The 72,089-nt window shown below is 40.3% G+C and overlaps 2 protein-coding genes across 2 annotated transcripts; one reads left to right on the plus strand and one right to left on the minus strand.

Annotated features, from left to right (window-relative positions):
• The first annotated feature begins 25,902 nt into the window (after window positions 1–25,902).
• Window positions 25,903–49,087, plus strand: LOC133097391 (V-type proton ATPase subunit B, brain isoform-like). The gene is made up of 14 exons (XM_061199247.1): window positions 25,903–25,924; window positions 31,988–32,043; window positions 36,664–36,762; window positions 37,871–37,964; window positions 38,096–38,173; window positions 38,640–38,779; window positions 39,115–39,216; window positions 39,591–39,688; window positions 40,338–40,461; window positions 42,061–42,211; window positions 44,005–44,087; window positions 45,363–45,467; window positions 46,312–46,441; window positions 48,378–49,087. Exons 1-14 carry the CDS (start codon window positions 25,903–25,905, stop codon window positions 48,515–48,517), a joined length of 1,422 nt encoding a protein of 473 aa, XP_061055230.1. The 3' UTR covers window positions 48,518–49,087.
• Window positions 49,088–61,145: 12,058 nt separating this feature from the next.
• LOC133097392 (NUT family member 2G-like) lies at window positions 61,146–68,715 on the minus strand. The gene is made up of 7 exons (XM_061199248.1): window positions 68,700–68,715; window positions 66,030–66,744; window positions 64,947–65,075; window positions 63,727–63,899; window positions 62,978–63,273; window positions 62,462–62,578; window positions 61,146–61,940 (listed from the first exon to the last, which is right to left on the minus strand). The coding sequence occupies exons 1-7, from the start codon at window positions 68,713–68,715 to the stop codon at window positions 61,146–61,148; spliced, it is 2,241 nt and encodes a 746-aa protein (XP_061055231.1).
• Between the last annotated feature and the right edge of the window lie 3,374 nt (window positions 68,716–72,089).

The following is a 72,089-nucleotide window of genomic DNA, read 5'->3' on the forward strand; positions in this document are numbered from 1 at the left end:
CATTGATGTCTATGTCGCTGACTCCAGGCTCTTTCTTCGGTCTCGAGGCTGGGCAAGTGCAGGGCTTGCAGGCCTGGAGGGTGCAACGCAACAGTAATACATAGGGGAATGTATAGTTTTGTATTTACAAAAAAATTTCTGTGCATACTATATGTAGCATACATAGAAATCATTTGTGTATAAATATAAATAGAAATGCATTCGATTTTTGTATATTGACCCGTATTCAACTGCCTTGCTAAATTTACATATTAATTCTTTTTGTGTGTGTGTGTGTGTGTTTTGAGCACTTAGAGTAAATCTAATTTCTTTTTTTTTAAAATATCTTTATTGGAGCATAATTACAAGATGTTAGTTTCTGCTGTATAACAAAGTGAATCAGCTATATGTATACATATATCCCCATTTCCCCTCCCTCTTGCATCTCCCTCCCACCCTCCCCATCCCACCACTCTAGGTGGTCACAAAGCACGGAGCTGATCTCCCCGTGTGATCCAGCTGCTTCCCACTAGCTATCTATTTTACATTTGGTAGTGTATATATGTCCATGCCACTCTCTCACTTCGTCCCAGCTTACCCTTCCCCCTCCCCATGTCCTCAAGTCCATTCTCTACATCTGCGTCTTTATTCCTGTCCTGCCCCTAGGTTCTTCAGAACCTTTTTTTTTTTTCAGATTCCATATATATGTATTACCATATGGTATTTGTTTTTCTCTTTCTGACTTCACTCTGTATGACAGACTCTAGGTCCATCCACCTCACTACAAATAACTCAGTTTTGTTTCTTTTTATGGCTGAGTAATATTCCATTGTATATATGTGCCACATCTTCTTTATCCATTCATCTGTTGATGGACACTTAGGTTGCTTCCATGTCCTGGCTATTGTAAATAAAGCTGCAATGAACATTGTGGTACATGACTCTTTTTGAATTATGGTTTTCTCAGGGTATATGCCCAGTAGTGGGATTGCTGGGTCATATGGTAGTTCTATTTTTAGTTTTCTAAGGAACCTCCATACTGTTCTCCATAGTGGCTGTGTCAATTTACATTCCCATCAACAGTGCAAGAGTGTTCCCTTTTCTCCACGCCCTCTCCAGCATTTATTGTTTGTAGATTTTTTGATGATGGCCATTGTGACTGGTGTGAGATGATATCTCATTGTAGTTTTGATTTGCATTTCTCTAATAATTAATGATGTTGAGCATTCTTTCATGTGTTTGTTGGTAATTTGTGTATCTTCTTTGGAGAAATGTCTATTTAGGTCTTCTGCCCATTCTTGGATTGGGTTGTTTGTTTTTTTGATACTGAGCTGCATGAGCTGCTTGTAAATTTTGGAGATTAATCAATCCTTTGTCAGTTGCTTCATTTGAAAATATTTTCTCCCATTCTGAGGGTTGTCTTTTCATCTTGTTTATGGCTTCCTTTGCTGTGCAAAAGCTTTTAAGTTTCATTAGGTCCCATTTGTTTATTTTTGTTTTTATTTCCATTTCTCTAAGAGGTGGGTCAAAAAGGATCTTGCTGTGATTTATGTCATGGAGTGTTCTGCCTATGTTTTCCTCTAAGAGTTTCATAGTATCTGGCCTTACATTTAGGTCTTTAATCCATTTTGAGTTTATTTTCGTGTATGGTGTTAGAGAGCATTCTAATTTCATTCTTTTACATGTAGCTGTCCATTTTTCCCAACACCACTTATTGAAGAGGCTGTCTTTTCTCCACTGTATATTCTTGCCTCCTTTATCAAAAATAAGGTGACCATATGTGTGTGGGTTTATCTCTGGGCTTTCTATCCTGTTCCATTGATCTATATTTCTGTTTTTGTGCCAGTACCATACTGTCTTGATTACTGTAGCTTTGTAGTATAGTCTGAAGTCAGGGAGCCTGATTCCTCCAGCTCCGTTTTTCTTTCTCAAGATTGCTTTGGCTATTCGGGGTCTTTTGTGTTTCCATACAAATTGTGAGATTTTTTTGTTCTAGTTCTGTGAAAAATGCCAGTGGTAGTTTGATAGGGATTGCATTGACTCTGTAGATTGCTTTGGGTAGTAGAGTCATTTTCACAATGTTGATTCTTCCAGTCCAAGAACATGATATATCTAGAGTAATATAATTATATATATATGTATTATATATATAATATATTAGAGTTAGATATATTTATAAATATATAATATAATTATGTTATTTATATAATAAATATAAAATAAATACATTTATATTATAATTATATATTTATAAATATATATTATATAATATATATTTTTTATATATATAAAAATATATATACTTTGTGGTGTAAAATTGGTTAAATCAGTCAGAAAATAACTACCCATAAGGAATAGATTTATAATTTAACTACATTAAAATGTAGAAGTTCTGTGCATTAAAACACTATTTAAAAATTGAAAGATAAAGTAATGAGTGTCAGAGAGTATTTTCTAAAGATATAAACAATAAAGGATTAAAATGTATATACATAAATATATTTTTAAATTTAAACATATAATTTTAAATCTCTTTGATTCAATAGGAAGGCAGGCAACGTATAGAAAATAGGTGGTGCTTCATAATAGAGAAAATAAAAATGGCCAAAAAAATATGAAAATTTACTTAAAATCATTATTATTCAAGGAAGTGCATATTAAACTATGGTGAGATACCACTCTATCCCCTCAGACTGACAAACATTAAAAACCTTTAGAGTTGAGTGTTGTTGAGGATATGTCACAACAAGAACTCATTCAGCACTGGAGGCGGTGCATATTAATCCATCCCTTTGGAAAACAAGTTGTTATTAAATGGTAAAGTGGTGATATTCCTATCACCACCCTTAGGAATATATAACTTTGAGAAGCTCATGTGCACATGAACCATGACAGTATGAACAAGATTGTTCATAAAAGCAAGCATAGTAGTCCCAAATTAGAAACAACCCAAGTATTCATAAATAGTAAAATGGATAAATATGCTGCAGTAGAGTCATACAATGGAAATATTCTACAGAAATGCAAGTAAACAAACTAGAGCTCCATACAACAACATTGATGAATCTTACAAAAGGTTGAACAGAAGAAGGCATAAAAAAGTAAATCTATGATTCCATAGATTCCATTTATATGCAACTCAGAAATAAGCAAAACTAACTTGTATTGTTTAGAGATGTAAACATAGGAGATAAAATCATAAAGCAAAGCAGAGAAATGATCACTATGACAATCAAGATTGTGATTGCACATAAACTGGAGCAAGAGGGTTTTGATCATGAAAGAACACTCATATTCTTTTTGGAGACCTGCAATTTTTAATTTCTTAAGCTGGGTAGTAATTACATTCGTGTTTGCTTTATAATACTTTGTTAAATTGTACATCTATGTTTTGTTTGCTTTTGCACATACATTGTGTTTAACAATAAAAATTTTTAGATTATATATTACTTATATGTTGTAAAAAGATTTACCACGAAATTCAACAGTTTAAGTAGGCAAATACTTATTATCTCACATATTTTCTGAAGGCCAGGCCTTTGTGAGTATCTTAGCTGGGTGGCCTTGGGGTCAAGCCATTGGCCAGGGCTGTAGTCATATGGCTTGACTGGGGCCGGAGGATCCACTTCCATGAAAGTTCACACACATGTCTGTTGGTTGGGGGCCTCAGCTCCTTACCATGTGGGCCACTTCACAGGGCTGCTTGGGTTTCCTTACCACATGACAGCTGACTTCCTCCAGAGTGAATGATTCAAGAGAGAAAGAGAAGAGGACAATGCCTTTCATAACCTAGTATCAGAAGTCAAACACTGTCACTTTGCCACATTCTATTCATTAAAAGGAAGTCATTAAAGTCCAGTCCATGATGAAGACAGAGGAATTAAACTCCATCTCTTCAAGGGAATGGTATCAGAGTATTTGTGGACATATTTTAAATCACCATAAATTTTATCAGAAGTCTACTATAAACAAATTCAATGTAGAGTACCTGTATTAGGAAAAGTATTTGCAACATATAGGAAAGCAAAATGACTTAATCTATTATAAATGAGGATAAGAACTCAATATACACACTGAAAAAAGACATGAAAAAATTCTAATGAGCATATAAGAGGAAAAATATAAACATTGCTAGTGAAAATGAAAATCTGAGTTTTTACAACTTTTCTGGAAGAAATGTCACATATATTGTATATTAGTGTGGAGACTTAAACCACTTAATATACGAAGAATTTATTTCTTTTAAAGGGAATAAAGACACAGACCTACTAGAGAATGGACTTGAGGATACGGGGAGGGGGAAGGGTAAGCTGGGACAAAGTGAGAGAGTGGCATGGACATATATACACTACCAAACGTAAAATAGATAGCTAGTGGGAAGCAGCCGCATAGCACAGGGAGATCAGCTCGGTGCTTTGTGACCACCTAGAGGGGTGGGATAGGGAGGGTAGGAGGGAGGGAGACGCAAGAGGGAAGAGATATGGGGACATATGTATATGTATAACTGATTCACTTTGTTATAAAGCAGAAACTAACACACCACTGTAAAGCAATTATACTCCAATAAAGATGTTTTTAAAAAAAAAGGGACCAATATGTATAAAATATGTATGGAGATGTTTATTTTACATTATTTGTAGAAGAAAAAAGCTGAAACAAATTGACTGACCAATAAGTACAGAAATGTTTGAATACATTATGACACATCCATGATGTGAAAACATTTTTTAAACTTTCTATTGACAAATAGTGTACATACAGAAAAGTGCAATATTGCATGCATAAAGCCCAAAGAAATATCACTATCTGGTCATACTCATGATATCAGCATTCTAATCAAGAAAGAGAACAATGCCAGGACCCCCAAATCCCTCTCAGCTTCCTTGTAGTCTCAAACTTCTCTGAGTAACCACTATCCTGACATCTGAGAACATAGATTAATGTTGCTTTTTTTGGTACTTTGCATGCATGAAATCATATAGTATGTTATGTGGTATATTATATAGTTGACGCTTGAACAACACTGCTTTGAACTGTGGGTTCGCTTATATGTGGGTATTTTTCAATAGTAAATAGTATAGTACTACACAGTCGGTGGTTGGTTGAATCTGCAGATGCAGAGGAACCAGGGATATGGAGAGTTGACTATAAGTTATACATGGGTTAACTCCCATGTTGTTCAAGGGTCAACTGTAGTTTTATTTTCCTTTGTATTGTATTTGTCAGATTCATCCATACTACATGTAGTTATAGGTAATTGCTTCTCATTGCTGCATAGTACTTTATTGTGTCTCAACTTATTTATCCACACCAGTTTTAACAGGTATTTAGTTTCCAGCTTGGGACTATTATGATTAGTGCTATGAATATTCTAGTACATGTCTTTTGGTAAATAAATGTGCATATTTCTGATAGATATATACCTAGGAGCAGAATTGCTGGGTCATAGGATCTGCATGTGTTTGGCTTTAGTAGACTCTGCCAAACAGTATTCCAAAGTGGTTGGACCAATTTATGCTCCCAGTAAGAGTGTATGAGATTTGCTGTTGTTCCACATTCATACCAACACTTGCTTTTTCCATGTTTTAGATTTCAGCTTTTGGATGTGTGTCATGAAGTGGTTCTCATATATTTTCTTCTAGAAGCCTAATTGTTTTTTCTTCACATTTAGGTATGCAATCCATATGGAATTGATTTTTATGTATGGTATGAGGTAAGTGTCAGGTCACATTTATTTTTTCATATGGATATTCAATTGACCCAGCACCACTTACTGAAAAGATCCATCTTTACCATGCTATTTTGATGATGATAGCTTTTTAGTATAGTTTGAAATCAGGGACCATGATACCTCCAACTTTGTTTTCTTTATCAAGGTTGTTTTGACTATTTGGGTCTTTTGTGTGGAAAGATACACTGTGTTCATGAATTGGAAGAATTAATATTGGTAAAAATGACCATACTACCCAAGGCAATCTGCAGATTCAGTGCAATCCCTTTCAAAATACCAACAGCATTTTTCACAGAACTGCAATAAATTATTCTAATATGTGTATGAAAACACAGAAGACACAGAATAATCAAAACAATCTTGACAAAGAAGAAGAAACCTGGAGGTATCATGCTCCCTGATCTTAAACTATACTACAAAGCTACAGTCATCAAAACAGTATGGTACTGGCACAAAAATAGACACATAAATCATTAGAACAGAATAGAGAGCCCAGAATTAAACCCACACTTATATGGGCAATTCCTCTATGCCAAAGTAGGCAAGAATATACAATGGGGAAAAGATAGTGTCTTCACTAATTGGTGTTGGGTAAACTGGAGAGCTCCATGAAAAAGAATCAAACTGGACTACTTTCTCACACCATAAAAAAAAAAACCAAAAACCTCAAAATGGATTAAAGCCTTAAACGTAAGACCTGAAAACATAAAACATCTAGAAAAACATAGTCAGTACACTCTTTGACATTGGTCTTAGCAATATTTTTTTGGATATGTGTCTTCAGGCAAGGAAAACAAAAGCAAAAATAAACAAATGGGACTACATCAAACCAAAAAGCTTTTGTATAGCAAAGGAAACTTTTAACAAAATGAAAAAACAGCATGCTGAATAGGAGAAGGTATTTGCAAATGATATCCAATAAGGGGTTAATATCCAAAATATACAAAGAACTCATATAACCCAAAAGAACTCATATAACCCAATGCCAATTGAAAAATTTGCAGAGGACCTAAATAGACATTTTTCCAAAGACATACATATGGCCAACAGACACATGAAAACATGTTCAGCATTACTAAATATCAGGGGAATGCAAATCAAAACCACAATGAGATATCACCTCACACCTGTCAGAATGGCTGTTACAAAAAGACAAGAAATAACAAGTGTTGGTAAGGATGTAGAGAAAAGGGAACCCTTGTGCACTGTTGGTGGTACAAATTGGTGTAGCCACTATGGAAAACAATATGGAGGTTCCTCAAAAGTTAAAAATAGAACTACTATATGATCCAGCAATTCCACTTTGGGTATTTTTCCAAAGAAAACAAAAACATTAATTAGAAAAAATATATGCATCCCTATGTTTATTGCAGCACTACTTACAAGAGGCAAGATATGGAAACAACCTAAGTGTCCATCGATAGATAAATGGATAAAGATGTGGTATATTATACACAGTGGAATATTACTCAGCCATAAAAAAGAATGAGATCTTTTGTGATTTCGATGTGACAACATGGATTGACCTAGAGGTTATTATGCTAAGTGAAATAAGTCAGGCAGAGAAAGAAAAATGATGCATGATTTTAACTTATATGTGGAATGTAAAAAACAAAGCAAATGAACAAATGAACAAAATAGAAACAGTCTCTTAGATACAGAGAAGAAATAGTGGTTGCCATAAGGTAGGGGGTGGGGGGTTGAGTGAAATAGGTGAAGGAGATTAAGAGGTGTAAACTTCCAGTTACAATATAAATGAGTTGTGAGGATGAAATGTACAGCATGTAGAATATAATCAGTAATATTGTAATATCTTTGTATAGTAATGTATTGTAACTAGATTTATCATAGTAACATTTTCTAATGTATAGAAATATTGAATCACTATGTTGTACACCTGGAACTAACATAGTGTTGTAGGTCAATTATACTTCAATTTAAAAAAAAAAAACTAGTTCTTTGAAAAGATCAATAGAGCTGATGAGCCTCTAGCCAGGCTAACTAAGAAAAAAAGAGAGAAAATACAAATTAGTAACATCCAAAATAAAGGAGGGACATTACTACAGATCCCATGGATAGTAGAAGGATAATCAAGGAATACTATGAACAACACCATGGCCACAAATTTGGTAACCGAGATTAAATGGAGTAATTCCTTGAAAGACACATCTGCCAAAACTCACACAAGAAGAAAGAGATGCTGAATAGGCCTGTATCTATTAAATAAATTGAATCAACAATTAATAACCTTCCAAAACAGAAAGCAGCAGGCTCAGATAGGTTCACTGGTGAATTCAAACATTTAAGGAAGAAATTATGCCAATTTTATACAATCTTTTCCAGAAGATAGACACAGAGGGGAAACCTCCTAACTCATTATATGAGGCCAGCATTACCCTAAAACCAAAACCAGATAGTCTTTAAAAGAAAACTACAGACCAATATCTCTCATGAACACAAATACAAAAATCCTCAACAAAACATTAGCAAATCAAAACCAAAAATGTATGAAAAGAATTATACACCATGACCATGTGAGATTTATCCCAGGTGTGCAATGTTGGTTTATCATTTGGAAATCCATTAATGTAATCTATCACATCAACAGTCTAAAGAAGAAAAATCACATGATCATATCAATAGATACAGAAAAAGTATTTGACAAAATCCAATACTCATTCTTGATAAAAACTCTTAGCAAACTAGGAACAGAGGGGAACTCTTTCAAAATGATAAAGTCCATCTATACAAAATCGATAGCTAACATTATACTTAATGATGAGAAACTAAGCTTTTCCACTGAAAGCAGGAACAAGGCAGATGTCCTCTCTCACCACTCCTTTTCAACATCATACCAGAAGTTCTAGATAACTCAATAATACCAAAAAAGGGAAATAAAAGTTATACAGAGTGTAAAAGAAGAAATAAAACTATCTTTGTTCATGGATGACATGATTGTGTATATAGAAAACTCAAAAGAATTAACAAAAAAATTTCTGGAGCTAATAAGTTATTACAGCAAATTTGAAAGATGTAAGGTTAATGTACAGAAGGTTAACACTTTCCTTATCCCAGCAATAAACAAGTAGAATTTTAAATTAAAAACATATTGCCATTTACATTAACACAAATACTTAGGTGTAAATCTAACAAAATACATGCAAGATCTATATGAGGAAAACTACAAAATTCTGATGAAACAAATTAAAAAAAGAACTAAATAAGTATAGAGATATTTCATGTTCATGGATGGGAAAACTCAATTTTGTCAAGATGTTGGTTCTTCGTAACTTGATTTATAGATTCAATGCAATCCCTATTAAAATGCCAGCATGTTATTTTGTGGATGTCAACTAAGTGATTCTAAAGTATATCTGGAGTGGCAAAAGACCCAGAATAGCCAGTATTGAAGGAGAAGAACAAAGCAGAAGGACTGGCACTGCCTGACTTCAAGACTTACAATAAAGCTATAGTAACCAAGTGTGGTGTTGGTGATAGAACAGTTAAATAGACCATTGGAACAGAATAAAGAGCCCAGAAAGAGACTCACATAAATATCACTATATTTCTGTGAAAATATCACTGATCTTGATGAAATACAACAGTAAAATGGAGAAAAGACACTCTCTTCAACGAATGGTGCTGGAACAACTAGACAGCCACATATTAAAAAACATAAGAATCTAGAGACAGACCTTTCAAAAAAATTAACTGAAAATGGATGATAGACCTTAATATAAAATGCAAAATTATAAAACTCCTAGGAGTTAACACAGAAAAATTCTAGATGGCTTTTGGTATGGTGATAACTTTTTAGATACAACACCAAAGGTATGGTCTGTGAAAGAAATAATTGATAAGGTGGACTCATAAAAATTAAAAAAAAGAAAAACCTTCTGCTCTGTGAAAGACACTGTCAAGAGAATAAGAAAACAGCCACAGACTGCGAGAAAATATTTGCAAAAGATTTATCCAATGAAGGACTGTAATTCACAATATACAAAGAACTCTTAAAATTAAATAATAAGAAAATGAACATCCTGATTTAAACATGGGCAAAAAACCTGAACAGATACATCATTGAGGAAGATAAACAGATGACAAAATAGCATACAAAAAATGCTCAACATCATATGTCATTAGGAAATTGCAAATTAAAGCAATAGTAAGATACCACTACACACCTATCAGAATGGCCAAAATCTGTAACACTGACAACACGAAATGCTGACAAGGATGTGGAGCAAGAGGAACTCTCATTCATTGCTAGTGGGAATGCAAAATGGTACCACCACTTTGGAAGACAGATATGCACTTTCTTACAAAACTAAACATACTCCTACCATATGATCCAGCAATTGCACTACTTGGCATTTACCCAAAGGAATTGAAAAGTTATGAACCTGCACATGGATGTTTATAGCATCTTTATTCATAATTGCAAAAACTTAAAAGCAACCAAGTTGTCCTTCATTAGGTGAATAAATAAATAAACTGTGAAACATCCAGGCAATGGAATATTATTCAGCACTAAAAAGAAATGAGCTTTCAAGCCATGAAAAGACATAGAAGAAACTTAAATGCCTATTACTAAGTGAAAGAAGACAATCTGAAATGGCTACGCACTGTATGGTTCCAATATATGAAATTCTAGATAAGGTAAAATTATGCAGACAGTAAAAAAGAACAGTGGTTTCCAGGGGTTCAGAAGGAGGGAGGAATAAATAAATTTGTGGAGCACAGAGGATTTCTAGGGCAGTGTAGCTGTTCTGTATGATACTATAATGGTGATACATGTCGTTATACATTTGTCAAAACCCACAGGGTGAACCTTGATGAACTTTTGGTGATAATGATGTGTCAATGTAGGTTGATTATCAAATAACCTGCAAATGTACTCTCTGGTATGAGACATTGGTAGTGGGGGAAGCTGTGTGTGTGTTGGGGCAGGGGGTAACTTTTATACTGTCTCCTCAATTTTCCTATGAATATAAAATAAATAGAGCTTCTTAAGAAAATATTTTCAAATTAAAAAATAGAAAAGGAGAGATTCCTAACTCATTTCTGAGGCTAGTATTAGCCTTAAAAGGCCTTGTAAGAAAGTTACAAATCAATATCCCTTATGAAAATAGACATAAAATTTTCTAATAAAATTATAGCAAATTAAATCCAGAAATTTATAAAAGGAATAATACATCACAACCAAGTGGGGGTTTTCTTGTGATGCAAAGCTAGTTAAACAGACAGAGATCATTGATGCAATCCACTATATTAATCAACTAAAGGATGATTTGGCAATTGTTTTTCAGTAAAGAACCAGATAGTAAATAGTTTAGGCTTTGTGGGTGACATACAGTTTTCATAGCATATTCTTCTTCTTTTTACAATACTTTAAACATATGAAAAAATCATTTTTTGGCTTGTGGCCTCTAAAGAAACAGTCAATGGGCAGGATTTGGCCTGTGAGTCACAGTATGCTGACCCCTGGACCAAAATAATTAAAACCACATGATTATATCAATTGATACAGAAAAAGAACTTGAAAAATTCAACATCCATTCATCATTAAAACTCTAGTAAATTAGGAATAGAAAGCATCTACAAAAAAATTCTATAGCTAACATCATACTTAGTAGTGAAAGATTTAATGTTTTACCCCAGGATCAAGAACAAAGCAAAGATATATATTTTTACCACTCCTATTCAACACCATAGGTTGGTTGACAAGCCAGTGCAATAAAGCAAGGGGAAAAAAGCTTAGAGATTGGAAAGGATGACATGATTGTTAAAGTAGAAATCTCCAGAATCTATTTTAAAAGCTACTGGAAAGAATAAGTGAATGTAGCAAAGTTGCATAGTAAAAGGTCAATGCACAAAAATTAAAATGTAATTTATATAATATTAATGAAAAATAGGAAACCAAATCTGTTTTTTAAATACCATTTACAATAGCTTCTTTTAAAAAAAGGAAATACTTTGATATAAATCTAACAAACGTGTAGGAGCTGTACACTTAAAACTAAAAAAAGCTAATGAAAGAAATCAAAGGATGTCTAAAAAATCTAAATAAATGGAGAGATATATCATGCTCATGGATTGAAAGACTCAATATAGTTAAAATGTCAATTCTTTAAAAAATGATCTATAGATTAACACAATTCCAATAAAAATCCCAGCATCACTCACTGTATATATTGACAAGTTAACTTTAAACTCTTTATAGAAAGTCATAGGAATGAGAGTAGCCAAAATAAATTTGAAAAGAAAAAAATTTGACTTTAAGACTTACTGTAAAGTCACAGTTATTAAGGCAGTGTGGTAATGGTGAGAGGATAGACACATAGATCAATGGAACAGAACAGAGAGTCCAGGTATGAATCCACACAAATACAGGCTTTTTTACTAAGGCAAAATTTACATGAAATGAAATTCATCATGTTAACCATTTTAAGAGTACAATTCAGTGCTATCGTTAGTACTAAGGTCTGTAGTAATTTTCTCACTTTCATTTCTGATTTTAGTAATTTGAGTTTTTCTCTTTTTTGGTCACTCTAGCTAAAGGCTTGTCAATTTTGTTGCTCTTTTAAAATAAATTTGGTTCATTTATTTTCCCTCTTGTTTTTCTATTCTCTATTTATCTCCACTCTAATATTTATTATTTCCTTCCTTCTACTAGTTTTGTGTTTAGTTTGCTCTTCTTTTTCTAGTGCTTTAAGGTGCAAAGTTAGGTGACTGATTTGAGATATTTTTTAATGTAGGCATTTAAAGCTATAAATTTCCCTCTGAACTTATCTCACTGCATCCCATTAAGTTTTGGTATAGCATGTTTATGTTTTTGTTTTCATTTGTCTTAAGGTATTTTCTAACTTCTCTTGCGATCTTTTCTTTGGCCCATTCGTTGTTTAAGAGTGTGTTGTTAGTGTGCACATATTTGTGAATTTTCCAGTTTTCCTTCTGTTAGTGTCAGGGCAATTTCATAAGAATTTCTTTACTTACTTGGGCAAGGGAAGAAATTCATGAGTAGACCAGAAGAAGCAGAAATTTTGTGGAATGGATTCTGGCTCTCTTCACAGGGCTACTTTTTTCAACATTTAATAAAATAAGGTTATATTTTACTGAAATGACTCTCTTCAGCATTGACAGTGACAACTACAGGGAAACTTAATTTTTGATCCTGAGATGGGGGGGAGGAGAAAAGGTCTACTAGAGACCTGCCTTCTCCCATAAGAATGAGAGATGATAATAAAGATGCTCATTCCTTCTACTCCAGCAATAAGATGTTAACCTTGCATTTGGTATGGTCTGGAAATAGAGCACTTTGTTTAGTCAGATATTACTGTTGTCAGAAAGTTACATACTTTCATTTAAAATGCCAACTTTTCTACATTTCACACTAGTAAAGGCACATTTAAGTTGATTTTATTTATAACGGTCATGAGATAATGATAGCTGTAGTACCATAGTTCATTTCACTGCATCTCCAATTCCTAGAAATTCGACTTCATAGAAATGCCCAATGAACAACTGACTGGTAGCAGTTTAATGGTTCTCCTGTGAAACCTCTTAGAACTGATTTCAGATTGGAAGTATTACTACAGTGAGAAGTGAATTACTGTAATACCTTTTTTGTTGGCTAACATTTTACAAATTTTTCTCTGAAGGGTTTCACAGGTGTGATTTCAGGATGGAGTTGGAAAAGTGAGAGTCCACTACTGCAGAAGAAACAAAAGGACAGGTTCCTCTCCAGGTATATAATACCATAAATAAATGATCATATTCACCACTTTTTGAAATTACGATGGCTATCCTCAAGGGGAAATTGGAAGAGGTGAATTTCGAATTGCCAAAATATCTTGGCCTGTTTTTAGTTTCCTGAACAAGGTGCTGAGCTAGAGGAGCTCTGAAGTCCATTGCATCTCAAGGTTTTTATTCTCCCTGACCAGAGAGCACAAGGGAAGCCGGCAGCCATTTCGGGGCTGATGGAGGTGTGCTGGGTTTACAGATGCCAAGCTGGCAAGCTCCAAGCTGGCTCCATGGGGTGAGCCTCTGCTCTCAGGACATGCTGGAAGCCACCCCCAATTAGGACATAACCTGCACTGAGGTTAATTACTGAGGATATGGGTACCCTGTGGGTATTTTCAGAAATGCCAAAGTTCACACACTGTGGTTGTTTGACTATAATGGCTAATAAACTTTAACAATGTTTTTGCAAGGAACTTTATGACGAACACCATACTAGGCTGATTGTATGGTATTGTTAATGGTGTCTTCATGAAATTTATTACATATATTTATTTACTCATGAACTATTAATAATTTATGGGCCATAATATTTGCTTTCTAATCCTAGTGATATTCTTTCCTACCAGAACAAAAAATTAATTCTGTGTCAAAGAAGCCTTGGTTTGATTAGATTCTTATGGAAATACTCAACATTGATAATCCTCTAACAGATGTATCCTCACCAATTTTTCTTCTATTATGAAAAATTTTGTCACATTTTATATTTATATACAAAGTGTGTGTGTGTATAGAGACAGAGAGGTTGGTTTTCAACTTTCAGAAGTGACCTAAATTTGTTTTTATTCTCATTTTGTATTATACAACTCTAAGCCATTATTAATATTTTACTTCATTTTAAAGTAAAAATAAAATGATGGTGTTGGTTTTGAGGCTTCAAGTTGTTTCAGGGATTGAGGCAGGAGGTAGATGGGTCCCGGGCTGAACAGTTTCTCCCCTGTGGACAGGAACTCCATAATAGCAGGAACCCCATAAAAGCAGGATGATGGAGGAGGTTGGGCCCTGCTCAGATAAGAGATAAAAGACCACATGTTCCTCATTCTTGAAGTCAAGGAGACCTTCTTGACTATACATGCACAGAAAGGCTCCATGGAGGTCAAAAAGGGAGGGGGGGCCACCCCATAGTAAGTGATGTCAACTACCTATAGGCTTCTTCACCAGAATCCAACTTGGCTAAGAGATGCGCACGCACACATGGGAGGACCCTGAGATAAACCAAATACAGACTCAGAACCAGGCAAAGCAAGATGATTGGTCTAAGGAAACCAAGAAGAAATGCCCCATAAAAGTGATACAAACTACCACGAGGGTGCGACTCTCTCTCTGAGCCCACCTGTGTGTCCATCCACATGTACTGTACTCTTTTCCTCCTAATAAACACTTTACTTGTTTCGCTACTTTCCATCTCTATGTGGAAATTCATTTCCACACAGCTGACGGGCCAGGGACTTGTCACTGGCCACTGGTCCCTGGTAGTGTGGTGGCTAGGATTCAGCGCTCTCACTGCCATTGCCCGACCTCAATCTCTGCCTGGAAACCGAAATCCTGCTTCAAGCCGCTACAGGCCAAGGCCACCTGCGATCAGGATGATGCTGTTTTACCAAACAAACATTCTTTTCACGTTAACAGGTTTAAAAATTGCTCAATATCAAAGTATTTCTTCAAGTCATCCTTTAAGAAATTAGATTTCCCCACAAATGCAGAGCTTTGAATTCCAGCATATAATTTATTAAATTCTTTTTTCATACTTGAAATAATCACAAGAGTTGGTGGATGCCACATTTCTGAAGCCCTGACATTAAGGAACTAAGCTGAAAGGGTATTTCCCAGGCTTAGGGTTTCAGGAAATTGCAGGTGGAGTAATGTCAACAATTCACAGGACTCTGATATAGATCACTAGTTTTCATTCTCCCAAATAGAAAAACTCGCCATGTGACCCTTCGTTGGCTGCTCTAGTAAAGCGATTTGAATTTTGCTGACCTAAAGTAAGTGAACAGTTTATATAAGCTTTAAGTATTGGTCATTTGAAAGAATTCTCTTGTTTCTGAGTATCGTGCCTTTTATGTTTCTAATGATACTTGCTTGGAATTCCTAAAAAATATAATTATTTTTACTTTGGAAAGTGCTGAAGTATAGAGTACAGTATAGGATAGATATGTGGTATGAGGTTTGTTATTTAATTTCCTTAATTTAGGGTTGTTAATAATTTTCCTGAATCAAACCATTTCATTTGTATACTGCCTTTGTCATGATTTTGGAAATGTACTCTATGTCTTATTGTCATTATTATTCATGAAATTCTTTAGGAATTTACATTCTTTCTTCGGTTGGGCTGTGCAAATGGGAAGCCACTTTTCTTCCTGCCATATACAAATGTATCCAGCCCACCATAGATACGTAAAACTGCATGAGATTTTTTCAAAGAGAAAAGTTAATACACATCTTTCTTTTTTTATTTCCACAATTACCTGAACCATAACCATTTTATTTTGAGGGATGATTAGTGTACTGAAGGAGAGTGATGATGACAACTGCTTTTCTTGCTGAACTTGAGAAGATAAAAAAAAAAAGAGGTGAAGAACAGGTTAGTGAGGTAAGATTATATTTTTATTTGTTATTTCCATGCTACTGAACCTCAGTATTAAAAATACTTCAGGTTAAACATTATCTTCCTTATGATAGCAATTATACTGCCCTTGTGAATGTTTTACTATACCTTTAGAGCTATGAATCTGAGATTGTAAGTCTCCATGTCATGATAGGAGTTACTCATCTGTACTTTTGTCCAACGCTCCCATTTTTCTGCCATGTTGCCTATTTTTCATTAATTTGCAAGAGTTGTTTATATATTCTTTCAGTGAGCTGTTTGATACTTACAGTGTAAACTGCTGATCACTTTTTTTGTGGTGGTTTATGATAAACAAAGTATTCCATTTTAAGTTCCTAAACATCAATATTCTCTTTAAAGCTTAGGGCTATTTACTCATTTTTTTGGTGACACATTACAATTTTATTTCATTTTCTTACTTTTAAAGTTGAGGTAAAATTCATACAACATTACATAAAATTCACACAAAACAAACCATTTTAAAGCAAACAATTCAGGGGCATCTAGTATTTTCACAATGTTGTGCAAACACTGTCTCTATCAAAACATTCAACACATATTCATCGCCCCAAAAGAAAACCCCATACTCACTGAGGAGTTGCTCCCCACCCCCCTTATTGTTAGGGCTGAATAATATTCCATTGTATGTATACACCACAATTTGTTTATCCATTCATGTGTTGATGGACATATGGGTTAACTTTTTGATTATTGTGAATAGTGCTGCTATGAACATTCAATAAGTTTTTGTGTAGACAGATGTTTTAAATAATCTTGGGTATACACATAAGAGTGGAATTGCAGGGTCATGTGGTAGCTTCATGCTTTCCAAGTTGGCTGCACTATTCTACATTTCCACTACCAATGAATGAGGATTCCAATTTCTCCACATTTTTGCCAACACTCGATACTGTCTGCCTTTTTAATATATCCATCCATATAGGTGTAAAGTGCTATCACATTGGGTTTTTTTTTTTAACATCTTTATTGGAGTATAATTGCTTCACAATGGTGTGTTAGTTTCTGCTTTATAACAAAGTGAATCAGCTATACATAAACATACATCCCCATATCTCCTCCCTCTTGCGCCTCCCTGCCACACTCCCTCTCCCAACCCTCTAGGTGGTCACAAAGCACTGAGCTGATCTCCCTGTGCTGTGCGGCTGCTTCCCACTAGCTATCTAGTTTACATTTGGTAGTATATATAAGTCCATGCCACTCTCTGACTTCGTCCCAGCTTACCCTTCCCCCTCCCCTTGTCCTGAAGTCCATACTCTACGTCTGCGTCTTTATTCCTGTCCTGCCTCTAGGTTCTTCAGAACCCTTTTTTTTTTTTTTTTAGATTCCATATATATGTGTTAGCATACAGTATTTGTTTTTCTCTTTCTGACTTACTTCACTCTGTATGACAGACTCTACGTCCATCCACCTCACTACAACTAACTCAATTTTGTTTCTTTTTATGGCTGAGTAATATTCCATTGTATATATGTGCCACATCTTTATCCATTCATCTGTTGATGGACACTTAGGTTGCTTCCATGTCCTGGCTATTGTAAATAGAGCTGCAATGAACATTGTGGTACATGACTCTTTTTGAATTCTGGTTTTCTCAGGGTATATGCCCAGTAGTGGGATTGCTGGGTCATATGGTAGTTCTATTTTTAGTTTTTTAAGGAACCTCCATATTGTTCTCCATAGTGGCTGTATCAATTTACATTCCCACCAACAGTGCAAGAGGGTTCCCTTTTCTCCACACCCTCTCCAGCATTTATTGTTTGTACATATTTTGATGATGGCCATTCTGACCAGTGTGAGGTGATACCTCATTGTAGTTTTGATTTGCATTTCTCTAATGATTAGTGATGTTGAGCATCATTTCATGTGTTTGTTGGCAATCTGTATATCTTCTTTGGAGAAATGTCTATTTAGGTCTTCTGCCCATTTTTGGATTGGGTTGTTTGTTTTTTTGTTATTGAGCTGCATGAGCTGCTTGTGTATTTTGGAGATTAATCCTTTGTCAGTTGCTTCATTTGCAAATATTTTCTCCCATTCTGAGGGTTGTCTTTCCGTCTTGTTTATGGTCTCCTTTGCTGTGCAAAAGTTTTTAAGTTTCATTAGGTCCCATTTGTTTATTTTGGATTTTATTTCCATTTCTCTAGGAGGTGGGTCAAAAAGGATCTTGCTGTGTTTTATGTCATAGAGTGTTCTGCCTATGTTTTCCTCTAAGAGTTTGATAGTGTCTGGCCTTACATTTAGCTCTTTAATCCATTTTGAGTTTATTTTTGTGTATGGTGTTAGGGAGCGTTCTAATTTCATTCTTTTACATGTAGCTGTCCATTTTCCCCAGCACCACTTATTGAAGAGGCTGTATTTTCTCCATTGTATATTCTTGCCTCCTTTATCAAAAATAAGGTGACCATAGGTGTGTGGGTTTATCTCTGGGCTTTTTATCCTGTTCCATTGATCTATATTTCTGTTTTTGTTCCAGTACCATACTGTCTTGATTACTGTAGCTTTGTAGTATAGTCTGAAGTCCAGGAGCCTGATTCCTCCAGCTCCGTTTTTCTTTCTCAAGATTGTTTTGGCTATTTGGGGTCTTTTGTGTTTTTATACAAATTGTGAAATTTTTTGTTCTAGTTCTGTGAAAAATGCCATTGGTAGTTTGATAGGGATTGCTTTGCCTCTGTAGATTGCTTTGGTTATTATAGTCACTTTCACAATGTTGATTCTTCCATTTCAAGAACATGGTATATCTCTCCATCTGTTTGTATCATCTTTAATCAGTGTCTTATAGTTTTCTGCATACAGGTCTTTTGTCTCCTTAGGTAGGTTTATTACTAGGTATTTTATTCTTTTTGTTGCAATGGTAAATGGGAGTGTTTCCTTAATTTGTCTTTCAGATTTTTCATCATTAGTGTATAGGAATGCAAGAGATTTCTGTGCATTAATTTTGTATCCTGCTACTTTACCAAATTCATTGATTAGCTCTAGTAGTTTTCTAGTAGCATCTTTAGGATTCTCTATGTATAGTATCATGTCATCTGCAAACAGTGACAGCTTTACTTCTTTTCCGATTTGGATTCTTTTTATTTCTTTTTCGTATCTGATTGCTGTGGCTAAATCTTCCAAAACTATGTTGAATAATAGTCGTGAGGGCTTCCCTGGTGTCCCAGTGGTTGAGAGTCTGCCTGCCAATGCAGGGGACGCGGGTTCGAGCCCTGGTCTGGGAAGATCCCACATGCCGCGGAGCAACTCGGCCCGTGAGCCACAATTACTGAGCCTGCGCGTCTGGAGCCTGTGCTCGGCAACGAGAGGCCGCGATAGTGAGAGGCCCGCGCACCGCGATGAAGAGTGGCCCCCGCTTGCCACAACTAGAGAAAGCCCTCGCTCAGAAACGAAGACCCAACACAGCCATACATACATACATAAAAAGAATGTAAGCAGACAAGAATAGCATTTAAAAAAAAAAAAAAAAAAAAATAGTCGTGAGAGTGGACAACCTTGTCTTGTTCCTGATCTTAGAGGAAATGGTTTCAGTTTTTCACCATTGAGAATGATGTTGGCTGTGCGTTTGTCATATATGGCCTTTATTATGTTGAGGTCAGTTCCCTGTATGTCTACTTTCTGGAGGGTTTTTATCATAAATGGGTGTTGAATTTTGTCGAAAGCTTTTGCTGCATCTATTGAGGTGATCATATGGTTTTTCTCCTTCTATTTGTTAATATGGTTTATCACATTGATTGATTTGCATATATTGAAGAATCCTTGCATTCCTGGGATAAACCCTACTTGATCATGGTGTATGATCCTTTTAATGTGCTGTTGGATTCTGTTTGCTAGTATTTTTTTTTTAAATAAATTTATTTATTTATTTTTGGATGCGTTGGGTCTTTGTTGCTGTGCTCAGGCTTTTCTCTAGTTGTGGCGAGGGGGTCTACTTTTCGCTGCGGTGCGCGGGCTTCTCATTGTGGTGGCTTCTCTTGTTGTGGAGCACAGGCTCTAGGTGTGCGGGCTTCAGTAGTTGTGGCTCGCGGGCTCTAGAGTGCAGGCTCACTAGTTGTGGCACATGGGCTTAGTTGCTCTCCATCATGTGGGATGTTCCCAGACCAGGGCTCGAACCCACGTCTCCTGCACTGGCAGGCAGATTCTCAACCACTGTGCCACCATGGAAGCCCTGTTTGCTAGTATTTGTTGAGGATTTTTGCATCTATGTTCATCAGTGTCACATTGGTTTTTAAATTTTTTATTTCCTTGGGACTTCCCTGGTGGCACAGTGGTTAAGAATCTGCCTGCCAATGCAGGGGACGCGGGTTCAAGCCCTGGTCTGGGAAGATCCCACATGCCGCAGAGCAACTAAGCCTGTGCACCACAACTACTGAACCTGCACTCTGGAGCCTGTGAGCCACAACTACTGAGCCTGCGTGCCACAACTACTGAAGCCTGCGCGCCTAGAGCCTGCGCTCTGCAACGAGAAGCCACCACAATGAGAAGCCCGTGCACCTCAACGAAGTGTAGCCCCCGCTCGCTGCAACTAGAGAAAGCCTGCACACAGCAACGAAGACCCAATGCAGCCAAAAATAAATAAATAAATAAAATAAATAATATGTGAATAAAATTTGTATTTCCTTAATGTCTGCTGTTGTTGAGAATCTTTTCATGTGCTTATGGGCCATTTATATACCTTCTTTGGAGAAATGTCTACTCAGATCCTTAGCCCATTTTAAATTGGATTATTTATTTGTTATTGATTTGTAAGAGAGTTCTTTATATATTCCAGATACACATCCCTAAGATACAGGATTTGAAAAAAATTCCTATTGTGTGCATTTTCTTTTATCTTTCTTGATAGTGTCTTTTGAAACCCAAAGCTTTTACTTTTGTTTGATGAAGTACAATTTATCAATTTTTTTCTTTGGTTGCTTGTGCTTTAGTTGTCATATTTAAGAAAACATTGCCCAATCTGAAGATTTACATCTGTTTTCTCAAAGCTTTATAGTTTTACTTCTTACCTTTATGCCTACGATCTATTAATTTGTGTGTATGCTGTGAGATAAGGGTCCAACTTCATTCTTTTGCATGTGGCTATTCAATTGTTGTTAGCACTATTTGCCCATTGAATTTTCTTGGCACCCTTGTTGAAAACCAATTGACCATAAATGTATGAATTTTTTCTGGACATTTAATTCTATTTCATTTATCTCTATGTCTATTCTTATGCCAGTACCACAGAATCTTCATTACTGTAGCTTTATGGTATATTTTGAAAGGTGGTAATGTGGAGTCCTCCAACTTTTTGGGTCCTTGAGACTGGCCCTTCCTCACTGAATGGTCTCAGCACTCTTGTCAAAAATCATTTGATCCTATATGTGAGGGTTTCTTTCTGGGTTGTCTATTCTGTTCCCTATATATATATCTTTATGCCAGTACCACACTGTTTTGATTATTGTAACTTTTTAGTATATTTTGAAATCAGGGATGGTGATTTCTCTAGTTTTGGTCTTCTTTTTCAAGATTTTTTTGGCTATTTGGGGTCCCTTGAGATTTCATGTGAATTTTATTTCTGCAAAAACCTCTGTTGGGTTTTTGACAGGGATTGCGTAAAATCTATAGATCTCTTTGGCAAGCATTTACCTATTAACAACATTAAAATTTTCAATTCATGAACATAGCATGTCTTTCCATTTATTTGTGTCTTCTTTAATTTCCTTCATCAATATTTTATAGTTTTCAGTGTACTAGTCCTTCACCTCCTTAATTAGGTTTATTTCTAAGTATTTTACTATTTTTGGTGCTATTTATTGTAAGTGGAATTGTTTCTCAATTATCTTTCAAATTGTTCATTGTTAGTGTAGAGAAATCTGATTTTTGTGTTGATTTTTTGTCCTGCAACTTCACTGAACTTATTTAATGGTTTCCTTTGCTGTGCAAAACTTTTAAGTTTAATTAGGTCCCATTTATTTCTTTTTGCTTTTATTTCCATTCCTCTAGGAGAGGGATCTAAAAAAATATTGCTGTGATTTATGTCAAAGAGTGTTCTGCCTATGTTTTCCTCTAGGACTCTTATAGTATCCAGTCTTATGTTTAGGTTTTTAATCTGTTTTGAGCTTATTTTTGTATATGGTGTTAGAGAATGTTCTAATTTCATTCTTTTACATGTAGCTGTCCAGTTTTCCCAGCACCTCTTGTTGAACAGACTGCCTTTTCTCCACTGTATATTCTTGCCTCCCATGTCATAGATTAATTGATCATAAGTGCATGGGTTTATTTCCGGGCTTTCTATCCTGTTCCATTGATCTATATGTCTGTTTTTTGTGCCAGTACCATACTGTTTTGATTGCTGTCACTTTTCTGATGTCAGGTAATGTCATTCCTCCAGCTCTGTTCTTCTTTCTCAAGATTGCTTTGGCTATTCAGGATCTTTTGTGTTTCCATAAAAGTTAAAAATTTTTTTGTTCTAGTTCTGTGAAAAATGCCATTGGTAATGTGATAGGGATTGCATTGAATCTGTAGATTTCCTTGGGTAGTATGGTCATTTTAACAATATTGATTCTTCCAATCCAAGAACAGTAGATCTTTCCATTTGTTTGTGTCATCTTCAATTTCTTTCATCAGCATCTTATAGTTTTTGGAGTACAGGTCTTTTGCCTCCTTAGGTAGGTTTATTCCTAGGTATTTTATTCTTTTTGATGCAATAGTAAATGGGATTGTTTCCTTAATTTCTCTTTCTGGTATTTTATTGTTAGTGTATAGGAATGCAACAGATTTTTGTATATTAATTTTGTATCCAGCACATTACCGCTGAGGTCTAGGAGTTTTCTGGCAGCGTCTTTAGGATTTTTTATGTATAGCATCATGTCATCTGCAAACAGTGACAGTTTTACTTCTTCTTTTCCAATTTGGATTCCTTTTATTTCTTTTTCTTCTCTGATTGCTGTGACTAGGACTTCCAATACTATATTGAATAAAATTGGCGAGAGTGGGCATCCTTGTCTTGTTCCTGAACTTAGAGGGAATGCTTTCAGTTTTTCACTGTTGAGTATGATGTTAGCTGTGGGTTTGTCATATATGACCTTTATTATGTTGAGGTATATTCCCTCTATGCCCACTTTCTGAAGAGTTTTTTATTATAAATGGTTGTTGAATTTTGTCAATTTTTTTCTGCATCTTTTGAGATGATCATATGGGTTTTATTCTTGAATTTGTTAATGTGGTGTATCACATTGATTGATTTGTGGATATTGAAAAATCTTTGAATCTCTGGGATAAATCCCACTTGATCATGATGTATGATCATTTTAATGTATTGTTGGAGTTGGTTTGCTAGTATTCCCTTGAGGATTTTTGCATCTATGTTCATCAGTGATATGGGCTTGTAATTTTCTTTTTTTGTGATATCGTTGTCTGGTTTTGCTGTCAGGGTGATGGTAGCCTCATAGAATGAGTTGGGAAGGGTTTCTTCCTCTGCAATTTTTTGGAATAGTTTCAGAAGGATATCTGTGAAGTCTTCTCTAAATGTTTGGTAAAATTCACCTGTGAAGCCATCTAGTCCTGAACTTTTGCTTGGTGGGAGTTTTTAAATTACTGATTTAATTTTATTACTGGTGATTGCTCTGTTCATATTTTCTATTTCTTCCTGGTTCAGTCTTGGGAGATTGTACCTTTCTAAGAATGTGTCCATTTCTTCTAGGTTGTCCATTTTATTGGCATATACTGAATAGTTGCCTGTAGTAGTGTCTTATGGTCCTTTGTACTTCTGTGTATTTTTCATTTCTAATTTTATTGATTTGGGCCCTCTCCCTTTTTTTTCCTGATAGGTCTGGCTAAAGATTTGTCAGTTTGTTTAACTTTTCAAAGAACCAGCTTTTAGTTTTATTAATCTTTTCTATTGTTTTTTTAGTCTCATTTATATCTGCTCTGACCTTTATGATTTCTTCTTTTGTACTAACTTTGGGTTTTGTTTGTTCTTTCTCTAGTTGCTTTAGTTGTAACATAAGGTTGTTTATTTGACATTTTTCTTGTTTGCTGAAGTAAGTTTGTATCACTATAAGCTTCCCTCTTAGAACTGCTTTTGCTGTGTCCCATAGGTTTTGGATCATCATGTTTTCATTTTCATTTGTCTCTAGGTATTTTTTGACTTCCTCTTTGATTTCTTCAGTGATCCATTGGTTGTTTATTAGCATGTCATTTAGCCTTCACATGTTTGTGTTTTTTGCAGTTTTTTTCCTTATAGTTGATTTCTAGCCTCATAGTGTTGTGGTCAGTAAAGATGCTTGATATGATTTCAGTTTTCTTAAATTTACTAAGGCTTGCTTGGTGGCCCAGCATGTGATCTATCCTGGAGAACGTTTCATGTGCACTTGAAAAGAATGTGTATCCTGCTGCTTTTGGATGGAATGCTCTATAAATATCAATTAAGTCTATGTGGTCTAATGTGTCAGTTTCCTTTAGTACATTCACAATATTGTGCAACCACTACCTATAAGTTCCAAAACATTTTCATCACCTCATAAAACACCACATACCCACTGCACAGTCACTTCCATTCTCCCCTATTCTAACTCCTCATAACCATCCGTCTTCTGTGTCTATATGTTTACCTATGGATATTTCATATAAATGGAATTGTAAACTACATCATCTTTTGTGTATGACTTCTTTCATTTAGCATAGCTTTTATTTTTATTTATTTATTTATTTTGTTTATTTTTATTTTTGGCTGCGTTGGGTCTTTGTTGTTGTGCATGGGCTTTTCTCTAGTTGTGGCAAGTGGGGGCTACTCTTCGTTGCAATGCACGGGCTTCTCATTGTGGTGGCTTCTCTTGTTGTGGAGCACGGGCTCTAGGCATGTGGGCTTCAGTAGTTGTGGTGCACAGGCTTAGTTGCATCCATGGCATGTGGGATCTTCCTGCACCAGGGCTCGAACCCGTGTCCCTGCATCGGCAGGTGGATTCTTAACCACTGCACCACCAGGGAAGGCCCTAGCTAGCTTTTAAATATTCACCCACATTGTAGCATTTATGAGTACTTCATTCCTTTTTATGGCTGAATAACATTTCATTGTATGTATATATTACAATTTGTTTATCCACTTATCTGTTGATGGACATTTGGGTTGTTTCCATCTTTTGGCTATTATAAATAATACTGCTGTAAAGATCTGTGCTCAGGTTTTTGTTTGAACCCCTGTCTACAATTAGTTTGAGTCTATAGTTAGGAATGGAATTGCTGGGTTGTATGGAGTTCTGTTTTTAACTTTTCAAGGAACTGTCAAACTGTTTTTACACAATGACTGAACCATTTTATACTCCCTACAGCAATGTACAAAGTTTCCAATTTCTGCACATCCTTACCAACACTTGTTATTTTTTTCTTTCTTTTTTTTTAAATTTTAGCCATCCTAGTGGGTGTGAAGTGGTATCTCACTGTGGTTTTGATTTTCATTTTCCTAATGACTAATGATGTTGAACAGTTTTCATGTTGGAGAAATGTCTATTCAAGTCTTTTGCCCATTTTTTAATAGAGTTGCTTTTTGTTGTTGAGTTATGGAAGTTATTTATATATTCTGGATACCAAACACTTATCAGGTATGTGATTTGCAAATATTTTCTTCTATTCTATAAGGTTATCTTTTCATCTATTGATAATCTCATTTGGTGCACAAAAGTTTTTAATTTTGATGAAGTTCAATTTTTTCATCCTCAATAATATTAACAGCTGATTTCTCATCAGAAACCATGGAGGCCAGATGCAGTAGTATTGCAGGAAAATGGGGCATAAGAGGATGGTCATGTCTCAGGTCTCAGGTGAGTTCCTGGGATGGGCTGCCAAGAAAGGGTCCCTGGCTTCACGCAGGAAAGAATTCAAGAGCAAGCCATCGTAAAGTGAAAGTGAGTTTATCTAAAGTGATACACCTTCAACAGACAGAACGCAGGCCATCTAAGAAAGTGAGAGTGGCCCCAAGGTATGGGGTTGTTAGTTTTATGGGCTGGGTAATTTCATAGACTAACAAGTGGGAGGATTATTCCAACTGTTTTGGGGAAGAGGCAGGGATTTCCATGACATGGGCCACTGCCCACTTTTTGGCCTTTTATGGTCAGCCTTGGAACTGTCATGGCACCTGTGGGTGTGTCACTTAGCATGCTAATGTATTACAATGAGCATATAATGAGGCTCAAGGTCTACTGGAAGTTGAACCTTCTGCCATCTTGGACCTAATCAGTTCTAACCATTTTTTGTCGTATCCCATTCTTCTCAATGGCTATGTCATTCTTTTAATGGTTGTGCCCTGCCTCCTTCCATCTTGTCTCAGTATGAGGATATATTCAAGTGCTGAGAGGAAAAAAAGCTTGTCAAATGAAGTATTCTATATCTAACAAAACTATCCTTCAAAAATGAAGAAAAATTAAACATATTTTGAGTTATACAAAAACAAAGAATTCATTGGTAACAGACCTACCTCACTAAAGGGGTGACATTAGCAAAAATGTCAGAGTAGATAGTTCCAGGGGCCTACCCCTCAATAGAAACACTGAAAAATCGAGTAAAACTGATAAGAATCAACTTAGTTAGAATTGTTGAAAACAGAGGTTTATAGCAACCAAGAGAAGGCTGAATCAAGAAAAAGTCAACTTTAAAATGGTAGGAAAGCATTGCAACATTTTTACTTGTACTTGACCTACACCCTTCATCAGCTTGGCAGCGGTCTTGAGAAAAGAAGCTTTCATTCCCAGCATGGGACCCTGGTCCCTGGTTCTAGAGGGAGCAGAGAAGACCTTATTTGCAAAGAATTGTGTTTGTCTGCTTTGACCTGTCTTGGATACTACCTGAAAGACTGATAGAAGGTGCCTGTCTGTTTCATCTAATTTGGAATTCTCTCAGGCCAAAAAATTGGCTACACAGATGGCATTCCTCAGAAACATTGTAAGGCAAATGAACAAACTTCTTCAGCCCAGGGCAAAGGATTACAGTTGAGGAAAATAATAAATATGCAAAAACTGGGGAAGAAAAGCTAGGGCAAGACTTCCTTTGGGAAATTAGGGCTTTCAAAAGTGCCTGTGTATAGTGGGTAATTTGGAAAGACATGCATATAACCTAGGCATGACACATGCTCAGAAAAGACCTGAGAAGATTCTGAGCTTTCACCTCTGGTTGATGTCTAGGCTCAGCACAAACAAGAAGTGAAGGTGAAGGCAGAGTTGTAATTGGCCTGGCTATGCAATAAAGGGGTGCCTAAACACGGAATCAATCTGAGAAAACTGGGAGAAGTTTTTATTTTCCTTTTTTTATTCTTAGGCATTAGGGGACTTTTAGCTTCCTAGCAACTTTTCAAACCCTTATGAACATCTCATTACCCAGTTTTTCCTTTTACACTGTTTGGCTGGTCTATTGTTTGCCCCCACTATTATTCACTGCCTCAGGTCACTGCAAATTTAAACAATTGCCTGTAATTGTTCTTGACAAACACCCCCAAAGAAGGCTTTTTACACTGAGCTCTAAGGTCAAATAAAGTTAGTCCTCAAAGCAGGGTTTCCAGGGAACCACTGGTCAGATCAAGTAATGATAATTCTCTGGTAATGGAGCTTTGAAAAATCTCCAAACTTGTTCTGATCCTTCCAGTGGCTGGCAGGCTGCTGGTTTTCACTGTGATTGGGGGCTGTTAGTTTTCAAAGCTACCATGGATCTGGAGAGTGGAGGATGGAACTCGTGCAAGTTAAAACACAACAAAACAAACTTAAAAGTTTTTGCACAGCAAAGGAAAACATAAACAAAACAAAAAGACAAGCTATGGACTGAGAGAAAATATTTGCAAATGATGAGACTGACAAGGGCTTAATTTCCAAAATACACAAACAGCTCCTACAACTCAATAACAAAAAAACAAGCAACCCAATCAAAAACTGGGCAGAAGATCTAACTAGATATTTCTCCAAAGAAGACATACAGATGGCCAACAGGCACATGAAAAGATGCTCAACATCATTAATTATTAGAGAAATGCAAATCAAAACTACAGTCACCTCACACCAGTCAGAATAGCCATCATTAAAAAGTCTACCAATATAAATGCTGGAAAGGTTTTGAAGAAAAGGGAAACCTCCTACACTGCTGGTGGGAATGTAAATTGGTACAGCCACTATGTAAAACAATATGGAGGTTCCTTAAAATACTAAAAATAGAGTTACCACATGATCCAGCAATCCCATTCTTGGGCATATATACAGAGAAAACTCTAATTCGAAAAGATGCATGCACCTCAATGTTCATACCAGTACTATTTACAATAGCCGAGACATGGGAGCGACCTAAATGCCCATCAACAGATGAATGGATAAAGATGTGGTATGTATGTATATGTATGTGTATATATATTGACTAACCAAGATGGCGGAGTAGAAGGACGTGCTCTCACTCCCTCTTGCGAGAACACCAGAATCACAACTGGCTGCTGGACAATCATCAACAGGAAGACACTGGACTTCACCAAGGAGGATACCCCACATCCAAGGACAGAGGAGAAGCCACAGTGAGACGGTAGGAGGGGCACAATCAGAGTAAAATCAAATCCCATAACTGCTGGGTGGGTGACTCACAGACTGGTGAACACTTATACCACAGAAGTCCACCCACTGGAGTGAAGGTTCTGAGCCCCACGTCAGGCTTCCCAACCTGGGGGTCCGGCAACGGGAGGAGGAATTCATAGAGAATCAGACTTTGAAGCCTAGTGGGAATTGATTGCAGGACTTCGACAGGACTGGGGGAAACAGAGACCCCACTCTTGGAGGGCGCACACGGAATAGTGTGCACATCGGGTCCCGGGGGAAGGAGCAGTGACCCTGGGGGAGACTGAACCAGACCTACCTGCTAGTGTTGGAGGGTCTCCTGCAGGGGCGGGGGCTGGCTCTGTTTCACCGTGGGGACAAGGACACTGGCAGCGGAGGTTCTGGGAAGTACTCCTTGGCGTGAGCCCTCCCAGAGTCTGCCATTAGCCCCACCAAAGAGCCCAGGTAGGCTCCAGTGTTGGGTTGCCTCAGGCAAAACAACCAACAGGGAGGGAACCCAGCCCCACCCATCAACAGTCAAGTGGATTAAAGTTTTACGGAGCTCTGTCCACCACAGCAACAGTCAGCTCTACCCACCACCAGAGCCTCCCATCAAGCCTCTTAGATAGCCTCAACCACCAGAGGGCAGACAGCAGAAGCAAGAAAAACTACAATCCTGCAGCCGGTGGAATGAAAACCACATTTACAGAAAGACAGACAAGATGAAAAGGCAGAGGGCTATATACCAGATGAAGGAACAAGAAAAAACCCCAGAAAAACAACTAAATGAAGTGGAGATAGGCAACCTTCCAGAAAAAGAATTCAGAATAATAATAGTGAAGATGATCCAGGACCTTGGCATAAGAATGGAGGCAAAGATTGAGAAGATGCAAGAAATGATTAACAAAGACCTAGAAGAATTAAAGAACAAACAAACAGAGATGACCAATACAATAACTGAAATGAAAACTACACTAGAAGGAATCAATAGCAGAATAACTGAGGCAGAAGAATGGATAAGTGACCTGGAAGACAGAATGGTGGGATTCACTGCTGCGGAACAGACTAAAGAAAAAAGAATGAAAAGAAATGAAGACAGCCTAAGAGACCTCTGGGACAACATTAAACGCAACAACATTCGCATTATAGGGGTCCCAGAAGGAGAAGAGAGAGAGAAAGGACCAGAGAAAATATTTGAAGAGATTATAGTTGAAAACTTCCCTAACATGGGAAAGGAAATAGCCACCCAAGTCCAGGAAGTGCAGAGAGTCCCATACAGGATAAACCCAAGGAGAAACACGCCGAGACACATAGTAATCCAAGTGGCAAAAATTAAAGAAAACATGTTTCTAATGTAGTTCACTTTGCATATCCACATAGCAATTTTAGAAAGTAACTGAAAAAATATTTGGATTCTTTTAAAATGAGAACAATGACGGAATTCCCTGGAGGTCCAGTGGTTAGGACTCGCATGGCGCTTTCACTGCCATGGCGTGGGTTTAATCCCCAGTTGGGAAGCTAAGATCCTGCAAACCGTGTGGCGAGGCTAAAAATAAAAATAAAATGAAAGAGAACAATGAAGAAATTGTTTTAAGGGTAGAACTTATTTTTAAGAGTATTAGATTATTTTAAAACAATGGGGAGGATTAACATAAAAGTAGCAGAATATGTGACAACTGGGATATTTATTTTTAATTAATTAATTAATTATTTTTTTGGCTGTGTTGGGTCTTCGTTTCTGTGCGAGGGCTTACTCTAGTTGCGGCTAGCGGGGGCCCCTCTTCATCGCGGTGCGCGGGCCTCTCACTATCGTGGCCTCTCTTGTTGCGGAGCACAGGCTCCAGACGCGCAGGCTCAGTAGTTGTGGCTCACGGGCCTAGTTGCTCCGCGGCATGTGGGATCTTCCCAGACCAGGGCTCGAACCCGTGTCCCCTGCATTAGCAGGCAGATTCTCAACCACTGCGCCACCAGGGAAGCCCCAACAACTGGGATATTTCTAATAATCTTGGAGGCATGATTAATTTGTTTACATTACCATCCATTCAAGTAACTTAACATTTAAAATTTGTGACTTGCTTTTTATCTAAGGTTGAAAAACAAAAAAGTAATTAGGAGCCTCTGTTGATCATTACAATTACAAATGTATTCAAGCAAATATTTAGTGTGAGGATTTAAAGGTCCTCAGTATGAAAGACTAGGGTTCGTGACAGTGCTCGCCTGCCCTGTCTCAGTGTTTCTACCAGGGCACTTGCTTCCTGGCTAAAGAAATTATGTTTTTAAATTCTGAAGCCCCTTGAATGGACAGACTGGTTATTAAATGGTTTCCTCATTCTTGGGAGTCTACCTTCATGCCAGAAATTTCTGTCTAAGACATCATAAGAAATCAAGCAAGTGAAGAATTCCCAGTTGGTTGACAGCTTCTTATACATTATTTTAGGTCGTGTAAACACTTATTTCATTTGTTTTTTCAGCTTTTCTGATCATGAAATTTAGTTAATTCTGACATTGTTAGAATTGCTTTCCTGAGTGTTCTGATTTATACCTGATTACCATTCATTATACTCGGCATGTATGTAGGTGTGATACAATTCAATGACAGCTACCTCCTTTCTAAAATGAGAGATTTGGGTAGTTTGTTGCTAGGGCATAATTTGCAGTAGAAAATAAAAGCTTCTACAATGACAGTAACATTTGACTTTTTTTTTTTAAAAGGATACTTATATGATCTCTGACCTTTCATTCCATCCCCCTTCATAAACTCCTTTTTTTCCATTGTTTTTATGATACTATTTAATCATGGCATTTTATCTTAACAGACTACATTTTGTCAGATTTCTTTTGTGAGTTTTGTCACTTCTGCTTAAAGTTAAGGATTCCCTTCTCCTTCTCTATCTACTTTGTGAAGTGCTACCTTTTCTGTAAAGCTTTTTCTTTTCTAAGTGAGAACCATTGCAGGGTCTTTCCTGTGCTCCCACAGACCCTCAGCACACCTCTGGTAGAGCCCTTACCTCCCCCTTCTCCATATAAAATTGTGAACTCTTGTGGGAACACTCCCTCTTTACCTTTGTTTTTGTATTCTGGGTCCTTGAAACAATGTGACTTATAGTAAGAATTAAAAATGTTTTTGGTTTGATGAAGGGAATTATGAGAAGTTGTACAGATGCAGGCATATTTTATAAATTCAATGAAAAATTTCATACTTTTTGAGTGTTCCATATGATAATAGATACGATAAAGTAGAGAGAGGTTCTTTTTGGTAACACCAGAGAGATCATTTAGACTGTTGTCCTGTTTGACAAGAACTGACTTTTTTGTGTTTCTTTCCAGCATACAAGACAGTATCAGGAGTTAATGGTCCACTAGTGATCTTAGATCATGTTAAGGTAATACCACTATCATTATCGTCTAACCAATTAAGAAGTTAAAAGCATAGTATTAAGTACTGTTTAGTACACTTTAAGTTTTTTGTTATCATTTATTTAAGCCATTCCTTGGTCGGAATGTCAGTGCTATATGGAGACAAGAATTTTAGGTCAGAAGTCAGAAGATGGGATTCTAGTACTGGATTCTGTTTGTGGCTTTGAGTCCCTTGTCTGTAAAATTTAAAATTTTATTTGTTTGTTAATCATACCTCACAGGTTTATTAGGAAAACAACAGTAATATTTGTGTGTTTTATGACTTGTAGGATATTATTTAGATATATGGTATCTTGTGGCTCTTGTCATAGACTACTGTGTGTTATAACTACTTGTTACATTTTTGTCTTCTCTACTAAATTTTAAGGTCTTTGAGTGAGTAAACAATGTTACTTTTGTCTTTGAAGGCCTGACACTGGTATTCAAGTAATGAATAAACAACAGATTATCTCAACAGTGACTAAAACCATAAAGCAGAGAATAGTTTTTACTTATTCAGTTTGTTGAAAGACTCTTTAGTTACATGGGTTTTTTTTAGCCACACCTATACATAAGAATTATCTTAGAAAAAGAGGCATAGAATGTAGTCTATAATTGAATAGACTTCACCCTGGGTGAAGCCTCCTGCCTGAGTTCAGTGATTAAAATACCTTCAGAGGAGATAATTTGTATAATATGCTCTGTAGAACAGTAATTCTGCATTGGTTGTTGTTGGGAGTGGATCAGGGGGAAAGGTACACAGTTATTAGTTTGTTGAGAGAAGTAATGGCAGAAGTATGTTTGGCATGTGGCCCCTCTGGAAGCAGAAAATAAATTGAAAAACATTTCTTAAAAGAAAGGGCAAAGTGCACTGTCTCTTCAGCTTTATCACTAAGATATTTTTGTGCATGACAAGGTACCTATACAAATTAATTGCAAGATTAAGCCTATAGCTTACTCCTGGCCACAGTTTCATACTAGTCTGCAGTTTGAGTCAAAGCCTCAGTATACAAGTTGTACAGGGTTTAAGCAGGTGCCCGTTAATATTTTGTGAAAGGATGAAGCATACACTTTTATTTTTTGAGGAAGTATTGAAAGCATTATTTGCTTCTTTGTCCTTTATTTCTTCTTTTTTATATACTTTTTTTTTTTAAGAGATCTTTCTTTTTTTTTTTAATTCTTTATTTTTTATTTATTTATTTTTGGCTGTGTTGGGTCTTCGTTTCTGTGAGAGGGCTTTCTCCAGTTGCGGCAAGCGGGGTCCACTCTTCATCGCGGTGCGCGGGCCTCTCACTATCGCGGCCTTTCTTGTTGCGGAGCACAGGCTCCAGACGCGCAGGCTCAGTAGTTGTGGCTCACGGGCCTAGTTGCTCCGCGGCATGTGGGATCTTCCCAGACCAGGGCTCGAACCCGTGTCCCCTGCATTGGCAGGCAGATTCTCAACCACTGCGCCACCAGGGAAGCCCCTATATACTTTTTATTGGATAAAATTTTTGACTCATATTTTAAAAATATGAAGCTTTTATATTAGTAAATATATTTTCAAAAACAGTTAAAAATATTCATGCTTCAACTATGTTAAGCGCTGAACTCAGCACCAAAAATACACAATACAAATACATAAATGTCTAATTGGTAAGTGCTATGAAGGGTGAGTGCAGGATGCTATGAGAGTCAATAATGGGAAGGACTTAGAAAACATCTTGGGGGAAGTAATTTTAAGAAAGCTGAAAAAGTTTTATTGAATGTTTGTTTGGGGTATAACTCCAGCTGAGGAAAAACTGGTAAATAAAGTTTATGTAGTTGTAAGAATGGCTTTATACCACCAGATTTAGAGTGTTTTTTGTTTGTTTTTAGTTTTTGGCTCCTGTTTTTAACTTAAAACATACACATAGGATCAAGGAATAGATAATTTTATACAAATTGTATCAGAATAGATGATGATGGAGACTGCTGTCCAACTCATTTTCTGAAGGTAGCACATCTTTGATTCCCAAACCAGACAAAGGCTAGTATCAGAAAAGAAACAATGTAGCTATTCTCATTTACAAGCACAGATTACAAAATTCTTAATAAAAATGTTCTCATGTATTGGATATTAGCAAAAATATACTTTAAAAACTCAACAGAATTATGACAAAGTAGAACTTATCCCAGTAATACAAAGATGATTTGATATTAGCAAATGTCAGTATAATTCAGGTCATTCATAGATTAAGCTAGAAAAAGCTTACGCTCTTCTCAGTAAATACGGAATATGTACCTGATAAAATTACTTGTTTCTAAAAAACAAAACAAAATGAAAGAAGAAGGTGGTCTTAGAAATAAGGGATAGAACAAACTTTTAAAACCTCTTTAAGTATATCCACCATAACCTACAGCAAACAGCGTACTTCAGGAGAGACTCTAGCAACATTCCCATTTAAATCAGGAACAAGATGAGGACACCTGTTGTCAGCACCACTATCCATCTTTGTTCTGTCTTTGTGCTTGGACCCTAATCAATGCTGTGGGAAAAAGGGATTAAAAGGAAAAGGCACAGCTGTCATCATTGCTTGGTAGTATGATTAACTAAACAGAAAACACAAGTCATTCAGTGGACAAACTATTAGAAACAATGGTGTAAAACAGTGTTGCTGGATACAGAGAATGTCTATAGAAATCAGTAGTGTTTTGTATGCCAGAAGTAACTACTAGAATAATTAGGAACTTTTTACAAAAAACTGTGAAACTTTGTTGAAAGACATAAAAGAAGACTTCAAATAACTGGAGATTCCACATTCATGAATGAAAAGACTCAGAATAGAAAAGATGTTGATTCTCTCCAGGTGACAAAATCAGTTAGAAACAGAGTAAGAATAAAGATTTGGTGAGGGAGTAAGCAGATATTTCAGTGTAGCAAAGTTAAGATTCTTAAAACCAACTCTCCTCACACCTGAGAATTTGACTTGGTAAATGATAAAGGCTACATTACAAGTTGTGCTACTTGTAGCACAAATTACATTTGTGCTACTCAGTAAATATTGTTGGGGTATTTGGCTTCCTGTATGAAAAATAAAGATAAAAATGAGAAAAATAAAATTACATACCAAAAATAAATCCAGATGGATTAAAGACCAAAACATGAAAAACCTATTAGAAGACAGTATAGAAGGCCATTTTTATGACTTCAGATTGGAAGGTTTTCCTACACAAAAGACACAAATCATAAAGGTAAACAAGTCATTTTATTGCAAAAACTTCTGTATGATAGGATACCATAAACAAAATTAAAAGACAGGGAAGACTGGGAGCAGATATTCGCAAAAGGATTGATATCCAGAATCTATGAAACTTAACCTAAAAGTAAATAAGAAGAAGCAGATGTAGTTGAAAAGCGAGGAAAAGATATTAATAAGGCCATTATAGGAAATGAAGTCTGAATTGTCAGTAAACATGAAAAGATGCTCAATATTAGTAGAATCAGGAAAATGCAAATTGAAAGATACTATTTTTTATTTTATCAAAATGGTAAAAATTAAAGTTTAATAATATAAGATTGGCAAAGATGTAGGGAAAAGATACTTTTCTATACTACTAGGGAGTTTGTAAAGTAAAAGGTTCCTTTGCAGAGTAATTTCACATAAAAATGGACACAGCCTATAGCCCACCACTACGTAACCAGCTACCGTAGGGAAACTTGGGCCCACATGTGAGAATGTTCATTGCAACATGTTTGTAGTGGTTTAAATTTGGAACAGCCTTGAACACCAGTGGTAGAAGAACAGCTGAATAAAATGTAGTGTCACTTGATTTTATTTTAGCTATATCTGTTCTAACGTTGATTCTAGATGCCCATTGATTCATATTAGCATCTCCAGAATCAAGTGTCCTACAGTCAGTGTTGATTCACAGATGCATTGGCAGATGTTTTCCTTCACATCACACAACGTAGTGATGCATTTTCCAAAAGATTATGTTAATAAAATAAGGTAAATATGACTATGACAGATCCAAAACATACGGTCAAGTGGGAAAAAAACGAGTTGCAGGATGATACATTTAGTATGTTGCCATTTAGGTAAGTGAAACACTACAGTATATTTTTGGAAACATGCAATTTAAAATATTAAAAATGGATTAGAGGAATACATTTCTGGTTAGGAGAATTAGATTGAGGAGGGAATATTAGCATTATTTATTATAATAGTAATTCTTTTATTGTTTAGTTGCATTTTATTCCTGTCCTCCCAAGGCACAAGGTGATTACACAGCCCAGAAGCAAACATCATTTCTGAGTAGTGGGAACATAGTTTTTTAACTTCCTGTAGTCTCAAAGCTTAAAAACATACACACAGAAGGAAAGAATTTAATTGCCGTGGTTTCATAGATTTAAGATCCTTCTCTCTGTACCTTATGCTGTGTTTGCCAGTATATGTGCCAGTGATAAGTGTTTTAAGGACTTAAACTACCTGAGGATATTCTAAACTCTGGATGTATACGTGTGTGCTTTGGGGAGGTGTGGGGTCTGCATGTGCATACATGCTGTGAAAGACATAGAGCATATAGAGTATTTTGAGGAGCTTTTAAAATGTTGGTTATTGAGCCTTTATTTTTTTCCTATTTAGTTTCCCAGATATGCTGAGATTGTGCACTTAACACTACCTGATGGCACGAAGAGGAGTGGGCAAGTTCTAGAAGTTAGTGGTTCCAAAGCAGTGGTTCAGGTAAGCATCACTTTCAAAACCTGGCCAGTTGAACGTTTTTCTGATCACAACAAACATAAGAAACACCAATAGTTCTTTTTAGTAATTATCACATAAGTATACAGATCTTCATCAACTTATAGGTGGGGTGACATCTTGATAAACCCATCATAAGCTGAAAATACCGTAAGTTGAAAATGCATTTAGTACACAGAACCTACCGAACATCATAGCTTAGCTTAGCTTACATTAAAGGTGCTCAGAACACTTATATTAGCATACAATTGCACAAAACCATATAACACAAAGCCTATTTTATAATAAAATGTTAAATATCTCATGTGATTTTTTTTTTTTTTCTCATGTGATTCTTCTGAAGTACGGTTTCTACCAGATGTGTATTGCTTTTGCACCATCATGAAGGTGAAAAATCTTAAGCCAGGGACCCGACTGTTTACTGGCTGTGAGGGAAGAAAAGTATTTTTTCATGTTTTCTTGCTAAATGCCAGCCACCAATATCCATTCTAGCCCAATAGCTCCACTGGTAAAATGGCTTTTTAAAAAAAATTTTTTAATGGATAAAATGAAACAGTCACATAGAAGGGGAGAGATGAAAAGTAGAATTCAGAGCTTATGGGCTGAAACCAAAACGAGATCTGAGTCTACTTCTTTAAATTGTCTCTGATAATTCCTAGTTTTTAATGTTACTGATTATAGGAAGTGCCAGTTTTCTCAAATAACATATTGCCCTAAAAAGTAATCTAGAGCAGAGGTCAGCAGAATTTCTGTAAGGGGCCAGATAGTAAGTTTTTTAGACTTTGTGAGGGTTGTGCCTAAGGTCTCTGATGCCTGTTCTTATGCTTTCTTTTCCTTTTTTTTTTTTTTAAAACAACCCTTTAAAAATGTAAAAACCATTCTTAGCTTGCTTGATGGATTTGGCCTGCAGGCATGACTCTGGTTAAGAGGTTGACAGTTTGGTTCGTCGTCCACCATGAACACTTCTTCAGTCATGATACTACAAGTAGTATATACATTGATGTATTTTACTTTATAAGGGCTGACAAATAAATCTTAAGCGCTTATGATCTAAATTTCTTTTACCCTTCTGTTTACTTTTCTTTCTTGATAGGTATTTGAAGGGACTTCAGGTATAGATGCCAAGAAGACATCCTGTGAGTTTACTGGGGATATTCTCCGAACGCCAGTGTCTGAGGATATGCTTGGTAAACGGATATTATTATTCATGCTGAGCAGAGATCTGCTTCCTTTTTAACGTATTTCCATGAAGTCTTTTTAAAGATTGTGAATATGTGAGTCATTGTCCACTCTGTACTGTCTCGTTACTGTTTACCAGGTCGGGTATTCAATGGATCAGGAAAACCCATCGACAGAGGTCCTGTTGTACTGGCTGAAGACTTCCTTGATATCATGGGTAGGGACAGAAAATGGATTTCTGTGTTTTGGGGAAAATAACGTCTACCTATCTTATACCTTTGTGAGATAAAGGGTGATTTTTATGATACTTGAAGTAGATAACCAACATACTCCATGTTTGATTAATTATGTTTTGTTTATTATTTAATAAATTTATTTTTCCTAGAGGTTATCTTAAAATTTTATATTTTATTTATTGTAAAATATCACCAGGATATATCTGAAATGTAAAAGCCATAATGGCTTTGAAATTAGGATTTCTCTCTTATTTGCTATACCTTACGTTTCACTTTACTACCATATAATTTGTGAATCTACAAAAGATTAATGGAAAAGAATAAACAGTTTCAGATTTCAAAAATAACTGATTTTTTAAGAGTAGAAAGAAATGCTTTATATGCTTTATATGGTTGTAGTCTTAATGTAGAAACATATTAAAATTTTCCCTTTTGGAAATGCATTAGGCCAGCCAATCAATCCTCAGTGTCGGATCTATCCAGAGGAGATGATTCAGACCGGCATTTCGGCCATAGATGGCATGAACAGTATTGCTAGGGGGCAGAAAATTCCTATCTTCTCTGCTGCTGGCTTACCGCACAATGAGGTGAGAACTAGAATCTGTTTGGTATGAAATTTAAGGAGAAAGAATTTCCGAGTGCTTCACTCTTAGTGAGAAACCAAATGTAGGATTTTCAAGGTGAATGCCCAATGTTACTGTTTATATAATCCAATTACATTGACTCTTTATCCACACGTATCTGACTTCTTGCTTACTCTTAGGAATCTGCAAAAATTACAAAATAGTTTCATTGGGTAAAGCCCTTTAAGACAACCCAGTTGCATTTATGATTACAGTTCCCCAAAGTTTAGGGTAAAAGTTATTTTGTTGTAGAAATATTATTTTAGATTTTAACTTGGTTCTTTTGTACTCCTCATCAGATTGCAGCTCAAATCTGTCGCCAGGCTGGTTTGGTAAAAAAATCCAAAGATGTAGTGGACTACAGTGAGGAAACTTTTGCGATTGTATTTGCTGCTATGGGTGCAAGTATTATCTTTTTCTGTTTTAGTATGAAATGTAAAATTGCTTGTGTTCTTAGAACAATGTGGAAAACTACACATATATTATTCGATTTATCTCTAGGCAGAGAAGTTGCAACTTGGCGTTTTGGGCAAACCATGGATTAGTATTTAGCATTTGACTGTGGAATGTAAGAATAATTCCCTTTGTGCCCAAAGCAAGCTGTTTACTCTGTTGGCTTTTGTGAACGTTTTGGGGGTACTTGAACCTTTAAAAGAAGGAGCAGTGCAGATCTATAGCTTGGCCTTCAACAGAAATAAATACTGGGGGGGGGGGGGAAGAAAGAAATATTGAGAATTTTTCTTCTCCCAGCACTGATGAAGTCATTGCCATTTAGGTAAACATGGAAACTGCCCGGTTCTTCAAATCTGACTTTGAGGAAAATGGCTCAATGGACAATGTCTGCCTCTTTTTGAACTTGGCTAACGACCCAATGTAAGTAAACAAATAGAGCTGTTTTCCCCCTATTCATGCAGCCTTCTGGTCAAAAATGTCACCTTACACTAAGGAGGTAGAACATTAGAGTGAAAGCTGCACAGGCCTAGGTATGAGATAACCGTATTTAAACTCCAGCTCTGCTTCTTGCAAGTTATTTGGTTTTGGGTAAGTCACTTAGGCTGTGAAGCTCAGTGTCTTCTTTCATAAAATGTGATAAATAATACTTGTCTCACAGAGTTGTTGTGCATATGGAATGAGATAATAGTGTAAGTTACCTAGCACACGGTCCATACTCAATAAATGACCTTTTCCTCTTACCTGCAAAATCTGGCCCCTACTTCTTTCATCCCTTTCTCCTTCTCTCTCTCTTCCTTTCTTGCTCAGTTTTGAGAACTATATAGTTCTGAGAAATTATGGGGCATTTATAAAATAAATCAATTTAGCTGTGTAGCACTAAGTAATTCTTATTATGTAAATACATAAAAGAACTCTGCCTTACTTAAGAACTTTTAAAGTAATAATTGCTTAACCTTCCTCAATTTATGTGAAACTTTAAAAGGGAGACTGTACTATTATTTCTGGAATCATTTTGTTTTGTTTTTGGCCTTTTTGTTTGAGTGACGTAGGACTTAATGTTTCATTTCAGTATTGAGCGAATTATCACTCCTCGCTTGGCTCTAACCACGGCCGAGTTCCTGGCCTATCAGTGTGAGAAACATGTATTGGTTATCCTAACAGACATGAGTTCTTATGCTGAAGCACTTCGAGAGGTAATTTTTTTCTTAATTAAAATGGATTATCTTGTCAGGGTTATCTTGTCCCTCTGCAAGTTTTCATTTTTTTTTAAATCATGTTTTTTAAAATGCATTGCTCATATATTAGTGGAATACCTTAATTAATCAGAAAAGAAAATATTACTTTTGTCAACCTAGTTGAAATGATTAGAGGACGAGATTTAAATTATTAGCCTATTTATCATACTCTCACTGTCTCCATTGATTAAGACTGGATTCTTAGAGAGAGTAAATGATGCAAGCTATTTAATCAGTTACTCTCCCAGGTAGTTCTGTCTCTGTCCAGACTGTCAGTTTTTAGCCCTTTTCAAGAATTCCATTTTTAATGATGTAAATTTTTATTTATTTACATAAGCAAAGACTATACTGTGGCAGAACCCTCTTCAGAACTTTTTTTTCCTTCAGAAAACTCAGTGATTATTTAGAAACAATATAAGATTCTAGCAGTTACCATCCAGAAGTGTGGGGTGTTTGTTCTAATGCAAGTTACCGAAATTTTGAGTGACTTGCTCTTTTAAGTGTGCAAAAAAGGGAAGAAGACTTTTGAAGAGACAGGCTATATAAATATCTAGCTTAAGATTCCCTGAGATCCATCATCATATCTCACTCGGCTACAGTGCTTTTTCATTGAAGGACTTCTTTTCTCCCATCCATCACAGATACTTTTCTAAAAGGCAGTAAAAATAAGTATTAGAAAAGTGAAAATAAAAAAAAAAAAATTTACAAACCCTTTTATTAGTATTATTAGATTCGACAGACAATTATTCTATCAAATTGCCACTAAAGTTTTCTATATGTTTATCTTGCTTTCTACATTATCTCCTTTCACATTGATAAAAGCTGGTCTGCATGCAGGCCACGCTTTGAGTAGCACTGCTGGAGCATACTCTTGGAGGAACCAAAGTAGCAGTTAGAAGTTGGGCTTAATGATTTACAGTTCTTGTTGGCTGTAGATTAAAATGTATGCATATATTCTAGTGTGCATGTCTCTAAGAGAAAGACCATTTATTACTATTCTTGTCTTGTGCGGTGATCCAGGGAAACTATCTGGCCCTTGATTCCGGTTGTAAGTTGGGGTTAATAACATTAACTTCCTCATAGGGTTGTTGTGAGGATTAAATTAAATAATGTATGTAAAGTGCATCAGATGATTTCTGATATATGTATTTCCTTCCCTTTTGATCTTTTCAGGATTAGCTTACGTAAATCTGGCAAGATCCATAACATGAAGGAAATCTTGTGAACTGAGAATGTTCTCTTAGTTTTAAAATGTACTACCTTTGATTTATAAAATTGCAAGCAGATTTTCTTCTAGCCAGCTATTTGAAGATTTGTGTTATGGCAGTATGATTTTAGCAAAAAAACTTCTGGTCCCCAATTGTCAACATTTTTGTTGCAGAATAATCTGAATTTATGTTGCTAGATTTTTCTAAATCGTTTCTAGAGGTGATATTTAAAACGAATAAGATGATATTTGCAACTTTGTAATTGGGCATGTTCAAACAAATGTTTTCTAACCAAGCTTTAATTTTCATTTTCTGGTATGTGATACTGTTCTCCTTGACTCACTGTCAGGTTTCAGCAGCCAGGGAAGAGGTTCCTGGTCGACGAGGTTTCCCAGGTTACATGTATACAGGTTTAGCCACAATATCTGAACGCGCTGGTAGAGTGGAAGGTAGAAATGGCTCTATTACTCAAATTCCTATTCTCACCATGCCTAACGATGGTAAGTTTTGGGTCTTTGGATTATAGCATCCCTAATCGTTGTAAGGACTTTGATTTTAAGAGAGAAGACCATCTATCTTTTTGAGTTGAAATTCTTTTGAGAGTTTATCCTCCAGAAGTTTACCTTACCTAGTGATTTGCTTCTAATAAAATTTTTCATTTCAAAACTACCCATAATTATTATTCTTTTGTAGAAAAATTTTCTTGTAATTTTAATTTTTAATTTTTATTTATTAGCTAGTATTTAGTGTCTACTCTTTGCAGGACACTGGTCTAGATGAAAGAAACGAATTTTTTAAAAATTTATGGGCTCTACTTAATGTAAGCCTCTCATTCTAGTTGGATATTTTTTAAATGTATGTGCATCAGTAATTTAAGGTAGCTTAAGTGCCAGATACGGAGCACAAATAGTAAATGCCACGAGACTCTCGAGATAGAACGATCATCAAAGACTTGCTAAAAATCACTTGGTTTTATCATGTGTGTGTAAGTGCACAGTGCAGTGCCTGCCTGGAGGTATGCCCAGCAGCTCCCGGGTGAGACTTTCAGCATTCCCCTTATGTTAGTGTCTTTTTGTCTTTATCTCAGTCTTTTAAAAACACTTTTTCAAAATATTTTCAGAAACAGTAATAACTCATTATAACTGAGCACTGTTCTAAGTGTTTTGTAAGTTTTGACTCATTTGATCTTCATAGCGACTTTTTAGATGCTCTCGTGTGAGGCACAGGGAGGTAAAGTGTCACAGTTAGGAAGTGGCGGCTTTAGAACCCAGGCAGGGGCTTCCCTGGTGGCGCAGTGGTTAAGAATCCACCTGCCAATGCGGGGGACACGGGTTCCAGCCCTGGTCCGGGAAGATCCCACATGCCGCAGAGCAACTAAGTCTGTGCGCCACAACTACTGAGCCCGTGCGCCACAACTACTGAAGCCCGCACGCCTAGAGCCTGTGCTCCACAACAAGAGAAGCCACCACGAGAAGCTCGCGCACCGCAATGAAGAGTAGCCCCCCCACCCCCGCTCACCGCAACAAGTGAAAGCCCTTGCGCAGCAACGAAGACCCAACACAGCCAAAAATAAATAAATTAATAAATTAAAAAAAAAAAACCAAAAAAACCCAGGCAGTCTGAATACTACCTCTGATGTGAAAATGATTTGTTCCAAGGAAGTAGCTACAAAATTACTCTCTGTAATTTAACAGACTTAGAGATGTCTTGCTCTGTAGGACCTGCTTGGTGCTGCCTGTGTAGTGTTGCTTAACTTGTTGAGCCTCTCCATATTTTCCATGTTGAAATGTTGTGTATCCCTCTGGGATAGCTTATGGACTGAGAATGTTCTCTCAGTATACATCAAATTGGCAAATCTCTGCAAATGAACTTTGTGTTTAAAATGGAACTTTATATTTGGGGGAGAGAGAGCATAACTAGGAGAAATAGTACTTTTTATGAAGATAGCTAATTTAACTCGTGTCAACACATGTCTAACTGTGCTGCAACCAAATAAGTAAGACTGGCCAATACGGTAACCTCTAGCCACATTTGGCTGTTTAAATTCTAAAGTTTATTAAAATCAGATAAAGTTTGAAATAAAGTTTTTCAGTCACATTAGCGGCATTTCACATGTTCAGTAGCCACATTTGATCAGTGGCTGCCATATTGGACAGCACAGATAAAGAACTTTTCCATCATCACAGAAAACTATTTTATATAGCACTGTTTTAAGTAGTGCAGATTGACTTCCTGTGGTTTTGTTTATATGAGATGGACACTTTAACTAACATCAGGTGTCTTTCTCTGGTAGATATCACTCACCCCATCCCTGACTTGACTGGATATATTACAGAGGGCCAGATCTATGTGGACAGACAGCTACACAACAGACAGGTATTTGAGAGTTGAATGATGCTAGAAGCCTACAGATCTATTCTTCAGTTATTCTTTAGTGACTCTGACTTTGCTCTTAGGAATTATTTATTTAGAAAATATCAAATTGAATTGTTTTTAATATGGCTATAAAATTGTCATTTCTGTAATACTAAAAGCCTGGTGTGGAAAAGAGTGCCAGAATTAAGAATTAAATTTCCACTTTCTTTATTATGCCTTAAAATGGAGTGAGTTGTTCAAAGAACTTTTTTGGGTCTTCTGTTCCATAACGGTATCATCTACCACTTGTTATTAATACAAGAACAGATTTTTCAGAGTTTTTTCTTTGTCTTTTATTGTTAAAATTTTTTTAATTGAGGTATAATTGACATAACATTACATTGGTCGCAGGTGTACAATGTCAGGATTTGATGTTTGTATATGTTGCAGAGTGATCACCACAGTAAGTCCACTTAACATCCACCACCTCACATAGTTACAACATTGTTTTTCTTGTGATGAGAATTTTGAAGAGCCACTCTTCTAGCTACCTTTAAATATGCAATACAGTATTATTAACTTACATAGTCACCATGCTGTGAAAGTTCCATCCCCGTGACTTACTCATTTTATAACTGGAAGTTTGTACCTTTTAACCTCCCTCACCCATTTTGCTCATTCATCCCCTGCCTCAGGCAGCCACCAGTCTGTTCTCTATCTGTGAGCTTGACATTTTTTTGTTTGTTTTTTAAGGTCCCATATATGTGAGATTATATGGTATTTATCTTTTTCTGTCTGACTTATTTCACTTAGCATAGTGCCCTAAAGGTCCATCCATGATGTTGCAAACAGCAAGATTTCATTCTTTTTTATGACTGAGTAATCAAAAGCAGATTTTTTATTGGTTCTTTAATAGATGCCAGCTTCTGATATCAGCTTTTAGGTGAAATTATTGTTAATCTTTTTATGTGTGATTTTATGAGTCAGAGTTCAGAAGATCATTTGGATTTGATATTGTAGGCAGATGTTGAAAATTCAGTTTTTTAATAGAATCTTGTACTATTTTGTAGATTTTACTTTTTGGATTTGATTCTCAAAAAGAGATCTTAACCTGTAAAATGTTTCTTACTTCCTTTTCTTACCAGGAAAAGATATTAGGAATCATCTAGGAAACAAATGTAGCAGTTTTATGCAATTTAAGCAATAAAAATGAGTTTCAGAATCCTCCTTTACTACCAGTAAAGCTTGAATTTTGTACTTAAATATAATATTTTCCCCCTTCCCCTTTTACCCAAGATTTACCCACCTATTAATGTGCTGCCCTCGTTGTCTCGGTTAATGAAGTCTGCTATTGGAGAAGGTATGACCAGAAAGGATCATGCTGATGTATCTAACCAGCTGGTACGTATGTTTTCTCCAGGATTGTGTTTAAAGAAATGAATACTTTCTCAGTTCATGCTGCTGTCTTATACCTCTTGTCTTTCTTCCATATCACTTTTCTTCTCCCCCCATCAAAGTAGAATTTTAATATAGAATATATAATATAGAATACTGGAATACAGAAACATTCATTAGAGCCAAACAGTCTTTTTCATAAGGGTAACTGCTCATGACAAAGATTAAAGATCACATGCTTGAAACCCACCTCTAATGCTGTATGAGGTAGTTTTTAAATAAAAAAGGCATAAGACGATTAAGTTTTTATTAGTAACCTTTATTATAGAGTATTTCTGAAAGACTATTCTAACTAATTTTTTGTTTAACATATTAGGCAATCACCAGAACGCTAAGGGATACAGCTGTGTATATTCTATGAAATCCTTGGTTTCTATAGTCCTGAGATTGTATACCAAGCATAATTAAAGAAAAATACATTTGACCTTAAAGTAGAAATGATAAATAAACCTACTGATAACCCAGATATTTTGTTTTGAATAGAATTTAGAGATGGATTTCTCCTATTGTGTAAGTTGTGATGTTTAAATGCTCTACAAAATGTAAGCTCATTGATATATTGAGGGAGTGTATTTTTTGTAGAGTGTTAGTAATGTCTATGTATTGCATGCCTGAAGACTCCTTTCTTAGTGAGACTACTGTATAATAAAGTCTTTCCAATACTTGCATATGTGAATTATGTTTGGAAATAATGTGAAATACTGTGAAGATAGCTACAGCAATACACTTATATAGCCCAGAGTACCGTTACCATTTATAAAGGTTCATGTAAACCTTTTTTTCTCTTTAGTATGCATGCTATGCTATTGGTAAGGATGTGCAGGCCATGAAAGCCGTAGTTGGAGAAGAAGCCCTTACCTCAGATGATCTGCTTTACTTGGAATTTCTGCAGAAGTTTGAGAGGAACTTCATTGCTCAGGGTAAGATTACTATTTTCCTATGACTAGAAACAGCATCATATGTAGTTTTGAGGACTTCTTTCCTAGTCTGAGAGAATTTACATTGGTCTCCATACAATTTCCCTTCTGATTAGAGAAGAGGTTCTTCCAGCCGCCTGCCATGTCTTTGTTCTTAGCCCTCTGGTTCCTTCCCCTCTACCTTCAATTTCTTTATCCATTTATTTAGCTCCTGTCTTATTTTTTATCTTCCTTACCACCGGCCTTCTGCTCTCCTACCTCCATTGCCACTTCTCCTCCCTCTTAACCTCTCTGCAATGCTCTCCTCTGGCTTTGGGGGTTTTGGACTTTCCCAGTCCATCTGTTTTCATCCTCCTGATTTCTTATCTTCCTGCTTCTTAATTGTTAATGTTCCCAAAGGCTTAATTACCTGTTCTTTCTGTGCTTTTTTTCCCCTATGCTGATGACTAACTTCCTATGTATGAGCCTTTACCCTCTTTCTGAAGCTCTAATCCCACATCTCCAGCTAGGAAGCCTTTGTTTATGCCACCATCCTCTCTGGCTCAGCCTGGTGAGAACCAAAGTATTTTCCCAGCTGACCACCTGCCTAGCAATTCCCTTTTCAATTTCTGTCTACCTCTGGCATGACCATTACCCTAGTTAGCCCAAGCTCAGGAATTGGGCATTCTTAACCCTCTTCATTTATTCTGCAGTCATCAAATATTTGCTAATTTGCATTGTTCTCCTTTGAAACATCTTATCCTGTTCTCTTTTCATTCCTATTAAAAAACTTAGGCCAGTGTTTCTTAAAGTTGAATATGCTTTTGAATCTACCAGGGATCTTGTTGAAGTGCAGATTCTGATTCGGTAGGTGTGGGTGGGGCCAGAGAGCCTGTATTCTGACAAGTTCCTGGGTGATGAAGCTGCTGATCTCTGACCACTCTTTGTGTCCCAAGACCTAGTCCAGACCTTTGTCCCATCATCCTTGGCCGTTAGTGCCAGCATCTTCACCAGTCTCCCTGACTATGTGCCATTGCCGGGGTAAATTTAGTATTAATTTTATTGATTGTCCTTCTGTTAAAAAGTCTATAATGGTTTTTATTACATAGCATGTGTAGGGCTTTCAAGCTGTTTTGTTTGGTCTCTTCCCTGCCACCCCTGCTAATGCTGGTAAACTCTATTTTTGACCTCAGTGATACTTACAAATGATGTGTTTATTTTGGAATAATGCATCAGCTGCACACTTAGGATTTGTGCACTTTTCTATTTGTGTGATACATTTTTTAAGTAACATTAAAATCCCCAGAACATATGATTGTTGGGTTTTCTAAAAAAAAAAAAAAATTTATGCAGAACCTTGATATCTTAAAAAGATAAAAATTATTCTGGTAGAGAAAAGAATGCAGAACTCTAGCCACTCTAACTCCTTAGTTAAAAAATGAGATTTATTTGCAGGATAAGAATGATTCTGCTATTAAAAATAATAATAGCAATAGCCAGTTTGAAAACTTTCACGTGGACCTATTCAGGTGCTTAATTGGCATTTAAGGCCTTCTAAGTATCTGTACGAGCCTCCTTCAGGTCAGCCTGTGTTGCTGGGAAACTGCTTTTCTCACTACTCTCTGGACAAAACTCTGGGTCTAGTTTCCATTATTCCGTGGAGTGTTTTTAGATCCCACCCGTTGTTAAACACACACACACACACACACACACACACGCACGCACGCGCCCAACGTCTCGCCTGCGGGCTTTCTCCCTTTTCTCTGATTCCCAGGGGTACTTACTGTCTAGACCCTCATTTCCACATTTGGTCACATCCAGTCCTAGGAGACCTGACTGCTTTGTGTCTCTTTTTTATACTTCATGCTCACAGTGCTAGACCCATAACAATAAATTTTGAATAACGCTGATAAGTTGGAAGTACTTGGCCTTTATTCATCTAATCTCAATTTTTTGTAAGGTCCTTACGAAAACCGCACTGTCTATGAGACTTTGGACATTGGCTGGCAACTGCTCCGAATCTTCCCCAAAGAAACGCTGAAGAGAATCCCTCAGAGCACCTTGAGCGAATTCTACCCTCGGGACTCTGCAAAGCATTAGCTGCTACTTCATCGCTGGCTCGATGCTCTTGTGAAATACTGGTTCTGTTTTCTTTATTCCTTTTGCACTCCCCCATCCCCACCTTTGTGTTGGAGTTTACTGTGTTACCCTGTAATTAAAAACAAAGAGTAGGTAACATATTGTGCCAGTGTTGCAATGTTTTAAACTGCTAACAGACTTTAAAATATCCCCTGTTCAGAAAACCTGGAACTGCAATGCTTTGTTTAAAGTAGCTGAGGGTTGGAGGTGAAGTTTTCTTACTGATGTGTGTATTTGTACGTAGTGGTGTAGTTAGCTGCCTAGTGTCCTCATTATTTGGGTCTCTCAGACCTTCCCTGTCCACCCCCTCCAGAGTATCACTATCTGAAGTTATAATGCTTTGATCTCCAAACTAGGGACAAGATAGGGTCTGAAAGACGCTTCCTCTCCAAGCCAAGACGCTTTCCTGAGCACTTGTTTTTAGATTTTGGTGTGCCTCTGGGTCTGCTCTAAGCAGATGGCTTTTACTGTCCACCTGCTGTTTCCTATTTAATGAATAGATTAGAAAAGGAGTTTCCTTTTCCTCTTTGGTACGGATAAGTTTCAACTCCTGTGTCTTACTGTTCTCTCTCCCTCTGAGTAACACAGAATCATGCAGCTTTTGCCCAACTGGCATTGATCTGATAGTAGTGAGATGCCCTGTCTTGATGATCCCTTACTGGGTTTCCATGCAGAGGAATCATAATTAAAATAATTAATAGAATTGTTGGTTGGAAAGAGTTAGGATACAATTTTTTAAGAAAGAAAAAACCTGTATCGGTTCTACATTCAGACATGCTAACAGTGGTTTTAAGTTTCTAAAGTGTTGACCGGATGCTAAAGGCAAGGTGGGGAAGAGAAAGCTCTTCTGTGTATGGAATTTTTTATATATATATAATCTATGGATATTTTAAACTCTGTTAGATAGCAGCCTTTGGAAAATCCCCTATTTGGTCCTGCTTTCTGACCTATCTGCCTTTTCAGGGTAATCTTGTGGCACAAGTGATAGCATTTAAAAGCTTTAGTCTTTTAATTCCTCCTCCTTCCTGCTGCGAGCCCTGAGCTGTCTTCTATGCACTTCTGACATGTCTACTGTTTGGTCTCTCTGTGTTCTTTGTTACTTGGGTGCAATAGCAACTTCTCTGTGCATTCCATCTTTCTTTCAAGTTGTGTAAAGTTCTTCACTTTTTTTCTCTGAGGGTGTAGGGGGTGGGGGGAGTCAGCATGATTATATTTTAATGTAGAAAATGTGACCTGGATATAAAATGAAGATAAATATTAAATTAAATGGAAGTTACCTAAAGTGACTCTGTATCTTCTAATCAGAAAAGCAATAGCAACAAGCAAATATATAATAATGCACCTCTCTTTGATTGACAGTTTTGAACATCATAACCAGTATTGTGAACCAGCCCCTTGATTCACAATATTATGAACCATGTCCCCTTTACAGGGACATGGCCCATGTTCTGTACCCTCTGCCTTTTAGGCTGCCCTTTCAAGCTCTTTTCAGTAATACCTCTTCCAACATGATCCAAGGTTGAGAGTTGCTAGGGTGTGGGGTTGTTTGTTTGTTTATTTGTTTGTTTTGCAGATCGTTAGTGGCTGTAAGTTCTCTGAAACTTGAAGTTTTGATTCAGGGTCCACTTAGCATTTTCGAGAGTTACTAAGGTGTTTTATAGCATTCTTTGTTTCAGACATTCTCAGGACCTCTAGAGCCTGTCTGCCATGAATGAAAGAGGGTAATAAATAGAAAATGAAATACATACTGAAGCAAGCCAAAACTTGCTTCAAATAAAATCTGTAATAGATGGTCCAGTATATAAAGAAAACATACTGGTTAAAGCACAGGGATGTGGCATCACGGTGGCCTCCCATTTCTTTCCCCTCTTCAACTCAGAGTGACATTTAGGAGATGTAGAGGAAGAGGCTCAGTCATAGCAAGAGTAGGTAGACCTGTGTTCTGATTCTGGTGCTGCCACTAACTGTATGGTCTTGCTTAGTCATTTAACAGATTTGTGTTCCTTTTAGGGTTATTATAAGGACTAGAGATTTTGCTTTTTATGTTGCTTTTTAACTTATGTAAAAAAAAAAAAGTTTGTTGTATTGGCATGTGTCTATTTCTGTATTCTCTATCCTATTCATTGAACTATGTATCTATCCTTCCACCAATACCACACTGTCTTACTTATAGCTTTACAGTAGGTCTTAATATCCTCTAACTATATTCTGCTTTCTCAAAATTGTTTTACTTATTCTGGTTCCTTTGCCTTTACCTTTTGTTCATACATTTTAGAATAAGCTTGTCCATGTTGACAAAAAAATTCTGTTGGAAGTTGACCTTTTATTATGTTGAGTCTTCCAATCCATGAATGTGATATGTCTCTCCATTGATTTAGGTCTTGTTTGGTTGTATCATACAGATCCTCTATTAAAATATTTATAATCAAATATTTCATGTTTTGGAAGCATTGTGTATGGCATTGTGTTTTTAGTTTTGGTTTCCAGTTGTTCATTGTTAATATTTGGAAATATGACTAATGTTTTTGTGTTGATCTTGTATCCTGAGACTTTGTTAAAGTAATTGCCACTTATTAATTGCTTCTTAGAGATTTCTTGGGATTTTCTGTGCAGACAGTCATGCTATCCATGAGTATGGACAGTAATATTTCTTCCTTTCTAAGCTGTGTGTCTTTCTTTCTTTTTCTTGCCATGCTGCACTGGTTAGTACCTACAGTACTAAGTTGAAAAAGAGAGATGAAAGAGGACATTCTGGCCTTCTTTTGAATTTAGGAGGAAAACATTCATCCTCTCACCATTAAGTATGATGTTCACTGTCGGTTTTTTGTAGATATTCTTTACTGGGTTGAAGTAGAGCCCTTCTATTCCTAGATTTCTGAGAGTTTCTGACATGAATGTGTGTTGAAGTTCATCAAATGCTTTTTCTTCATTAATTGATGTGGCCATGTAGATTTTCTTCTTCAATCTATTAATATGGCAAATTACGCTGATGACTTTTGAATAGTAAACCAAGCTTGTGTTCCGAGAATAGACTCCATTTGATCAGAGTGTATTGTTATTTGCTTCCTTCTTCATGTGTTGATTTTATTGTGCAATTTTTTTCCCGTTTCCATGTGTGAAAGCTTAGATTATTGATCTGAGACCTTCCCTCTTTTCTATTATAAGCATTTAGTGCCATTCGTTTCCCTCTTAATAATGTTTTATCTGGATCCTTCCACATTTTATGTGTTGTATTTTCATTTTCACTCAGTTCTATTTATCTTAAAATTTTTCCTTGAAATTCCTCTTTAACCATGGATTATTTAGAAGTGTGCATCTAAATTTCCAAATGTTTGGAGGCATTCTACTTCTCGTTCTCATTTTTATACAATTTAAAGCTTAGACTTTGGACACAGTGGAATAAAACGCAATTATGTTTGTTTAGTTACTTTATAGAGGTTCTTCAAATATCACTGGAGTGAAGTTTTCAAATATTAGTTTTACATAGTAGTTCTCAGTCTTTTGCACTTGGAACCATAAGAGAGTTCCCTAAAAATATGGAACCCTGGCTGCTGGAGCCATGTTTATCAGGGGAAGTTCACAGTCACAGGAATAGTGGGGAGTTTGTGGGTCCCCACTGCACACTCTTTTCTGGGCCAGCGCACAGGGATCCAGTAGGGATCCAGGGTCCAGGAGAGGGACCCAAACTTTGGGCTCTGGTGTTTATAGTGCAGAATCAGAGAAGCCCAGGTCCCATGTGGGCAGGGACTAGGACCAGCACTGGGACACACAGGACCCAGGTCCATCCCTCTCCATGGAACGAGCACTCAGGGGGAGGGAGGCCCAGCCTCTCTCCTGCTGGTCAGGGCTGAGCCAAGCTGCGGTTGCAGCTGTATTGCTCAGTAGGCCCATGGCTGAGTCACCAGCTATGACAGCCGTAAGCCCTGGCTATGGGGAGTGTCCATGAAGTCTTGAGGAAGGCCGGCCTTCTTCCTGCAGGGAGGCAGTCTTGAACAAGTTAGCCCTGTCCTCTCACTACTTCAACAACCAAAATTTTCATTACTCCCTCTTGCTCCCCAACCCCACTCAGATAAAAGCATAGTTTCTCATGGGGTGGCCAACCTTTTATTTTTGAAACATTATCAACATCATTTCATACAAGAAAGGACATTCGAACCCCAATTAACTAAGAAGCGCATATTGCAGAATAAGCTCGTTTGCCCTAAAACAAGACCCTTAGCTATTTCCATGGACCATCCTTGATTTCTCCATTATGCTGCTGAGTAGTGCAAAGTTGGTGCTCAAGAACTCCTTGGATGATGGTGTGCTATCAACAGCTGCTGTGAAAGCAAGAAGCTGGCACCCTCGGTGGCTATATGGGCAGAGGAGTTGAGGAGACAGTAGGTGATGGCTCTGTGCTGTCAGTGAGGGCTGTCCTCTGCCCGCACCCCTTTTAATCCCTTTGTATCCCTACCGCCTGAGGAATGAAGGCAGTGATGAGTTATTGGCAGAATTGCCCTGTCTGATAAGAGGGTCACCTGCAAGCCAGAGGGCCCAAATCCTCCCTGGAACACATCACTCCCTACCCACCACTTAACAATTCCCTTCAAACAAAGGTGCAAATTTGTAATAGCTGTACCGTTAAGATATGCAGTCTGTGATTCGGACAACTGTGACTCCTTGCCCTGTTCTTGGAGAAACATGACATTTTGTAGGGAGAACCCAGGCCAGGTGGCCAAAGTCTCTGTCAAGTCTGTTTCTTCAGCCAATACTTTGATTCAAGTTGAGGGTGGTGGAGATGAGTGGGCCTTCACCATGATAGCCTTTCCCTGGTATCACTGGCCAAGGTTCCCTTTGGTGAATATTACACACAAAAGCTTGCCCAGCACATGCCTCGCTCTCAGACGAGCCGCGGCCATGCTGCTCCTGGGATTAGGCACCTCCTTTGCACACCCTGTGGGTGGTGCTCATTTCCTTGATTCTGTGAATGTGTCATTTGTTAAACTATTATTTCTTGAGGCCTGTAAACTATTATTTCTTGATGTCTGTGCAAGTTTCAATTCTGCAATTTCTATTTCATTCTTCTTACGGATTGAAAAACACTAGTGAAATTCCTCATCTTACAATCTGTGCTCCTTAACATTAACCGTAGTCTTCTTAAAGTCCTTGGTCTTGCTCTCTCAAAGGCTCCCTGGGGCTTGATTCCAGTGGGCTGGTGAGGTGGACACCACTGAGCTTGACAACATGCCCTACTCCACCCAAGCCTGGAGATCTCCGGTATCTGGGGGAAAAGGCAGGGGCCGTGAGACAGGAGACAAGAATGGAGGTAAATTCAGGGGTAAAGCCCAGGGAAGAGTCCATATGTCAGATACAGGTCAGCTATGTGCCCTCTGTCCGAGAAGACGCCCCTCAGTGTGGGATGACCAGCTGCTCTCAGAGAGAGCGAAGCTCCTGGCCCCGGCTTCTCATGTGATACTGGGGCAGATCCTATGCACAGAGGCTGTGGCCTGCAGGGGGCGTCTATCAGCACCTCTGCAGGGTTGAGGGGCCAAAGGGGGCCATGGGCAACCTCTCCCAGGAGAAGTCGCCTGCCCTGGGGCTGGGGCATCAGTCCCTCAGACCCACACCATCTACCTTTCTACCTGGGTTCCAAGCCCAGCAAGGCACAATCCTGACTTGCCCAGTGTAGGATTTCCCCAGTGTGTGACAAGCCAGGCTGTGGCCACCTACCCCGAAGGTATAGTTCAGCAGGGCAAAGCCCGTCACTGCCCCCTGGTGAGGCAACTACAACAGAAAGGTGAGCTTTTGAGAGCAAGGGTCAGGAGTCAGGGAGGAGAGGCAGAAACCCAAGAAAGGACCCATCGCCTGAACCCACATCCTTGTCCACCTCTGTGGGGTCAGTCAGCCTCCAGTGTCTGCTCTGAGATCACAAGACCCCACAGTACTGGCCATCACAACCACCTGCCTCAGAACAAAACAAGAGGGCACAAGAGCAGGAGGCCCATATGATAAGTGTGGTCCATTGAGAAGGTGCTCCCTGGGCCAAGTGACAAGACATGGCTTCTCAGGGCACAGCTGCCCCCAGACTCAGCATAAATGTCTGGGCTGTGAGCCCATTGATTCTGGGAAGGGTACCAGCACAAGGTGAACAGATGCTCCATACTTTGAGTCAGGCAAGCCAGGAGCCAAGCACTGACAATCAGCCTGCGTTACACCCTCATGTTTCACAGGGCAGGAGCCTCGGGGGGGGTGGGGTGGGGGGGGGAAGGGGCCTGCCCTGAAGTCACAGCAGAGAAGGTTTGCTGCTGGAGGGCCACACACAGGACAGCTGTATAGAATGTGATCAAAGGCTCTCTGGTGCTTCATGCCATTCAAAACCAGGGGCTCTTAAACAGCCCGAGGGTAAGATACCGCCAAATCCTTGCTGAAATTTCTGAGCCCATCCTCAGATCCCAAATTTTGCCCAGATTGCCAAAAGTTTTGTGGACTTCTGGTCAAGGACCCGATTCATCTGGACTGCTCAGTGCACAGCAAGATTGCCAGGACAGGGCCTAGGGATCTTGCCCACACAACCGGCCCTGACATTTGCTCCTGGAGAACCACCTGCCCAGCTACCGACATCTCCTCCTTCCCTCTAATCAGGCTAAATGCAACTGGGAGAAAGGCAACACAAAAGGAGGCAAATGTGGAAAAATAAACCCGACAGTGCTGTCTCCCCCAGCCAAGACTAGAGTCCATGAGTCTACCCACTGCACTCACCTGAAAGCCCCCACATATCACCAGAAGCACAGAGAGCACACAGGCCATCAGATACACCTGACCTCAATTTCCTCCTGCGAGAGCACTCAGGGGCCTCCCTGGGATTTGGAGGTGTCAACAATTCACTGCATTGTGGCTTATGCCACTGAGCAATTTTGAACAAGGATTACAGTACCAGTAAACTTTAAGCACTGCTTTAAGTCCAATCACTTTATGTTTAAAGAGAGAGGAATTGGGACTTCCCTGGTGGTGTAGTGGTTGGGAATCCGCCTGCCAATGCAGGGGACACGTGTTTGATCCCTGGTCTGGGAAGATCCCACATGCCGCCGAGCAACTAAGCCCGTGAGCCACAATTACTGAGCCTGCGCTCTAGAGCCCGCGAGCTATGACTACTGAGCCCGTGTGCCACGACTACTGACGCCCGCGCGCCCAGAGCCCGTGCTCTGCAACAAGAGAAGCCACCGCAATGAGAAGCCTGCTCACCGCAACTAGAGAAAGCCTGCGCGCAGCAACGAAGACCCAACGCAGCTAAAAACAAATAAATAAATTAATGAATTTGAAAAAAGAGAGAGAGGAATGGAATATTTTAAACAGACATATGAGCCCTTTAAAGGGCAAAAAAATGTTGCTTTTCACATGGAAAAGGAAACAAAAAGTGACTGGGTTTGCCGTTTTCCTTGAATTTGTCTAGTACTAGCACTAGATAATATTGACGATCTTCACGCTTGATCACAAACAACATGATGCTGTAATGTTCAAACTGTTGGTGAAACTTTTTTAATCTCATGATTTACTCTGGAACAATTGTGTTGACATAGGTACTGATGGTGCAAAAGCAAAGGTGGCAGAAGTGCTGGCACCTTAACCCAAATCAAGGAGTAGCACCAAACTGTACTAGTTGGGCTTGTATTCACTATCATACACTTGTATTAACAGTGCCAGTTCCAGTTAAGAATGTTCTGTCTTCAACAGTAAAAATGATTTATGTTAGTAAATAAATCTTGACCATTGAAATTGAATATTTTATAGTGTATGATGAAATTCAACATACAAACATCACACATCTGTATATCAAAGTGAATGGGAAAAAGTTAGATCAGATACTGATAAAGAGGAAGTGGATGACATGGATGATAGATGTGAAAAATTAGCTAAAATGTAGCACAGAAAAGAAACGGTCAGAAATTATGAATGAGAAATTTAGGGACCTAGTGCTGGTGGCTTGATTTTGGACTTTGCAGCCTCCAGAACTGTGAGAACTAAACGTCTGTTGTTTAAGCCGCCCAGTCTGTGGTAGTTTGTTATAGTCCCTTGAGCTAACACATATTTTGGTACCAAGAAGTAGCAAATACCTAAATATGTGGAAGTGGCCTTGGAATTGGATAGCAGGTAAAGGCTGAAAGAGATTTGAAGTGCATGCTAAAAAAAAGCAGAGATCACCATAAAGGCCTTTCAGCCCTTACCTATTAAAAGTGATTCTGGTGATGGCTCAGAAAGAAAAGACACACACTGGAGAGAAAATCTCCATCTTTGTAGAGAATACAGAAATAATCATGAACAGATAGAAATATGGACGTTAAAGGCTATTCTGGTGAGGTCTCAAACAGAAATGAGGAACACGTTATTAGAAATTGGAGGAGAGGCAATTCTTATTATAAAGTGGCAAAGAACTGGACTGAACTGTGTTCTAGTGTTTTTTGGAAGGTAGACCTTGTGAGTGATGAAACTGAATATTCATCTGAGGAGATCTCTGAACAAAGTTTGGAAGAAGTAGCTTGGTTCCTCATCACCGCTCACAGTGAAACACATCAGGAGGGAGATAAATTGAAAACCAAATTGTTAAGCAAAAAGAAATCAGAACTTAGAGATTTGGAAACTTCTCAGCCTATCCATATTTGAAAGTGAGAAAGCTTGTTCTGAAGAAACTCTAAGGGTGTAGCTGAGCAACCCTTTGAAGAAGAGATCATAGGTGTGATATTAATTTAATTAGTCATCTCAGCAGAGGCCAGGAATAGAGAAGGGACACTGCCAGTTTGAACTAAAGGGGACAGAGAAAGCCAGGCAGAATGAGGAAGGCTGTCAGAATTCTTGGATTCTACAGAATGGGAGAGTAGAGCAATTTGGCTGTGAATGTGTACTCCTCTCGAAGAAAAGGGAAGAAGGACCCCAAAGGTGATTCCGAGGTCGTCGGGTCTGTCAATCCCACCACAGGCCCAGGGGGCCTCAGTTTCAAAGTGTGAGACTGTCGCCCTCACAGAGAGTCATGGTGTAAGTGGAGGCCCTACAGAGAGCTGCAGTGTGGGTGGCACCCCACCAAGCTGAAGGAGTGGGGCTGTCCCACCGAGCTGTGGGGATGATGTTGCCACCCCAGCGGGCCTGGAGGGCAAAGCATCAAACTAAAGAGGGTTATTCTCGTACCTTAAGATCTAATGGGATTGGCCTTGCTAGGCTTTGGACTAGCTTGGAAACTGTCACCGCTTCCTTCTTTCCTATTTCTTCCTTTTGGAGTAGGGATGTCTATTATATGCCAGTCCCAACATCGTATTTGGAAACACTTAACTTGTTTGTGTCACAGATTTACAGCTACAGAGGAATTTTGCCTCAGGATGAATAGTACCTCCAGTCTCACCCATATGTGATTTAGATGGTGTTTAGATCAGACTTTGGACTTTAAATTTTACAGTTGATGTTGGAATGAGTTAAGGCTTTTGAGGCTGTTGGGATAGAATGAATGTATTTTGCATACAATAAGGACACGAATTTTGGGTACCAGGGGCAGAATGCTATGGACGTATATCCCCCCCACCAATTCTTATGTTGAAGCCCTACCCTTCAATGTATTTGGGGATAGGGCCTTTGGGAGGTGATTAGGGCATGGGAATGGAGCTTTCATAATGGGTTTAGTGCCCTTAAAAGAAAAGACACAAGAGAGATCCCTCTTTCTCTCTGCCACGTGAGGACGCAGTAAGAAGACAACTATCTGAAAAGTAGGAAGAGATCTCTCACCAGGAACTGAATGTGGCACCTTGATCTTGGACTTCCAACCTTCAGAACTGTTAAGAAATTACCGTCTGTTTTTCAAGCCACCAGGCCTATGGCATTTTGTTATAGCCGTCCAAGCTGATGAAGACATAGAGAATATATAAGATGGTCTAATATACATATATCCAGGGTTCTAGAAGTAGAGACAGGAGAGAATGAGTAGAAGTAACATTTGAAAAAGATAATATTATGTTCTAGATGAGATGAAGAATGTGTATTATCAGTTAATGAAGCAAAATAGATCACATGGAGGATAAATTTTTTTAACCTGAAACTAATCACATGTCAAGAAACTGGAGAACACAAAAGACAACAGACAGTCTTACAAAAAACAGTTAGCAAGGAAACTGATCACCCACCATGAAAGGGTGTATTGATGGTATAATTTGGAAAAACAGTAACAAAAGCCATATTCGATGGAATAAATATTCAAAGTTCTGAAAGGAAAAACTTTTCCTCTGGAACTGATTACCCTGTCACATTATCATTTATAAAAGTTCACCAACAAGGGAACTGATAAATTATTTTTAATGTATGCATACAATGCAAAATTATAAATAATTAAAAATTAAAGAACATCTAATATATCAATTTTTCTTAAAGTAAGAATGTTGAAAGAAGAAGCCAAAGGCAATATGATTTACATGACACCACATATAACCAAAAATATTGTTATTACACATAATTTTGATTATCTACAGCTCTGCTAAAAGCATAAACATTTTTATAAGATAGATGTATACCAAGTTCTTGATGGTGGCTATCTTTCTCATTGTTGGTGAGAGGTGTAAAATGGGACAACCCTTATGGAAAACAATATGAAGTTTCCTCAAAAAATTAAAAATATAACTACCATGTGATCCAGCAGTCCCGCTTCTGGGTATGTATCCAAAAGAATTCAAAGCAGGATCTCAAAGAGATATTTGCACACCCACATTCGTCGTAGCATTATCCACAATACCCAAGACGTGAAGAAACCCAAATGTCCATCAACAGATGAAGGGATAATGGGGTCTATAAACACAATGAAATATTTCCTTCCTTGAAATAAAAGGAAACCATGTCTCATGCTACAACATGGATAAACCTCTAAGACATTATGCTAAGTGAAATAAGCCACTCATAAAAGGACATATCATAGCCACTCACAGGAAGTATCTACAGTAGTTAAAATCATAGAAACATACAAAGGTGATTGTCAAGATCTCAGGGAGGAGGAGGGAGAATTAGGGAGTCTCTGCTGTCCCAAGCCCCGCCTGGGTCCTGGGGAAGGAATCAGAACTCAGAACCGGGAGAAGAGGCTTTGGCCAGCAGGGAAGGGGGGGTGAGGCCCAGGGCGGGTCCACAAAGGATCAGAGCATCTGAGTGCATTAGGAGGAAGGGGCTTCAGAGGTGGGCCAGCACAGGCCATGACGGGGGCTAAGCAGGCTGCGAGCGGGGGCAGTTCGGGGAGACAGCAGGGGTCTGCTCCCTGCCCCTCATTGTTTGCTCGTCTCACCCTTATGAGTGGGTCATTTCCCCTGCTCTGATGATTCAAAGTCTCTGCCGGCAACCACAGGATGGTGACTGAGGCCTCTACACTCCTCAGCATGGATCCCAGCTCCCACCCAGATCTGGGGCCACAGACACCTCTCCCCTACCCCTGCTGCCCCTGTGAGCAAGCTGTTCTTGTGAAACACGGTCATAGTTTGTCAGGAGGAACTGTTTTCTATGGGAATACAAATCAGTGTTGATACCAATACACACACATGTCCAGCCATGGGTGGAAAGGGACGGGACAGTAGTTCTGGGGTGTCTTTGCACACCCGTAGGCCCCTAAGGCCAGTCCCCACAGCCACAGCCAGATGGGTCCTCCTCCCTCAGTTGAAAGAGTTGATGCTACACAGAAATCCCACAAGTTCCACAGAGGGGCCAAACTGTCATTTCCCTTATACACACCTTTAACGGGTGCCCCATGAATTTCCCTGCACCCATTCCCCTTGTTGCATCCTCATTGGGATTAAGAGGTAGCTGCCTCAACCACTCTCCACATTGCAATAATCCCAGTGGGACTAGAGAACGCTCCCGCTATGACGAGGCAGACAGTCCTGTCCCCATGGCCAAGACTTTTCCTCTCTGGTCAGGCCACCCACACAGGAAACCCTGGATGAGCGGAGGGTCACCCCAGCGCCATCGCCTGGCCACTTCAGGGAGGCAGAGAGCAGCTCCATAAAGACAAGGGCCGCCTCCAGGCTCCGTCCTAGAAACTGGTTAGTGGCCAGAGGGCTGAGAGGCACAAAAGCAGCTCTCCCTCCCCACACGGTTCAGGGATGCAGAAGACGCTACAGATGCCCCAGAAGGCCCCTAGCCAAGCAGGCTTTAGAGAAGGGGATGATGAGGGGGTCCCTGGGGAAAGTGAGAGCTGTGCGTTCCCAGGCGCAGCCTGAGGAGTCCTTGTCTGTGTGGAGGAAAGGTTTGGCCACCTGTAGATCCATAGCTCCTGTGACCTCCCTCACCCTTCCTTCCTCTCAGGATCGCTCTCTGTGGAGCAGCTCCACACGAACAAGATGACAGTGGCCTGAGAGCATTTCCCACCAAAACTATCTTTATTCACAATTTACATACATCACTCCGAAGGTCCTGCCCACACCCACCTCCCCCACCTCCCTAAGCCCCCACAATCCCACTCCCCCTCCCCGCCCTGGTGGTCCTGCCCTCCCTCCCTTCCCCCCACATCCTCCAGGATCAGCACTGGGGTGAGGAGGCGCCCCTAGGCTCCCCTGGGGGCCGCCCTGGGGGGCTCGCCCTGGAGGGCCAGCCCGGCTGTTCCCTACTGGCTGCAGTGCTTCCTCTTCCTCTTCCTCCTCTTCCCTGTGACAAACGGGTCACGCTTTCTCTTTCTCGGCTCTGAGGGGTGAGCCAGCCCCAGAGCCAAGGCTGGCCTCGCAGAGACCCCGTGGCCAGCCCCGGGGATGGGCGGCTTCTCAGCAGCGGCTGGGCGCCCACACAGAGCCCGCTTCCTCGACTTGGGAGCGGCTGGTGGAGCTGGGCGGAGGCCTCTTCTCTGAGGGGAGGGGGCCTGGGGAGCACTCTGGGCCCCCCAACCTCCAGGGGAGGCCAGGCCTGAGGCAGGGGCAGGACTCTGGGACAGCCGGCAAGGCGGCAGGCTCTGCGGAGAGGCCAAGAGGGAGGCCAGGCTGGGGAGCTCCTCCTCGTCCTCACTGGACGTGTCCCTGGGCCCTCGGGCCTCCCGAACAGGAGAGGCCTCTCTGAGAACAGACGCATCCCTGGGTCCCAGTAGAGGGCCAGTGCGCCTTTGACCCTGGGGAGGGGAGGGCCGTCCGGCCCGGAATGGAGAGACCTCCTGACGTCCTCGAGAGGGAACAAAGACTTTGGGCCCGAACAGGCCAGTGTCTGTTCGGATGGGCCTATGAAGAGCCTCAAAATCAATCTCTGGTGGGCAGGCTTCATCACTGACCCCTAGATGGCGGTCTTGGCCGTGCCTCTGGGCACCTTGGCTGGCGTGGGACTCAGAAGGACTTGAGCCCATTCCGGGTGCACTGTGGCTCGGGGCTGCCGGCCCACCCTCGTCCTCTTTCAAAGCCAGGAGTCGTTTCTGCACCAGCTGGGAGGAGGGAGGAGGACAGTGACGGCTCCACACGCACGTGTGAGAGGAGGAGCACTGGGCAGTGGGACAACGGCCCTGGCGGGGAGGAGGGGACGGGTGACCCCAGGACTAGACTCCAAATACAGACACGGTGGCATTCCTGCCATCCTCCTGCACCTTATTCCCAGCTTTGTGTCCTTCCCTCCGCTCCCGGCTCCCCATCCTCTCCTTCCTATCACCCTGCGCTGCACCCACCCCAGAGAGGGCCCTTCCCCATGCCAGGCCTCCGAGGCAGGGAAGGGATGGACAGAGCCATGTGGGCCTCCTGTTCTGGGGCCCTACCTCTCCCCTGCTCATTGGGGTCCCTCCGTGCCCTGGTCTTCCTGGGTGTCCCTTGTCTCCCCTGTTCTACCTGCGATCCCTCCCTCCTCTGGCTCCCCTGGGCCACCTGGTTTCCCCTGTCCCCTGGATCCCCTGGGGTGCCCCCTCCCCTGGAGTCCCCTGGCTCCCTAAGTGTCCCTCTCCCTCCCTTGGCTCACTTCTTCAGGGGTGAGTCCTTCCTCCTGCTTCAGCTCCTCAGCAAGGGCCAAGAGATCCAGCTGTGGGTCTGGGGAAAACAGTTCTGCCAGGACTCGAGGGTGAATGACTGCCTCCACCTCAGACAGAAAGAAGAGGCTGTGAGCATCCTTGGCCAGGGGTGGCCTGTGACACAAGAAGACCAGGAGGGAAAGTGAAAAGCAGAGACCCACACCCACTCTCCTCCACAAGGCAGGGATGGTCAGCACACACACACACACACACACACACACAAACATGCACATACACAGTCACACACAAAAGAGCACATATACAGATGCACATACACAGACGCACAAAGGCATACACACAGACACAAACATATACACACATACATCTGCGTACACCTCCCCTAACACCAGGCTCAGGAACAAGGAGCTGAGCTTAAGTCCCATCGGCCTGAGCAGAACCCAGACCTTGGGTGCTGAGAGTTCCATGCCCTGGCATCTTGTAGACCCCAGGCTCCAGGCCCAGCCTACCTTGGTGACAGAGTCTTCCTGGGAACGCAGCTCGTCAATGTAGCTCAAGAGACCCGGGTCCGAGTAGGTGTCGTCCTCTTCCTGCTTCAGCTCATTTCCGTCCTCTCCACATTCTGCATCTGACTCGCCTGTGGCTGAGTGGACGGGCCCCACCAGCGCCTCCATCATGTCCACATACTCCCTCACAGCCTCAGGGGGAATCTCCTTGGGTGCCTTGGGCCCCGGGGTCCGCTGGGATCTGTGTGGCTTCGGGTGCGAGGGCTGGGCCCTGGGGCCGGACATCCTGGGAGCACAGGCTGAGGCAGAGCAGGAGGAAGGGAAGGAAGGTGAGGGACTCCCGGTCCACCTCCTGACCACCAAGCGCACGTTGGTGAGGGCATTGTTTGGGGGACGTTGATGTGGGTGTGGGAGGGGTCAGGACCATCTGAAGCCTCATGCACAGTTGGAGAGGGGAGGTAAGGGGGTCATCTAAGAGAGTCACAAGTAAGGAAGTGGGGAACCTCCAATTTTCTAGGGGTCTCCCCATCAAGCCCACTTCTTAGGCAGACTTAGTGTGGGGTCCTTTGACAGGGAGGTGTGAGAGGAGTTACAAAACTGACCAAGTCAATGCCCCGTAGTGACAAAGGGCAGCTGAGACCCCACCCCCCCACCCCCCGCCTCGGTGGCTGTTTTGGTTGAAAGACCAATGCCCCTGTCTTGAAGGAAAAGGATCCACATGGGGACAGTGGCCAACCCTAGGCCCCTGTTACCTATGCCTTCAACTCCAGTGGGAACCTGGGTGCCTGGCTGAGGGCCCACTTTCGGGGCTGGGGGCCCCCGAGGATCCAGCTTCGGTGGGGCTGGAGGAGGCAGGTCCTGCGTGCGCTGCATCCACTGCAAATTCTGGATCTGCATCTCCTCCTCGGTCGCAAATTCCATGAACCTGGGGGGTGACCGAGGCACAGGCCACCCTGAGAAAAAGGCCTGGGTTCTGGAGCCCAACAAAGGCAGCCAAGAATGAGGCACTGGGAGAGGATGTGCCTTGGGGCCGTCAAGGCCCTGTGAGGTGCTGTCCACAGCAGAGAGCTGCTCCTGGAAGTGATAACAAGATCTGGGACCCTTCCTGCCTCACCAGCACTGGAGGGCATTCAACAGCATAGACCCAGGTCGCTGAATTGAACCAGGTCAACGGGACACATGGCTGACCCAGGGGGCACCCTCCTCATGCCTCCCGTCTCCATCCAGAACCACATGAAGGGCTGACAGCCAGAGGCTGGAACAAGCATGTGTTCCCCACAGGGGTCCTTGCCCGAATTCAGGACCCTGGGCTAGGACTGAGAGTCCTGGAACATAGACCTGGAGACAGGGCCCAGGAGAGGCTGGACGATGTGGATGCTGAGCTTAGAGGAGAGGCCTTCCCTTCCTCTGAGAGGCGCTCATTTGTTTGGTTTTGTTTCTTAAACCAAGGGGATTACCATGGAGCAAACACTGGAAGGGCCGGAGACCCTTGGGCTGACGGCAGCTGGCTTCCCCAGCCTCTTCAGGGATGCCAGGGTACCCACTCAGGCCACTTTTCATAAGGAGAGGGGGTCCCAAATTTATGTTAGTGGCCGCCAGCCACCCACCACTAAGGAAGCAGCAGGCTGGCGGGTGGAGCTCTTTTCCCGGCCCAGCCCGTATGGCCGGAGTTGGACCCCTACTGGACTCACAGCTTCACCCTGCGCCGTCCTGAGACCTTCATGTCAAGGCAAGGGTAGGTCAAAATCAGGGGAGGGCAGAGCTCCTGGTGGAGGAAGGACAGAAGTCTCAAACTCTCAAGGTGAGGGAGGGGTTTCTGGAGGACAGTAGGGCCCCTCGGCTGCGGGGACCCTGTGCTGGGTGACAGCCCTTCTCCTCTGTCCTCTCTGATGAGCACCCCCACGGCCAGACCCTGCCCTCACCCACTCGCCTCACCCTCCACGCAGCCCCTGGGCCCAGGACGCTGACTCACTTTTCCGCCGTCTCGTAGTAGATCATCCGGTCAAAGTTGCTTCTGCGCCGCCATTCCTGCACGGCCCTCCACAGTCCCTCCTCCTGCGTCATGGTGGGCTTCAGGCGGGCCAGGGATCGAAGCACTGGTCTGTAAGCCCTCGGGGTCGGTCTCCGGGCCCAGCCCAGCCCCCACCTGCCTGACCCCACCCGCCAATGTGGACCACACATCACTCAACACAGCATGACTGAACGACAGGAGGGTGAGAGGCGGGGGTCTGGGAGGGCAAAGACAAGCCTTCCCGGCCACTGCTGTCACCGCCTCACACTCACTCAAGGATGACCATCCACCCCCAGGCTAGAGCTGGGACACTGTGCCTTGGGGAGCTCTTTTCCTCCTCAAGGCTGCATTTTCATAATAAAGATCACCATCATCAATGAGGCGTGGCATGTGCCAAGCAATCTGCTAACACTTCATAGATTAGCCCAAGGAGTCTTCTGCACAGTCCTCTGAGTGAGGTGTAATTGTCCCCTTTTTACGAGGGACCGGAGGTTTAGGATGGAAATGCCTGCCAGGCTCACAACTCTAGTGGGAGAGAGCCCACGCCCTTAGGAGAGCTCTACCATCACCCTGTTCCTAGTGGAATTCTCCACAACGAAGTGGAGGCATGCATAAAGCGCTCTCCTGGGCCCCGCCCTCCTCCCCCTCCTCTGAAGTGACCTCCCCTGGCCATGTACACTCAAGTCCTGTATGAAAGGAGACGGCACCACGGGAGAGTGCGGCATCCACTCCTTGGCTCCTCACCTTACACCACGACCCTCTCTGACTGCAAGTCTTCAGTCCATATTACCATGAGAATCATGGAAGAGCAAGCTGGCGAGACTCACAGGGTGGTGGGGCCAGTTGAGATAGGGCACATTTCAGTCATGATGTCATGGGCTGGCAGGCCCACCCATGTGACCGACAATGTGCCTTCTCATAGCATGGACATCGCCCTCACACCTTCCTTCCAGTATCCCTAGAAACCTAACGTGCGAGTCCATCCCCAGTTCCTCTTTATCTAAAAGCTCCGATAAGCTCAGGACCCCCTGAGCGTTCACTCACATGAGAAAGCAGGAAAAAGCTTCTGCATCAGGACTCAGGCGAAAGTGTCTCCGGGCCAGGGGCTTGAAGCGCTGCCAACGTCGGAAGTTACTGTACCCGCTCTGGGGGTTAGAGGAGCCATCCTGCGAGGCGTTGGACTGGTTGGTGGCCAGGCGGCCCTCCCTGGAAGTGCCGTGTGGCCATGGCCCAGAGTTCACTGGGCGAATGATAGGGGCCAGCTGGGCAGCTGGTGGTGGAGCTTGAGGAGGAAAGCCTGCGGTCCAGCCTCCCTTGCCAGCCTGACTAACTCCAACAGCTGGAGCAGTCACAACGGTCTCCATCACAGGGGTTGCTAAGAATACGGGTGCAGGACATGCAGCACTCCTGCTGAGGGCCCCTGGAGCGCTCCAGTTGAGGGGGCCCTGAGTAACGACAAAGGTCTGAGTCTGGGGGGCCTCCACTGGCCTCCCTTGTGACCTGACTTGGACAGTGAGGTTGCACGCCCCAGAGGCACTGGGGCCACGGCCACCATTAGCCACCAAAGGCATCCTGGGGAAAGCTGGCAGCAGCAGGCTGCTGCCAGGAGGGAATGCTGGGGTGATGGGACGTGGCAGGTGCTGCTGCCAGGGTGGCCGGTGCTGGGCGCCAGGAATGGGTGGAGGGAAGGGCACTGCCGTGAAAGCAGACAAGGAGGCACCGGGGTTCATGGTCACATCCGTTCCCAGCACTGGAGATGCTGTTGAGGCAAAGGAAAGGAGTGAATGGAGGAGGAGAATGGGCACGTGGGACTGAGGCTTTCTGTGGCATCAGAGTGTAAATCTCCACAGGTGAGGGACACTTGGACAAGGGAAACTGTGCAGCGTGCAAATGTCTTCAAGTGATTTTCATGCCCTGACCTCCAGTTGAGAATTATCCCACTGGTGACCCCGCGCCCATCCACCAAGGTCCCTGACCCCTGCCTGCCGAGAAGAAATCGCCTCAGCAAGCACTGACTTGGAGAGCCTCCCTGAGGCACCCCCTGGCACCTAAGCCTCACAGGCTGTCTCCCAAGACCTGGAACTGGGTGGACATCCGCTCTGTAGGAAATGCCCCTCAGCCGGCGTACTAGCAGGTACGGACCTCCTCCAAGGTAAGTTCTAGGCACCCAAAGGCCCTTTGTGGACAGGCACTGTGTAAAATATTAGGGCCCCACCTCCTCCTCAGTCCTCCTTTTCCTGATGCTCAGTATAAATCCCCTCTTTCTTTCCTAGCCTCGCAAAACAAAACAAAATGCTGGAAAATATCACTCCAATGGAATCCTGATACAAACCCATAACACTGGCCCAGAATGCACCTGCATCTCAGAACAACCCACAGCAGACACGTAACATGGGCCAGGTCCTGCCACCCCCTCCCCAGTGCCCAGAGTCACTGTCATCACTCAGGAGTTCTGTTCCTAGGAGGCGGGGGTGGGGGGAGTGGTGTGTGAGAAGTAGGCGCGTGTCCCTTAGAGTCTGTCATTTCACAGCCAGTGATGGCTGCAGAGGATTAAACAAGGGCCAGGGAATTGTCATGTTACATTGGTCATGGGAGTACAGACTGCCTGTGGTCCTTCCCCTTCCAGCTCCCAATAACGGAAAGACAATCTGAGAAGCAGGCATAAGCCAGTTGCCATGGCGATCAAGTTGTCTGGAACACATCCCTGCTCAGGAGAACAAGGTACACACCTCGGTGCACCTAATTAATCAGAACAGGTGTCATAGGACGTTTAATAATAACACAGAAGATCGTCTTCCTGCCCCTGGGCTACACTCCTTCCCCCTTTAAAAGAGGAAGCAGCCTTCACAGACGTTCCACCCGAAACAACCCCACTCCACATCTGTTCCCTGTCCATGAAGGAGTGACATGAAATATGAACAAACTCTTCCTCTCAAGGCAGCCTGAGGGTCCACCATGAGATACTGGATGAGATGAAGTAGGTCTGAAGTACTGCAATTCCACAAAAGGAAGAACAATTCAGAGCAACTCAGGAATCTGAGCCTTCTCTTGGCTGAAGTTACACGGTTGCCCATCCCCTGTTGAATCCAAAGCAACAGTTGCCTGAACTGAGAAGTGAGCTCTGGGCTGGGAAGAGTGGACGAGGTGTGGGCTGCAGCAGTTAGAGTAACCTCCTGCCTAGCTCTCGGAGAGGACACTTCACTGCAGGTGTGGCCACACACAGCCCCATTGAATAGTTTTCTCACCAAGACCATCTCTCCCCACGATCCCCTTAGATACAGTATGCTCCTGTTCAAATCTCTTAGAAAGATATGGTGAGGCAAGCTTCAGGTGCCTCAGGAACACAATGCAGGTCTAGGCTTTCCTCATGACCCTCCCTGTGTCACCACCAGGACATCACACACATCCTTACACACACGTTTCAAAGTGGCTTGTCTCCCTTCTAGAAAGAATCAACCTGCCTGCTGCCATCCTTTCTCCATAGCCAGGGCAATTCCTCTTGATCCACCTCCAATGACCCCTCCTCCCCAGTGCAGTCTCAGGTTTCTTCAGGCTCCCCAGTCTCCCCAGGTGAAATGTCCTTGTGCGTCCAGTGCTCTCTTCTCCCTCTACTTCAGTCCAACTATGTGCCCACAGTGAAGTGTCACGTGTGAACCCGAAGGATGTGAGGGATGGCAGGGTCTCTGAGAACACACCCCCAGCCTATAGGCTTACCTCCTTCTGAAGCCATCCTGCAGGCTTGGGCACGGACTACTGCTGCCTGGTAGCCTCAATGAGAAAAGTCAAGACCAGGACCCAGAGAGCGACCTGCTTCAGCAGACGCTCAGGATCCAAGTGAAGGAGGGACAGGTTTGAATCTAAACATTCTGCAGTGGGGGAGGGGCAGAGGGCACGTGGGTCTGGGTAGGGTGGGGGTGGGGAGACATTCCACGAGGGCTCTGGCAGGTAGGCAAGAACCGGAAGTTCCTTCCACCTCACACAGTGGCAACACAATTGGCGTGTGCCTCTTTACGCAGTTTATAGACTGTTTTTTTGATTCACGGCACCGAGGTTGGACTTGACGGTTCCTTCCTTTCACTTCTTTATCCATCAACCTAGTTTTGTGTCCCTCAACACACTCTGCTTCTTACCTGGCTCTTGACTTACTTCAACAGAGACTAGACTTTCTGAACAAAATTCAGAACTGTTAGTCTGATAAACACTTGGGTATTTATGGCCACATGGAACTGAGTATTTGAAATTAGGATTGTCTCAGCAGATCCAGTGTCTTTGACTGCTGTATGTACATCACTCCTAAGGGAGTGGCCCTTGTTCTCCAACCAACATCCAGCAGGACCAGCCTTACTAATGATCCTTTGTGCTGGAAAGCCCCCATCCATCAAAAAACCGTCATGCAGCCCCCATGTCCAAGACCAGAATTCACTAAATGTCTTTCTCATAGTATTCCACGGTTGTTAAAGATTTAGTTTTTTACCTTTTAAATGATTTTAGTATAATATTTTAAGCGAGCAACACCTTCTCATGGTTCAAAATTAAATTGTGCAAAATGGAATATGCAGTGGCGAGTCCTCCTCCCACCTCTTTCCCCTGTCAACCCAAACCTCTTTCCCGGAGGAAACCAGTGTTACCTGTTTCATTAAAATCTTTCCAGAAATACTCCACGCAACTAAAAACGAAGGCAATCTGTTTTCATTTTAAAAAATGCCTTCATTTTTTTTCTAGTTGAAAATTCATATATGTTCCAATATATCTGAGGATATTTCCAATGATTGTCTTTGTACGGGTATCGTGGCTCCTCTGTTTCTGCACTAGATTCCTAGAACAAGAATTTCTACAGTCTCTTAAATTTCAAAGCACCTGAAAGAATAGGGTGGCTCGATCTAGTAAAGAAAAGTAACAAATGCCTAACTGAATTTGACTTTTGAATTTCACATAAACAATGAATTCATTTTTAGTACAACTTTGTCCCATGCAACATTTTGGACATAGTTTTACTGCAAATTCTTTCCCTGTTTATCTGAAATTTACATTTAACTCGAAATCTGTATTTTATCTGGCAACACTACCAAAAAATCAGAACATACTAAGCTATTATCAGTTACTCATCCTTATGAGAAAGAGAACTTGGAGTGACGAGACTCAAGTGTGCACCTTGGCTCCAACAGAAAACACAACTGTAAACATACACAAAATCTGCAGGCTCTTTGGATGAAATGGATTTGGAAGAGCCATCATATAGCACTGAACATCTTGGCTTAGTAGGGGTAAGGACAGAAGTAAGGAACAAGAAGGCAGAAAATCTTCTTCTCTTTCCTTATGTTAAAGGGACTAAACATCTTAGAGCCCTGGTTTTTCTAGGTGTTAAAAGTCCACTACCCATGAGATGGATGTACACCTTGACACAATGCCAAGAGTTTATCCACCAGTGTCCAATCCCCATTCATACAAGCCCACTTCCATCTAAATCCTAGCCTGCAAACCCTGCTTACAAGTTTGTTAATTTCCTGTCTGCATTACATACACTTGCTCTTTAGAATCTAGGCTCATCATTGCATATGGCCCCATCTGCATGGGAATCATGGTAGCATTCCTTTTACAAAACTTGTTTGATTATTATTTTCATATTGAGAATCCATGTCAGTCAGTTTACCACTATCAAAATGATATGAAAGAGTATTCGTGTTTTGTGTTGTGAGAAGAGAGGACTGTTAGGAAACTTGTCAAGGGAGATGAAGGCTGAAAACCTCAGAGGATGGCAACCAAATCTCTTGGGAGACGAGATTCTCTCACTGCTGTAGCTGCAGTAGAACTCCAACTGATTGTGGGGTGTTGGGGAAGGAAACAGAGGTTTAGAAGGACTGTTCCACAGTGTGAAAAAGACTCCTGTTGGTGCTTGAGAAGTTCCTTGCCCCTTGTCAGGAAAAATTGACTCAGAAGAAGATGAGAAGATAAGGTGAGAATATTTCAAGCAACATCATGGTGAAACTTTATGTCTAAAGAAACTTTAGACATAAAGTTTCTAAATGAACTTTATATCTAAAGAAACTCCTGTCGGGGACTGAAAAAAATAAACAGTTTGGGAATATCGCTCAGTACGGGAGCTTTTACAATGAAGGAAAACTCATATGATTTTCAACCAATAACTTCATACTAGAGGGATGGTGAGGCAAAATATTGTACCCAGGCACTCGAGAAAGGCAGGCTTCCTTGTTGCTTCCTCCCTTTGTTCAGTCATTCAACCAATTATTTACAAGATTCTCACTCATAATTCTGATACAGTATTTGAAGGACTCTTCTCAAGGCCACCGATACAAAAATTGCACTGTGCAAAAATTAGCCAGTCCCAATTCTGCAATCACTTTTGTACCACTTCAAAATCCTACACCCCAGAGACAGAGATAATCAAATTAGCCCAAATGTAATTTGGGAAGACCAGTCACAGAAGGGAGTCTCTAAAAGTCCTTTGGATCATGATCTCTGACTATTCCTGCACAGGGGCTGGGGGCAGGCATTGACTACTGAGAAAAAACAACTCTGGACATGCATCACAAGCCTCAGAAGACAGTTCATCTTCCACTCAATCACGAAACATTAAAGAAACGAAGAGATACCATGTTTTGTGGAGTTTTCAAGTCTGTGCACTTGGAGGCGCTTCGTGCTGTTAGATGTGAGGGGTCTTCAGAGGCATCCTGTTGAGTGAGAAATGCTCTAATCTTGCAATTGACCAGAAAGAGGATCTGATGATTGAAGTTTCTTTGGGAAGTATTACAAAGTCAGGTCAGTAAGTTGATCCCGCTACTATCTAAGATACTATCTATACTAATATCCTGCAAGATATTACAAAAAAGGAGGGAGGGAAAGTAAAATTGTTCCCATACTACCTGCTGTGTTGAAATTGGCCCAGATTGTCCACTCTCTCTCAAAGTTATTAAAAAAAAAAAAAAACCGTACAAAGGAAACACCTGTGAATCAACATTTATTGAAAAACCTTCATGTATTAAATACACTGAGAAAAAATATTCTAGTAGAGTAAACGCGTTTGGAAAAACTCTAGGAACGGAGTCAGGAGACAGTATCTTAAGAGTGTTTCCCAGGTCTGAATTC

Source organism: Eubalaena glacialis, chromosome 9 (assembly GCF_028564815.1).
Source record: "Eubalaena glacialis isolate mEubGla1 chromosome 9, mEubGla1.1.hap2.+ XY, whole genome shotgun sequence".
NCBI lineage: Eukaryota > Metazoa > Chordata > Mammalia > Artiodactyla > Balaenidae > Eubalaena > Eubalaena glacialis.

Bases quoted from the DNA above. Each gene is read 5' to 3' on its own strand.
- LOC133097391 (XM_061199247.1), top strand. From the start codon at position 25,903: ATGGTCATGTCTCAGGTCTCAG. The intron at 38,780-39,114 runs GTGAGAACTAGA...ACTCCTCATCAG, and splicing joins CTGGCTTACCGCACAATGAG to ATTGCAGCTCAAATCTGTCG. The intron at 40,462-42,060 runs GTAATTTTTTTC...ACTCACTGTCAG, and splicing joins ATGCTGAAGCACTTCGAGAG to GTTTCAGCAGCCAGGGAAGA.
- LOC133097392 (XM_061199248.1), bottom strand. The intron at 62,579-62,977 runs GTAGGCTGGGCC...TTTCTGTCTGAG, and splicing joins AGGAAGACTCTGTCACCAAG to GTGGAGGCAGTCATTCACCC. The intron at 61,941-62,461 runs GTGAGCCAAGGG...CCCTCCTCCCAG, and splicing joins AAGGACTCACCCCTGAAGAA to CTGGTGCAGAAACGACTCCT.